Raw genomic sequence first — 72,089 nt, 5'->3', positions numbered from 1 at the left:
TAAGTACTCTACTACTACTATATTAGTTGGAGGCACATATTAACTTTTATATTTGTTTACGTGTATGCCCCGAGACCTTCCAACTAGACGTGTCTTTCTCTCCAGGTCGCACTTTGTATCGTTCATACCACTAAGTACTACTACGTGTGGTCTCCGACCCAGAAGTGGAAGAAGTGGAGACGCTCTACCACGCTGTTTTTTTACGCTGGGCTCTACCACGCTGTTCATGTCCCACTCCTTTCGCTGACGTGTGGGACATCCAGCACGTGCCGTGTTTGGCACCCTTCGTCGTAAGAGTTGAAACGCTAGCATTCATCAGAAATAAAAAATAATTATAAATCGGCAGTGATACTATTTTTTTGCGAACCAATCAGCAGTGATACTATACCACGCGGTTTCCTTGCTCCTCGATATCGGAAAGAATACTTCCGTTCGCCAACATGTGGGACGTCGACCATCCTGGTCCACTTGCCATGCACGCAGAACTCCAAGGGAGAGTCACCCAGGTCGTCGCGCCGCAGTAACAATGACTAATGAGCCGTCAAATCACAGGCCCACTTCCCACTTTGAAGTTGCTCGGACGAAGGAACCATCATGACTTCGTTGAATTCCGCTTCTTGAAGAAAACTACTGTACCAGCAGTACTGCTAGCTACAGTAGTTACTCCAACAGAGGCCTCCTTTCGTTCATAGGATAGGAATATGAAAATCATAGGAAGTGAGATGACATGCATCTCAATTCCTATAGAGAAAGAGATGCCATTTGATGCTTAGGATAGGAATTTTTCCATTTAGTCTAGGCTAATGTACTGGTAATTTGCTCTAAAAACTACAGTAGTAACTAGTAGTATTGGTACATGCTCGTACTCAGACACAGACACACACACTAACTACTAGTACTACTACTTCTCACATGCTGGCCAGACGCCGTCGTTCTCCTTCCCGGCTTTGTCGGCGACACCCCACCGTGCTTGGATCTCCGCCGACCTCTCCGCAGCAGCGCGTGCGTCCTTTTCTTTCTTGCGGCGGCGGGCCTCTCTTTTCTTGAGTGCTTTCTGACTTTTCCGCTCCCTCTGTGCGGCTTTGGCCGCCTCTTGCTCTACCGCCCATTCGGCCTTGGCATCTTCAAATTCCTCCCACATAGTTGTGAGGTCGCGAGCGGCGATGAACTCGGCACGGCGGGATGCCATCGCTTCCCTACCATTTTGTGTGCGGTCGTGGGCGGCGAGGAACTCGGCGCGGCGGGATGCCATCGCTGCCTTACCGGTTAGTGTGCGGCGCGGTGGCATGAACGACGCTTGGTGAGAGCTCTGGGGTGGAGTGGCCGGACAACCGTATAGTGCATTGGTTTGTCAAGAGCTCAAGGACAGAAGACGAAGCAAATTTGGATTCCCCTTCAATCCTGGTCATTTATTACCGAGTAAAATGCATTGGCGGTCATCGAACTTGTCTTGATAGCTCACTTTGATCATTGTATACGAGATATGGTGATTATACGGTCACTGGCTCAGCGTATAGCTCCGTATTTGTCTGGTTGACCAGTCAAACAGTCCGCATGCGCCTCATCAGCTCGTGTTCTTTATCTATCTACGCGGGCCTACCTGTCAATGGAGAAAGAAATACTGTAAAAACCAAAATTATGCGTATGTGGGGAATCAAACCACGGACTCGTCGCTGCAACGCACCCTCGTCAGCCAAATGAAAATGAAATACTTCGCGTCAGACACTCACGCTCACGCTGTCAAAGCATGCTAATGCATGCACGTCGCCCTCTAAATCAAAGTCCTGCTCATGGCGCAACGCAAACGGCGAGCCCATCACCTGCGCGCCCCGGCGGTGCCTGACATTACTGTTTAGACGTTTGATGGAGGCCTACGCGAACGCCGAGCATGTATTCACCTGGCTCAACACCAACGGTCATACTCGGACCGCCTTGCTCATGTATATCGTCCATCACAACGACAATCTATAAAACAGCCTAAGCTAGAGAGGGTACTATGGTAGTATGGTACGGAGTATGTACTATCGTGAGCGACCGATCTTAGTGCCACTGCACACCGAAACCCCTTCCATCGCTAGCGCGCGCTTCCCGCCTGAAACGGTCACCGTCTCTCCAGAATGTCAATGCCGCATTCACCGGACTTAACTGCAGGTGCAATTGGTGTGTCACTGACATGCGGGCCAGATGCCCGTTGGGCCCACATGTCAGTAACCCAAACGCATCTGCAGTTAAGTCACTGAAGCAGCGTCCGCATTCACGCCCGACGAACCTACTCCGGCGCCAGTTGTCCATCCGTCTGCCGCGGCTCATTGCCATTCGCCCGCTATATTAACTTGAGCCCCAGCTCCCAGCCATAGCCAAAGACCCACACTTATTCTCCTCCGGTCCCTTCCTTCTGTCGGCACCACTTCAACCATGGCCTCCTGGCGCTCCGAAGCTCTCTTGGACGTACTGTCGCAGGAGCAGACGAGGGACATCGGCGGCTCCGCTCCGGGCGCGCTCCAAAGCTCTCTTCGACGTACTGTCGCAGGAGCAAACGAAGGAGATCGCCGGCACCCCCCGGCCGCCCTCCGCCGCCACGACCACGAAGCCGGCGCGCGTGCGCGGGCGCAGCCGGCAGCGAGGAAGAGTAGTACACGGTAGGTCGCCGCCGCTCTGGAGGAGGAGGTTATCGAGGCGGATGAGGAGGAGGCAAAGGCAATGGCCGGCTTTCTCGGGTTCATGGCCGGACATGGTGGTCGGGCGCCGGCGATCGTTTAGATTAGGTTTACAGTAGGTTTTAGTACGGTTTGTGCGAAATATGTAATGAATTTCGTCCAGTTTGTAGGAAAAGTTTTCGAAATGTAATGAATTTCATCCGGTTAATTTGAAATTTGCTTTGTTTGCACGAATTTCGTCCGGTTAGTTCATATAGTTGTCGAAAGGTATGCGGGCAGCATCGGATGGCATCCATCAGTGTCCTCGGACAGATGCCGGTGTAAATTTGTGGGCCAGCGCTGGAGATGCCCTAACTATCATGCTATAATCGCTAACAATCCTCCATTATTTGGCAGGGAACAGTTATCCCTCGATCAAAATCAGATCCGCGGTGTTTCGCACTCCTCCCGCGTAAGAGTGTAAACTCTTGCTTACATAAAAATGGAGCAAGTGGACGGCACTGTAGCACGTCATATCACTCGAACTAGCCCGCCTAACGAGCGGGAAAGCACCGCCCTCGTCATTTTGTTCTGGATTTCTATCGATCGATCGCGCGAAAATGTTACGCTTCGCAAGTTCTAAAGGAAAAGGCGGCACACTTACGACTCGTACGCGTCGCAACCCCGACAGTCCGGCTCGCACGCCGCTCACCAGAGGGGACACGCGTTGTCTTGCAATTTCACTGACATGTGGGACCGTAATTGAATAAACCGTCGATAGCCGAAATCTAATCGCTCGGCGGGCGTCGGCTGAGAAGAGAGAAACGGGGGAGGGAGAAGAGATCGCCCGCCCGCCGCGCACGGACTCCAAGAAATATATGGTGATAATGTGAGGTGGGCCATGCTGGAGTCCGGACCGCTTCCGGAGCCCGCTCTCACCGCCCTGGCCCCTCAAGACGCCAGCTGCCCGCCGCATGCATGCATAGCAAGTAGTACTCCTTATGTGGAGGAGAGAGAGGCATTGACAAAGTCAAGGAGTGGGCTCTGCAAGAGCCCGTCTCTACACGTGCTCCTAGGTATAAAAAATAATTCTAAAAAAGGCATAAAAACAATTGTGTCTTAAAAAAGAAAGGTAAAAAACATTTGAGAGGAAATAGATAGAGAGAAAGTGAGAAAAAGCTGTAACCTGGGCATTACATGAGGAAGGAGGGAGTGGTGCACATGCCAAGTTCACTGGGCTGCCGTGTTTCACACTCCTCCGTCGTAACAGTGGAGACAATAGCTTTCATCAAAAATAAACAATGAATACTCGTTGCTCGTCCTCTATATCGGAAAGAATACTTTCATTCGCCGACATGTGGGACGTCGACCATCCTGGTCCACCTGCCATGCACAAAATTATCCTGGTCTACCCCGGTCGTATCGCAGGCCCAACCTTTCCCACTGTAAGTTGTTCGGACGAAGGAACCATCATGACTTCGTTGAATTCCGCTTCTTCAAGAAAACTTACTGTACCCGCAATACTGCTACCACACGCGAAGACTGGACGGCACTGTACCACGTCATATCACTGAAACCCACTAGGCCAAACTAGCCCGCCTAGGTCATCTATTTTGGAACGGAGGGAGTACGTCTCTGCACTGCTATGATTTTGTGTTGCACGTTCTCTGTACTTTTGCTACGATTTTCCTACCCTATGAACCAAATGAGGCCTGAATGTATGTCGACTATTGTCTGATCGATCGCTAAGCCTACAATTTTAGGAGCTAGGGCTATTGGTCGATCGACGAGGGATAAGTATAAGCGTACCACGAGCTCATCAGCCCCAACGTTTCTCTTCGGTGAGTGTTTTGCAAGTACTATAGCTCGCACAGTAGCTAGCCTACTAACACCAAGAATCATCAAACAAGCCCTGCTGATATGATAAACAGTTCAAACTTACATCTAAGCATGCCATATATTACATCAAAAGCTGGTGAGGATACATCTGTTTCCATAACTCGGAGAGGGTTCGCATGATTCATCGCATGATTCACTATCAAACAAAAGTAGCAAGATCCGCCCACACAAGACAGTGCACTAGCCCTAAGATGGTTTGATAACACGCATCGTTCTGGTAATTAAACACAGGGCAATGCAAACTACCCTGAAGGATTAGCGCGACCAACTATTTCTTGTCATCGATCTCTCGGGCAATGACCACAGCACGGACAGCGGCATGGGAATCGATTTCTGGGGCGATGTCCACAGGACTGACCGCGACATCGGAATCGATCTCTGGGGCGATGTCCACAGGATGGACAGCGGCATCGGAATCGATCTCCGGGGCGATGCCAACAGGACGGGCCACGACATCGGAATCATCAAGGACGTCCACCGGCACCTGCACAACCCTAACATATTAGCAAGCACATTGCAAATAATCAAAAACCACAACTATGGTAATAAGCCATTATTTTTTACCTTGTGCAGCTCACCGGGGGATCTCATCCCTCCGGGGGCCATCTCCTCGTCCTCGATGGGGGCCATCACCTTGCCAGGGGAATACTGCTTCTCAACGGCGACTATCTCCTCAAACTCGGTCTTGAGCCTCACATAGGTGGCAATCAGAGTTCCTGGGGTAGGCACGGTGGGGCCCTTGCTGTTCTTCCAACTTTCTTTGAGGAGTTCGTCCGCCAACGTCCTCAACTCTTTGGCCAGTGCTTGTTTCTTGGAGTTCTTCGTCTCCATGGGTTGGCCCGCCAACATGGTCAACTCGTTGGTCGGTGCTCGCTTCCTGGAGATCGCTGTCTCCAGTGGGTTGTCCGCCGGCAACTCTTTGCCTAGTGCTCCAGGATCCATCAATGAACTGACAAACAAAAAGCAATCGAAAGGAAACCACAATCGCAATGAAAACGGGAAAAGAATAGGATGTGAGAATCGGTCGGTGCTTCGCAAAAAGAAGATTCTTGGAATGAAAATATAGCAGCATAACTGATTCGCCCACCTTTCCTTCGTCGGTACAGAAGAAAAATGGCAGAAGTGAGTAGCCTGGAGTGAGGTTTTCTTCAAGAAAGGGAAGAAAGGGCTTGAACGAGCGTTCCAGTGAAATGATGGTTGCTTCGTCCAGTCCAACTTGGAGGCCACCTTACCACTGCTGGTAAAGGTGTGGGTTTTGTGATATGACGGGTCATGACGGCCACACCGGGGTGACAGGTGAGTCTCGACTGTAGCACCTCGCTGTGATTTGGTGGATGGCACGCGGGCCCGGATGCTTTGAAATGTCCCGCATGTAGATAGAGCGGCTAGTCATATAGGAGTGCTCAATATTGTGCACCGCGACCAAGGCGGAGAGGAAAACGAGAGAACTACGTAATTAATGCATGAGTTTAATTAGGGTAGTTTTGTAAAGTACGAGATACATTCCTCCAATCGCAAAATGCCTTGGTTCATGAGATTTGAGATTTGAGCCCTATAAACCGGAAGGGAGGGAGTACTGCACACGGTGTAGTCTAGTCACTTGTTGAAATCTCTAGAAAGGCAAATACTCCTTTCCGGTTTACAGGGCTATACTACTCCCTCCGTCTAGGTGTGTAAGTCATCTTACGAAAACCAAATAGTCCCAAAACACTTAGGCGCGGTGCATTAACTTCTACCTTGTTTCTTGTTTCTTGACATATCAACCAATAAGAGATGAGAGGTGTGCATGCTTTTAATGACTTGCAATGGCTAGTTCATTGCATGCAATGCTATTAATTAGCAAATAAACATTGGTGACCCCAGGAGGAAACGGTGCTAAGCGCGTGGACCTATGCAGAATGAGTATCAACCAATGGATAATGGAGTTTAATTGTTAAACAATAGCAATTTTGTCTCATGCAAGAGCCTGGCTAGTACTCCAAGGAACCGCACCACGCGAGCGTTCGCAACTGCCACGTTCGGGTTGCGCTTGGCTCTTCGCCTCTTCGAGAAGACGAACAATGATGTTACTCCTACTTCTACAGTATCGAATCCACTGCTGCATGTCCGTCCACCTCGTGCGGGAGGGATAGCGTGTAGCGAAAGCTTCTACTTACTGCTCCTGCCTTTGCGTCTATGACAGGTGGGCCCAACAGGTGGTTGGCCCTCCTGTCATGCAGCCAAAGGCAGGTGCAGTTAAGGCACCGGAGCTCAGTCCGCGAGGGAGAGGGCGTTGTAGTAATCAAATTTCTCGGTCTTGTACGAGTTGACGCGACACATCAAAGCACTGCACTCGATATAAGTCTTTTTACACATTTCAAATGGGCTACTTCGTATGTAGGAGTAGACATATTCTGCTTCGTATGTAGTCACTTGTTGCAATCTCTAAAAAGACTTATATTTGGAAACGGAGGGAGTACAACGCATGCATGCATGCCGTGACTTTCCTTTTGATACTTGCATGTGTTGATTTGATGCACCTTGCCAAATTTTGACTATAAATTTAACTAACCAAATTTTCATGCATGTCACAAAAAATTACGGGGCTGTTTGGATTGTGACTATGTTTGTCTTATGTTGCCACATTATTTTTCCCACACTTGCCACACTTGCCTAACCTGAGTTGCTCAAATTGTTAGACACACTTTGGCTTGCCTAAGGGAATCTTGCCACAATTTTTGTGTCTATGACATGTGGGGTTCACTGCTAATAAAAAATTCTTGTCTTAGGTGTGGCTAATAAAAAAGACTTATATTTAGGAACGGAGGGAGTAGAAAATATAAATAATAATGCATGTTGGGGCAACCCACGTTTCCGCTAATTTTAGCCGTGGGCTTGTTCACAATTTTTACGAGGGGGTGGTTGTTCATTTAATGGAGGGACTTGTAGTACCAGACTTGAACGATACAAAGTGCGACCTGGCACACCGTAACACCACTTGGAACAAGCGGGTAGCTATCTCAAAAAACAATCAACAACTAAAAAAACCCGCGACCTGGCATGTAGTAGTACACAATTTTAAACGATTGTTTTGATGGAGTGAAAAAGGAAAACTACCCCACTACGTATATATAGGCCGGAGCCTCCGCGCTTGCTTGCTAGGGTTGCTCTATTCACACACTCTCATCCTCTCCAGATCTAAACAAGATAGGGGTAGTAACACTGTCTTTCTCCCTTCAAAAAACACTGGCTTTCTATCCTCACCGCTGGTTACAGATCCGGACGTATCCCCCTCCGCCGGTGAAGGGGAGGAGGGGCAGCGTTTAGGCCGTCGTCGACAGCGAGGGAGGAGACCCACTGCCGGCCGCACCGTTATCTCTGGCCGAGCGCCGGCGTGGGAGGTCCTCCGATCCCTTCGTCGTTGCCTGTGGGCGGATCCGGCCTCCCGCCGCCCACCTATCCACATCCCGACGACCTTCAGGTATATCTTCGTTCGAAACCGCCTTAGCTCTACTTCCCCAGCTCGCTACATCGCTGCATGTGCATCATTTTCTACCTCTCAGCCCCTCTCGATCGGATGGTCCAACGTCACATTTTTTCTTCTATTGTTAGAGGTAAAGCTACTTCATGGAGTCGAATCTTGTACTCCCTCCGTCCGAAAATACTTGTCATTGAAATGGATGTATCTAGATGTATTTTAGTTCTAGACACATCCATTTTGATGACAAGTAATTCCGGACGGAGGGAGTACTTGGTTCAAACAAGAAATAAAGTGGGGGTGGGGGAATTTAGTATGTACATCGGACTTGGTACAAACAGGAAGGAAAGGGGGTGAAAGTAGTACAGACTGGTCATCCAACCGGTCTCTTGGTCGAAAAGGGAAATATAGGGGTAACGCTGTACACAGTGGTATGACCAGGACTAGATTTGCTATCCACACATAGGAGTAGGTGGCTAGAGTGAACAAAAATGGGACCAACCCAGATATGTTTCTTGGATGTTTGTTTCTCGGGGCAACAAACTATGAATCACCACTTTATGCCCCTGTTTACGTACATGGTGCTGGACTGCTGGTGCACCCACTGTCCCATGCCCTTATACCAAATATTTAGGCTCCGTTCGGAATAAAGGGGCAGAAAACATAGGTCTTGATGAAAATAGAGGAATAGGAAAGGAATGTAGGTATAAAACTATGGAACAGCGAACCGGAGGAAACTCTCAAGAGAATGTGTTCGGATGGACTACGAAATGTACAGATTTGTTTTTTTAGAGTAGCATGCTTGGCAGTATGAGATGCTATTTGTTTATTCAGCTGCACAGTGACTACTCTTGTCCTCACCTCACGTACCACACATAGGTTGATTTTTTATTCCGGCAACACAGCACAGCAACCTGTCTAACGCATGGCAGCGAGCGCCTGCCTCGGGCTTCCGCCCAAAAAATGAGCAGCGCGTGGATGTTTCTAATCCTATGGAATCAGTACTACCAGACCAGCTTTCCTATGAAACACTATTCACCTTTCCCGTGTTCCGAACGGTTGGAAGGGAAAGAATACCGTAGGAATTGTGTTCCTACGAAAATCCTGCACCAAACCTGTGAACCGAACGCAGCCTTAGCTGTTCTTAATCTAATGTCCCTGGTAAAAATGAAGCCATGCCACTGTTATAAGCCATGACAAGTTTAGCCAAATGTTTTTGCCTGTAATTGTTTGAGACTCTGACTGTTTCCTCTGTGCCTTTTTGTGCAAACAGGGATATCCAATTCACCTGGTTGCTGTTGTGACCTTTTGGTGCACTGCACAAAACTCTTCTTAAAAGAAGTGACTTTTGTGCTGTTTAACTGGAATGTCAGAATGGAACAGTTGGTTCATTTTGGTGGAACTGCACAAAGGGAGATCTGTGTTCCAATCCTCATCATCCATATTGGCGCCATAACCTTCCTTTAGGTAAGAATGATATTTAATGCATGTGTTCATCTCTATTTTCCGACTGCCATGAGAAAATAATGTTGTTTTTTACTAGTACACTTGTACTCCCTCACTGACAAAACCAATTCTGAATTAGAAGGCCAATCATGTACTTGGTTTCACCAACTGGTGAGGAGAAAGAGAAACAGAGCATGAAGAGGAAGAAGAAGAAGAATAAACAGTGCCAAGGCGATCTTGCTGAAGCCAGAGGCCTCAGTCGAGGCCATTCAAGGGCTCCGGCAACGACTACCTTACATGTGAGACGATCCTCCAGGGAGCCCTTCCACTTCTGCTGTCTCACTTAATTAATTAGGAGTACTTAAGTACCACTAATTTATTACTGCCTAATTTTCCTGTTGGAGTTAAACAAATCTTTAGTAGGACCCTATGCTGAATCATGTACGTGTGTATGTTTGTCTATGGAGGTGAATCATGTGGTGGAGCAGGGAGGGAATATTATTAGTGTCATGACATAATAGTGCTATTGTTTTGCATGTCAATTTATTGCCATTGGTTCAATGAGGCAATGTTTTGCGTATTGTCCATCATGAATTTGATGCTACTGTTTGAGTAATATGCTAATGTCTTCCTATCCTTTCTCACTAAGCTAATGAAGGTTTCACCTTGTTCCTACTTGTGCAAACAGGGATCATGTTGTGCCAATCATACATTTTAGTGGAACTACACAAGACAATACAATGAACTGTATCCCAGCCAGTGCTTTAACTCTGCTGGAAGTTCTTGATAATCTTTCGATATAATCTCAGCACTGGTAAACAAGAGTGATTTCAACCATACATTTGAAGTGCACAAAAATATATACTATTGTGTGATTCCAGTGAGTGCTTTATCATCTCTTATGGGACTACATGAATAAGCTTTTTTTCTCAGGTTGGTACGGGCCTAAGGCCTTCATCCATATTAGTTTGTTGTCATCTCTATTTGTATCGTGCTACTGTCATGAGAAACTCCTTTATCTTTGCACGTTAAAGTTTTGCAACCTATGATAAATGGCAATGCTTTGAGTGTTGAGTTGAGCTAATTGGCACTGATTAAATAAACTAATACCTCTCTTTAAGCAAGACTACTATGTTGCTAACTTTACCCATTAAGATAATGAGGGTGCTTCTATTTGTTAGTGTATGTTTCATCAACTAGTCCCACTATTACAGTAATCTCACTCTCTCAATATATGTGCCAACAGGGATGCTCGATTTTGGTGGAACTGCACAAAAACTTTGGGTGCTTCATTGCCTCGACAGCTTCCGTCCTTTCCTGTCAGTCGCTAATCTCCGCTTGCTTTCTTCCTTTGCTGTCAGTCGCTTGGCTTATCTCGGCTTCCAGTCAAAGGAAATAGTAATTGATATGCTACCTCACACAGGTTGGTACTGGTCTTTATCCTGATTATTGTGCCTGTCATATGTATTGGTAATTTGGTATTGTGCTACTGTTTGCCGATTTCATAAAGGAGTAATTTGGAGCCTGAACTCGCAGGCAAATCATTACATCGGGTGATTTCAGTAGAACTGCACAAAATGATCAGATGGACAGGTACTTATGCTGCTGCTATGTACTCCAAAGTTCACTCAAACAAGCATCGATGTTGACAAGAAGTGCCTATATTCATTCGAGTATCAACCGGCGTCAACCAATTGTCAAACTCCAAGTATTAGGAGAGTGAACGCCAAAAATATTGCTTGGTGCATAGCCCAGAAAAATGCAGTCCAGTCTTTGGTCCCAACTTGTGCCTTTTGGTTATCGGCACATATGGTAGCGAACTATATGGCATGGAGTCTAAGGATTCCAGACAAGTTGGTTGACGCGTATATTCACCTGGCACTTAATCAGTCTGCACGCCAAGGGTGCTCCATTTCAGTTGAACTGCACAAAAAATTTGGGTGGTTCATTTTCTCAACCGCCTCCTTTCTCGTCTGCAATGTAGAATACATACGGCCAGGGCTCGTGTACATGGCTGGGTCGGAACGGAGAAACAGCGTCGTCGTCGTGTTCATGGGGAGCCAACCGGCTGGGTCGGAACGGAATGCGTCGTCGTGTTCATCGAGACGGCTTGGACGGAACAGCCGATGGAAACGACGCCTGGCGTACCGCAGAACGGAGGAAACGGCCTTGTGTTCGACCGGCCATGTTTGAAACGGGATCCTGTTCATCGGGGGGGTCTGGTGTACCGCAAAACGGAGGAAACGGACCTCCTACGGTCGAAACGGGGGTCCTGTTGATCGGGAGGGGTGTGGCGTACCGCAAAACGGAGGAAACGGACTTGTGTTGGAGCGCTATGGTCGAAACAGGGGTCCTGTTCATCGGGAGGGGTGTGGCGTACCGCAAAACGGGACTCCATGGGATACTGTTCATCTCCACCGTCGACCCCCTCCAGCCTCCACGGGCTACTGTTCATCCACCGTCGACCTCCTCCAGCCTCCACCTACGACTGTTCATCCACGGGCTCCTGTTCATCAAGCCTCCACCACGCGCTACTCCACCGGCTACTGTTCAACCAGCCCTCTCCACGGGCTCCTGTTCAACCACCCCTCCACGGGCTACTGTTCATCCAGCCCTCCACCGTCTACTGTTCATTCTGCCCTCCACGGGGTGATCCTGTTCATCCTGCCCTCCACGGGGTCCTGTTCATCCAGCCCCAACCGGCTCGATCGATCAGGGTCCTGTTCATCCAGAGGCAACACCACGGGGTCCTGTTCATCCACCCCCACCGTGAACTGTTCATCCAACCCCCCCCAGCAACGCTCACTGTTCATCCAGAGGCAGCATCGATCGGCTTCAGTTAGCAGCAGTAGCAAAGGAATCGCTCGATCGGGTTCAGTTAACAGCCATCGATCGATCGCTCGGGTTCAGTAACGCGTAGCCTGCAGTGCAATCACTCGGGTTCAGTTAGAGCCCAATGCCTCGCTCGGGTTCAGTTAGAACCCAACGCCTCGCACCCACGCGCGTGCATGTACGAGAGAAACGCGCATCGCTCGGCCCCAACCACCCACCGTAACCGGGAACACCCCGATATTTTCCTCGCCCTCGCTTCTACCACGGTTTTTTCCGTCATGGATGGCCGAAAGAATGTCATGCAGCTGCGTCTCCGGCCCGCCCAGGACGAAAAGCCCATTTTCTGTCATGATTTTTTGTCATAGAAGTAGGACCCCACCACATCGATGATGATACCGGGTTTTGTCACAATTATCGTCATAGAAGTGTCATAAGTATGACAGAAAAAAAATTCATTCGGCCCAAAATGTCACGGATGTGTCTTATTTTTGTAGTGGTAGCTGGTGGCTGGGGGAGCTCCTCCCGAGGCGGCGCCGGTCTCGAAAGCGGAGGTGCTGCCGACGGCTTGAAGAGCCGCTCCTCGAAGATGCCAGGTCCTTGGGGTAGTCGCTTGGATGCCCTTTTGGCGATGTCATCAGCCTCCTTGTTGGTGCCACGGGGCACGTGCTGCAATTCTAGACCCAGGAAATGCTTTTCCATTTTGCGTACCTCCGCGAGGTATGCCTCCATGTGCTCGTCCCTTGGCTCGTATACCTTGTTGGAGAAGTTGACGAGGAGCTGCGAGTCGCCCCTGATGGTAAGGCGCTTCACCCCCAGGGCTACCGCAACCTTAAGGCCAGCAATGAGGCCTTTGTACTCTGCGATGTTGTTGGAGACCTTCTCGCCATACTGGAAGCAGAGCTGCATGGCGTAGCAGAGCTTGTCTTGAGTAGGCGAGATGAGCACTGCTCCAGCTCCCGCGCCCTGGCGTGCGAACGCGCCATCGATATACATGACCCAGCCATCTGGTGCTTCACTTCCTGGCGAGAGGGATCGATCCTCGCCTGCTTGAAACCCCGGAGCGTCGGTCCATTCTACCCCAAAGTCGGTGAGCGCGGCTCCCTTGATGACCCTGGTTGTGCTGAACTCCAACTGGAATGCTTGCAGCTCGATGTTCCACTCGGCGACTCTTCCAGCTGCATTGGGGCTCCTGAGTACCCTCTCCAGTGGGTAAGCCGAGACGACCTTGATTGGGTGACCTTGAAAGTAGTGTTGTAGCTTACGCGAGGCTACCAAGAGCGCGAGCAAGAGCTTCTGAGGCATAGGGTGCTGTGCCCTTGCGCGTCGACGGGGCCTACATCCATCGAAGGTTGAGGCGCCCCCTTAGGTGATGGAACCCCCGAAGCCTGGTCGCTCATTGGGGCCTCTGCAGGCCCGAGGGCGCCGTCTTGCGGAACTTGGTTGTCCGTTGGCGTCGCCGCAGCCCTTGCGGTGCCCTCCGGGTCTTGTATCACCCCAGCTGGGGGCGCGGCTCGGCATGACGCATCCTTGACCTGGCACTCTTCCCAGACCGCCACCAGAGCTGCGCTGGCAGAGTAAGGAGTGGCGCCGAGGTAGAGCACCAGGGGCTCAAGAGGGCGGGGTGGCACCATCACCGGGGGGCTAGTCAGGTATCTCTTGAGGTCTTAAAATGCTTGGTCAGCCTCCGGGGTCCACTCAAATGGGCCCTTCTTCTTCATCAGCTTGAAGAATGGTAGGGTGCGCTCTCCCAGCTTAGAGATGAAGCGCCCTAGTGAGGTCACGCAGCTGGCAAGCTTCTGCATTTCCTTGAGGGTTTGCGGTGGGCTCATGTCGTCGATCGCCTTGACCTTCTCCGGGTTGGCCTCGATCCCCCTGTGGGACACGAGGAAGCCCAACAGCTTGCTGGAGGGGACGCCAAACACGCACTTCTCCGGGTTGAGCCGCAAGTCCACCTGGCGCAGGCTCGCGAAGGTCTCCTCCAAGTCCTGAATCAGAGTCCTTGCCTCCCAAGATTTTACCACAATGTTGTCGACGTAGGCTTCAGCGTTCCTCTCGAGCTGCTGACCCAGGGCGATGTGCATCAGCCGTTGGAAGGTCGCGCCCGCGTTACGCATCCTGAATGGCATGTAGGTGTAGCAGTACACCCCGCACGGGGTCAGGAAGGCCATCATCTCTACATCCTCTACCGCCATCTTGATCTGGTGATAGCCTGAGAACGCATCCAGGAAGCATAGCAAGTCGCACTCGGCGGTGGAGTCAACGATCTGGTCGATGCGCGGAAGCAGGAACGGATCTTGGGGACAGGCCTTGTTGAGGTTGGTGAAGTCGACACACATGCGCTCCTTCTTGCCTTTCTTCGGCACAACGACAGGGTTTGCCAACCACTCAAGGTACCGAACCTCGCGAATGACACCTGCTGCCTCCAGCTTGCGGGTTTCTTGGATGATGAAGGACTGCTTCTCCGTGGACTGTCGCCGCGCCTTTTGCTTCACAGGACGCACATTGGGGCACACCCTCAGGTGATGCTCGATCACCCCTCTCGGGACCCCTACCAGCTACTTAGGTTCCCAGGCGAATACCTCCTTGTTGGCGTGCAAGAACTTCACCAATGCCTCCTCTTGATCTGGGTTGAGGTTGGCACCTATGGTGAAGGTAGCTCTGGAGGTCCCATCTTCCTCGACCGGCACCTGCTTGGTCTCTGCCCGATCTTGAGTGAACAACTACTTCCTTAACTCCGGCGGCGACCTCGGCGGTGACCTCGCCGGCCGGCGGCGCCGCCGCGCCAGTCATGAGGGCAAGCTTGAGCGCTACCAGAGCTTCGTTGGTATCTCCAACTATGGTGAGGACGCCCTTGCTCTCGGGCATCTTCATGAGGTTGTAGGCCGGATGGGTTGCCGCCATAAACTGAGCCAAAGCCAGGTACCCGAGGATGGCGTTGTACGGGAGGCCAATACGGGCGATGTCAAATTCGATTAGCTTAGTGCGATAGTTCTCGCGGGTGCCGAAGGTCACGGGAAGACGGATCTGCCCCAGGGGGCTGGAGGAGCCACCGCCGACCCCGGAGAAGGGCTTGCTGGGGCGGAGCTGCTCGAGCGGTACGTGAAGGAGGCTAAAAGCCTCCACAAAGAGCACGTTGAGGCCGGCGCCGCCGTTGATGAGGGTCTTGGTGACGGCTACGCTGCAGATGGTGGGCGTGCAAAGCATCGGGAGCACGCCCGAGACGACGGTGGTGATAGGGTGATCCCCCGAGTCGAAGTTCAGGTCGGCCTTGGGCGCCGCCCAACTCGGGGGAGCCCCCTGCCGCGCGGAGGTGGCGCCGATCTGGCGAAAGAACGGCTTGGTGTGACGGCCCGAGGGCGGCGCTAGCGAGCCGCCGAGGAGGGCCGCAACGGCGGGGAGCGCCGGTGCCGCGAAGCATGCAACGAAGAGTCTGCGCAGCTCCTCCCAAGATGTCACCGTGGATCCTGGGAGGTTGAGCAGCCAGGCGCGCGGTGCACCAGCGAGGGCCACGGGAAGCCAGTTGGCCATGACCTTGTCGTCGCCCCCGGCCTTCAGGGCGGCCTCTTCATACGCCAGTAGGAAGGCCGACTGGTCCGCCGCGCCGTCGTAACGCGGCGGCATCTCTGGCTTGAACTTGGGTGGCCACTGCACCCGCGGCAAGGCGGGGGCTAAGGCTCTGAGCCCCTGTCCCCGCCATGGGCATCCGCATCACAGCTGGAAGGCAACGTCGGCCATGGGGGCAAGGTGCTGCGGTGAAGGAGCGTGGATTGACGGAAGGAAAGCTTTGGCGCACCCCTACCTGGCGCGCCAAATGTTGGATTTCGGCTTCCGGCAAAACCCTTGAGGTTCGAAGACTGGGGTGCGCACGAAGATCTCTCCTCCCCTTAGCTCACGCCCTCACCGCGATCTCAAAGCTCGACGCGTCGAACTCACAGAACAAGAGACACAAGGTTTATACTGGTTCGGGCCACCGATGTGGTGTAATACCCTACTCCAGTGTGGTGTGGTGGATTGCCTCTTGGGCTGAGGACGAACAGTTACAAGGGGAGAACAGCATCCCGAGGAGAGGTGTTCTTGTGCTTGGTAAGCTTGTGAGGTGGCTGGTGGTCTGAATGATCCGTCCTCTGCTAAGGTGGTGGCTAGTCCTATTTATAGAGGCCCTGGTCCTCTTCCCAAATATTGCGCGGGAAGGGATGCCACAATGGCCAAATTTGAAGGGAGACAGCCAGTACAAGTTATCCTGACTAAAGGTGGTCTTCGCCTGCCAAAGGCTCTGTTGGTGACGCCGTCTTGGGCTCCACGGTGACCCCCATCCTGTCGTCCTGCTGGTCTTGGTCTCGTTGCACCGATATGGAAACCTTTGCCTAATGCCTCGGGACTCCTCGCCTGCGCTTGCCTCTTTAGCACCAAACAGGAAACGAGGACACTGCGCGCGCTGGCGCCCGCCTGGTGCCCACCTGGCACCGGTCGTCATGGCTTACATCATAGGAACCTCGCGAGGTGCCCCTTGCCTTGATCTCTCCGCCCCTCGCGAGCCAGCCTGGTGAGGCTGCCCCCGAGGAGGTCTTGCATTGTCCGCCTCGCAAGGGTCTTAAGTGTTTGCTGGTGAAAATGGGTCGTACAGGGCCGCTGGTGGAGCCACGTCGTGGGTCGCAGGCAGGCAAGTCTGGGGACCCCCGTTCCCAGGACGCCGACAGTTTTCCCTTGAAGAGGAAAGGGTGGTGCAGCAAAGTGGCGTAAGTATTTCCCTCAGTTTTGAGAACCAAGGTATCAATCCAGTAGGAGACTATACGCAAGTCCCTAGTACCTGCACAAACAATCAAGAAGCTTGCAACCAACGCGATAAAGGGGTTGTCAATCCCTTCACGGCCACTTGCAAAAGTGAGATCTGATAAAGATAATAAGATAAATATTTTTGGTATTTTTGTTGTATAGATTGGAAAGTAAAGATTGCAAAATAAATAGTAAACTAGGATTATAGATTGGAAACTTATATGATGTAAAGTAGACCCGGGGGCCATAGGTTTCACTAGTGGCTTCTCTCAAGATAGCATATATTATAGTGGGTGAACAAATTACTGCCGAGCAATTGATAGAAAAGTGCATAGTTATGAGAATATCTAGGCATGATCATGAACATAGGCATCACGTCCGTGACAAGTAGACCGAAACGATTTTGCATCTACTACTATTACTCCACACATCGACCGCTATCGAGCATGCATCTAGAGTATTAAGTTCATAAGAACAGAGTAATGCATTAGGCAAGATGACATGATGTAGAGGGATAAACTCAAGCAATATGATATAAACCCCATCTTTTTATCCTCGATGGCAACAATACAATACGTGTCATTTCCCTTTCAGTCACTGGGATCGAGCACCGCAAGATTGAACCCAAAGCTAAGCACTTCTCCCATTGCAAGAAAGATCAATCGAGTAGGCCAAACCAAACTGATAATTCGAAGAGACTTGCAAAGATATTAAATCATGCATATAAGAATTCAGAGAAGAATCAAATATTGTTCATAGATAATCTTGATCATAAACCCACAATTCATCGGTTCTCGACAAACACACCGCAAAAAGAATTACATCGAATAGATCTCCAAGAAGATCGAGGAGAACTTTGTATTGAGATCCAAAGAGAGAGAAGAAGCCATCTAGCTAATAACTATGGACCCGAAGGTCTGTGGTAAACTACTCACACATCGTTGGAGAGGCTATGGTGTTGATGTAGAAGCCCTCCGTGATCGAATCCCCCTCCGGCGGAGCGCCGGAAAAGGCCCCAAAATGGGATCTCATGGGTACAGAAGGTTGCGGCGGTGGAAAAGGTGTTTCGTGGCTCTCCCCGATGGTTTCATGGTATAAGAGTATATATAGGCGAAAGAAGTAGGTCGGTGGAGCTGCAAGGGGCCCACGAGGTTGGGGGGCGTGCCTACCCCCTGGGCGTGCCTCCCTGCCTCGTGGCTGCCTCGTTGCTTCCTTGACGTCCACTCCAAGTCTCCTGGATTGCGTTTGTTCCAAAAACGATCCTCGCGAAGGTTTCATTCCGTTTGGATTCAGTTTGATATTCCTTTTCTGTGAAACACTGAAATAGGCAAAAAAACAGCAATTTGCACTAGGCCTTCGGTTAATAGGTTAGTCCCAAAAATAATATAAAAAGTTATATTAAAGCCCATTAAACATCCAAAACAGATAATATAATAGCATGGAACAATCAAAAATTATAGATACGTTGGAGACGTACCAATAACCACACTTGAGCATAATTTTGTTTTTGTTCGACTTCTTTGTTCCACCCAATGACAGGTAGGCCCCACATGACAGAGAGAGAAAGTGATCTGGGGCGGTGCCAGGAGGATTCTTTGACTGGTCAAAATGGATGGATACGGAGCTATACGATCTCATAGTGACCGTATAATCACCTCATCACGTATACATTGCAGCCTCGACGCTTGTTTTCTAGGGTTTGCACTCTTCACACTCTCTCTCCACTATAATATACACGCTGGAGCCTCAGCACTTATAGTTGCTCTCTTCACACTCTCTCACCCTCTCCAGATCTAAACAAGACTTCGTTGGCCTCACTACTAGTCAAAGAGCCGGCAGGATCCATCCATCGGGAAGGGAAGGAGGCTTAACGTTGTCGCCGTCGGCGAGGGAGGGAATCTACTACCGGCGCAGTTGTTCTCTTTCACCCAGCGGTGGCGCGGGAGGGCCTCCGACCCCTTCTTCCTCGCCGCCATACATAGTGTGGGCAGAACGGCCTCCAGTCACCCATCGAACCACAGCCCAAGAACCTTAAGGTATAATTTACTTATTGCACATGCATTGCTCTAGCTGCATGTGGGCTTTTTCCGCTTCTGCACTCGAATCTAGGTGTTGGATCAAACAAGAAAGTAGTGGGGAAAGTTGTATAGCATGAATCTAGGACATGGTTCAAAGAGGAAAGGAATGGGGGAAAGTTGTGGGGAAAGTTGTATAGCATGAATCTAGGACATGGTTCAAAAAGGAAAGGAAGGGGGGAAATAGTGGGTAAAGTTGTATAGAATGAATCTAGGACGTGGTTCAAAGAGGAAAGGAATATGGGAAAGTAGTGGGGAAAGTTGTATAGCATGAATGTAGGACGTGGTTCAAAGAGGAAAGGAAGGGGGAAAGTACTAGTACAGACTGGTTATCCAGCACCTATGTTGGTCGAAAAGGGAAAACAATGACAAATGCAGTACGCACATCTGTAACGAACTTATCTTTTTGTTTTGGGGGACAAGGCTGTAGAGTTTGAGCAGGACTAGATTTGCTGCGCTCACATAGGAAAAGGTGTCTAAAGATAACAAAACTGGGACCAACACAAATATGCTCCTTGGTTGTTTGTTCTTTGTTGCAACAGACTGTGCATCACCCCTTCATACATCGGTAGATGCACATGGTGCTGGTGCGTCCACTGTCATGTGCAAATGTTTAGCTATTGTTAATGTAAGGCCCTGTTTGGTTAAAAAGTCCTAGGACTTTTTTTAGTCCCAACTAAAAAGTCCCTAGACCCTACCTGCTTGGGTCCAGGGACTAAACATGGACTATAGGTTATTAAATGACATGCTAAAAGACCATGTTACCCCTAGTAATGAACTAATAGAGATAAGGTGCGGTGCAGGGCAGGGGCAACTGTTGGAAAAAGTCCCAAAAAGACTCTCCCTCAGGGTCTTCTTTCTTTAGTCCCAAATGCCCACTTTTAGTCCCTAAAAGACCCTCCTGTTTGGTTTAGATGGGACTGAAGGGACTTTTTTCAGTCCATACACCAAAAAGTCCCTGTAAACAAACACCCTCTAATAATGCCGCTGGAAAACTGATGCAATGCCACAGTTAAAAGCAAATTACATGTTTAACGAATTTTATTGTTAATATAATCTCTCTGTTAATATGAATCAATGCCACCAGTTTGAGAAATGCTACTGTCTTGCTTTCTTTCCCATTTAGATAAGTTAGATGCTTCTTTTTGTTGGCTTCTGTGTCATCCGCCGTTATTGACCACTAGTTGTTTCCTTTGCACCTCTGTGTAAACAGGGTTATCTACTTCACCTTGTTGCTATTGTGACCTTTTGTTGCACTGCACAAAACACTTTTGTTTTAAGAGTGTTTTGTGCAGTTTAACCAAAATGTCACACCGACAATGTTGCTTGATTCCTCGATCTTAGTGGAACTGCACAAGAGGAGATCTTACTTCCTATCCGTGTTGGCAAATTTGGTTCAGATCTTCTTCTTGTGAGTTGTTTGAATTCCGCATCATGAGAGGTCAGTACTAGCCTTCTTTCACATGATTGTGCAGTGTGCTTTCATATGTTGTGCTACTTGTACGGTAATGTTGCTTGAATTTAGTGAACTGCACAAATGGAGACCAGACTTCCAATCTGTATGTGCACCATAATATCCCATTGAGGTAAGATAAGGATATTTCACAACTGTTGGCCTGTATTTTGCCACTTTCATCAGAAAATTAATGTCATTGTTTAGTGTTATACTTGTGCTCCCTAATTGACATGCCAAATCTTACATTGAAGGCGAAGCTTGTCTGTTATTGAACCAAGTGATGAAGGGGAAGAACAAGCAGAAGAAAAACAAAAATCAACTCCCGGTGCTGTAATGAACTACTGGAACTGTGATGACACAAGTAATGATATAGTTTTGCATCTTAATTTATTGCTATGGCTGGAACGAGCAATTGTTTTGCCACTGATTTGATGCCACTCTTAATGTAATATGTAATTATCTCTACTTGTGCAAACAGGGATCTTCTTTGAAGATACCGTATATTCTAGTTGAACTGCACAAGAAGATGTTGGAAACATTAAACTAATCGAGGAGTATATAGTAAGCATGGCAACCACATTAGATAACAACAGATGATTCCGGAGAAGTGCTTGATCTGTATGCTCTACACAATAAGCCTCCTGACAAAGGTTGGTACTCGCCCACGGATTTCATCCATATGATTTAGCTTTGTCATCTCTATTGGTGTTGTGCTACTGTTTAGATACTGTCATGAGAAAGTGATATTGTCCTTTAGAAGTGCTTCATCTGTGCTGTTTTAAATATTTCCTTTCCTTTTTTCGAGCAAACAGGAGGAGCAGTTGTTCTAGGAATGACAGATCTCCATTTGGTTCTTTTCCTGTCTATCTTCTCATCAGAAGGAGCAGTTGAAGGATGGTTACATTACTCCCAAACTAATTTCAGCTCAGAAGGTGTGACAGATCTCCATCTTTTTTGCTGTGATGCGCAAGTACAATGTTGTTCTAGTATTCTTTCTGGTGAGTTCCATTTTTTTAAAAGTGTGCTCTACATGGACCATGTAGGTGCCTGTTTAAACTGTCAATTCATAGTACAGTTTGCTTTATACTAATCACTTTTTTGTATTTGTGCAAACAGGGGTGCTCAGCTTGATTTTAATGGGAACTATAGAAAATGTTCATGAATACATCGAATCATTCATTTCCACCACAAGAAAGGAGGTGCCGATATGTTCAAGGCATTGCAACATATAAAGGCGAAATCATACAAGCTACGTGCGAATTTGGTTGATTTTGGTGGAACTGCACAAAAAGAACAGCTGGTTTATTTAGCACGAGGTGCCATGTCAATGTCCGAACTGATGGCAAACCCTGCCCATTCCACAATCGTAGGATTTGGTATTTTGGAATGGGAAAACCTTGTCAAAGTTTGCTCATTAATGTACGCAAAACAACACGCATTTGACATTTTGGAATGGGACAACCTTGTCAAATTTTTCTCATTGATGTTAGCAAGAAGACATGCGTTTGATATTTTCGAATGGGACGCCCTTTGCTGTCAGCAGCATCGATCGATTTTTCCTTATTCTTTAGTTGTGAAGTCAATATTGGCTCTGACATGTGAATTGCTGAGATGCATAATCATCGATTATTTTGAATGTTCTCTATGGATTGCCAGGCCTGTGTGTTTCATTGCAATGTACAGGAACGCTAAAAAGCTGCTCAAACTCTTTGTACTCCCTCTGTTCCTTTTTACTTCGCATATTAGATTTCTTTCAAGTCAGTTGATTTTACATTGTGAATGTTCATACTTTTTTCTATTGGTCAAAGTAGAGATACTTTGACTGCAGACAAAACTTGTATTGAGACTAAAAAGGACCGGAGGGAGTACATGTGAAACTGCTGCAAACGAGGTGATCACCCTGGGAATAATGCTAGTACGTATTGTTTTGCATGTTCATCCAATGCCAGTGATACAAGAATTCGAACTAATCGAACTAAATTCATTCATACACGGTCGGATTTCATATAAACATGCCGGATTTCATTACATTTCCTACATTCTTCAATTAAAAAGGGGTGCGCTGGAGGTATAATTAATTAACCGAAGCTACCCACCTGTGTCCGGCTGAGCCGAACATAAGCTTCTTCTCCAGCGGACTGAGCTTCAGTGACTTAACTGCAGGTGTCGGTGTCAAAACCGGTGGATCTTGGGTAGGGGGTCCTGAACTGTGCGTCTTAGGTCGATGGTAACAGGAGACAGGGGACACGATGTTTACCCAGGTTCGGGCCCTCTTGATGGAGGTAATACCCTACTTCTTGCTTGATTGATCTTGATGAATATGAGGATTACAAGAGTTGATCTACCACGAGATCGTAATGGCTAAACCCTAGATGTCTAGCCTGTATGATTATGATTGCCTCTAGGGACTAAACCCTCCGGTTTATATAGACACCGGAGGGGACTAGGGTTGTACAAAGTCGGTTACAGAGAAAGGAATCTTCATATCCGAACGCCAAGCTTCCCATCCACGCAAAGGAGAGTCCTATCTGGACACGGGAGAGAGTCTTCTGTCTTGTATCTTCACGGCCCATCAGTCTGGCCCACGTCACATAGGCCGGACGCCCGGGGACCCCTTAATCCAGGATTCCCTCAGTAGCCCCTGAACCAGGCTTCAATGACGAGGTGTCCGGCGCGCAGATTGTCTTCCGCATTGCAAGGCGGGTTCCTCCTCCGAATACTCCAAAGCGGCCTTCGAACACAGAAAACGTGTCCGGCTCTGCAAAACAAGTATCACACACGACCGCAGAGAGTATAATATTTCACGAGTCCAATCTACTGACTTTGTAGCGTGACATCACATCCCTGCCCGGTCATTATTTTGAACCATTTTTTAGCCTCCCGCTCCATATTTCGAGATGCGGTTTTATTGGCACGTCTTGTCAAAGCAGAGATCGTGTCCCCTTATTACGGGATTTTCATCAATACGGGCGTGGGTAATCCAACCGCTCCGTTGGCACGATTCCTTGGGAATAGGCAAGTTTCAAGGCTTATGAGGAGGCGTTCGATATTCATTGCCTTTATAAAGGGGCACAGACTTGTCTTTTTCTTCCTCAACCTTTCCAACCTCGAGCTCCAGCACCCAGGTTTCAACTCAATCGATTCAAGCCTCCCAGTCATGTCCGGATCCAGCCTCCAAGGCCGGTGGGTGGCCTCCTCTATCACTGAGGAGGATATCGCGAAGCTCCGGGCGGCAAGGTACCTGACCGCGGAAATCCTCCACAGGCTTCCTGCTAAGGGGCAGGTTATTCCTACCCCTAGATCCGGCGAGAGGGTCGTATTTATCTCCCACTTCCTTCGGGGGCTAGGGTTCGCTCTCCACCCCTTCGTTCTTGGCCTCATGTTTTATTATGGGCTAGATTTTCACGATCTAGCTCCGGACTCCTTTCTTCACATCTCGGTGTTCATCGTCATGTGCCAGGCCTTTCTCCGCATTCCCCCACACTTCGGCTTATGGCTCAAGACCTTTAATGTGAAACCAAAGGTAGTCAATAGGGAGCAAGCAGAATGTGGCGGTGCTATGGTGAGCAAGCTCGCCAACACTCCTTGGCCAAAGGCTTCCTTCACAGAAACTTCCAACCTATGGCAGCGGGAGTGGTTTTACATCACTGAACCCCACGGTACCAAGTGGGCAGCTACACCTACGTTCCGATCTGGCCCTTCATTATGACTCGCATCATGGATTAACAAGGGGCTGGACTGGGGACCAATTGATGAAGTGCAGACGCTACAAAGCCGTATCCGGAGTCTCCTTGAAAAGGACACCGGCTTCATCAACGTGATCCAGGTAATGCTAGTCCGTCGGGTCCTACCGTGCCAGCGACGGCCTCTCCGCCTGTGGGAGTTCAATCCAGAAGGACCACGGACCCTTCAACACTTCTTCAGCACAACACACAGAGGGATGTGGAAGTTATTCTTCGGGACCCGAAAACAGTGCCCGGATACAACCGAGGACATCGGCCTCGACTGCAACCATCCGGATACCTCGGTAAGCACTCGACTCCTGAACACAGCTTAGTTAATTATCCCGTAACAATATACTAAGAAACCTGTCTCCGATCAGGGCTGGATAAAGAAGGCGGAACGAATTAGGTGTTCGGCTCCACTCCCCGAAGACTCAGCTGATCCTGTGTTGACAAGGATGTTGGCCCTGGCACCGTATCAAGTGCCGGTGAAGGAGGCCCAGGAGGAGAGCAGAAAGGCCAAAGGTGGCCTCCACTCGAAAGGTACACCGGACGCTATGTCCGGGGAGACTGGAACTCCCTCTGAAGAAGACGAAGGGGAAGAAGAAACTGATATCACTTCTCCCCATGGGAAGAAAAGGACTGCCTCTGAAGATTTGGAGGTGGAGGATCCCAAGAGAGGGAAGGTGTCCCTGTTAGCCGGTTCGGAAGATGATGCTGCACAGTTCTTCCGTAAGGACAAGCCCTTAGCCGAATCATAAGTGAACAAGGGTGTTTTAGACATATCCCATTCTTTTTAGGTCACAAGGGTAACATCTTAAATATATGTTTGCAGTCCGGCCCGTAGTCTTCCTCAACAGTCCTCCTCCTCGGGTGACCTGCTTCCGGAGATGATGGAAAGCGAGACGCCTCCACATGCTTCCTCGCCCCTTAGGGCGGACGACTTCGAGGTGTCATCCCGGAGGGTCTCCCCCCGATCACGAAGTGGCGCGGGGGGCAATAAAGGCAGCGCCCGAAGGTGAGACTTCGGTCGTCAAGGGTCCGGGGTGTGCAGCCCCTACGGGGAACGACAATAAAGGCCCCAGACTATCTGATTTACAACCAAAAGTGACTCTAGGGTCGAATAAACATATCCCTTTGAAGGGAGTTAGTATTCCTACAGACGCTTCCACGAGTCCAGAGGCGCCGGATACATTAATGAGCATCTTGCATAATGCGTCCATCTCAGAGGAACATCATACCTTAATGGGTATGGTAGTTGAGAGGATTCTGTCCACAAGAAGCGGACTGAATGAAGCCTTCACGGGCCTACTAAGAGGCTGTGAGGTATGCAATGTAATATCTTGACTGCTCTTTACATGCAAAATGTGCCAGTGTATAGATAGTAGCCCCTGAGACTCTGTCGGCTTCCACAGGGAGGCGATCAGAGGATCCAAAGATATGCTCAGGAAATAACATGAATAATTTAAAAAAACAGGTTGTTACGTCAATGACGACTGCCCCCGCTGCGGAAGTTGCAGATTTAAAGCAAAAACTTGAGTCAGCGGATGAGGACATTACTCTTATTAACAGGCGGCTCGACGAGGCACAAGGTATGTTTTGGGGCAGTCAGCTTATGCATGTATAATAATATAAGCACGAAGCTGAGAATTTTTAACTGGGACATGCATAATTGTAGATGGTGCTGCTGCGGTTGAGACCCTTCGGGCTGAACTTGCCCGGGCCAAGGAGCAAGCCAGAGTGAGCAATGCGGCTGTCAAAAAGGCAGCTGCTGATTTAAAGGCCGAACAGGCCACTCGGCGCCAGTGCGAGGAGAGAATATCTACCATGGCGCGAGAGCTAAAGGATGCCACTGCCCAATGCAAATCACTCGAAAAGGATAACAAAGCCAAGACAGCCGATCTCGACAAGGCCTTACAGGAGCCGTGGGAGGCACGATCTGAGTCAAGAGCGGCTCGAGAAGAGATTCGGCAAGCTGGGGAGATAGCAGCTGGTAAGCCCTTTCTTTTACAGACTAAATTCGGCGATCCGAAGTATGCCCCGCTTAACCAAATGTGGAGTTCTCCAGACTCGTTCTTGGACCTGCCGAAGAGTGTCACCGATGCGGCGCAGTTTCACCAAGCGCAAGACGGACGTGCAGTGGAGAAGCTTTTCTGGGCACAGTTCGACGGGCCAAAGCGTTCGCCGTTGCTGAACGAACAAATGGCCCAGTGGGCTGAGCTCCATAAGGTGTCTGGAGCTGCCATGGAGGAAGTCGTGGTCCGGCTGTGGCCAACTGAGCCAATTCCGAACAGTTATTTCGGTTTGGTGCAGCGGCTTGTTGATACAGTGCCGCGTATCGACGCTGTTAAGCGGTCGGCGTGCATTGAAGGTGCACGGATGGCCTTTGCCCGTGTTAAGACGTACTGGGCAAAAATGAAGGCCACCGATATTGCAGCAAACAGTCCACCCGAGGGCAAGGACCATCGTGCACCGGAGCAATATTTTGAGGATGTCCTGGAGGGCGCCCGCTTGATAGAGGGTCAATGCTCGAAAGATATTATGTTCGAGTAAATGTATCAGAAGTGTGATAACAATATTATGATATATTAAGGTTGTGTTATATTTATTCATGTTGCCTGAAAGGCATTTCCTCCTGTGCGGCCGTTTTTTTATAATCTGAAAGTTTGCCAGTCGTCGGCTTCAGCCCCCTCGCATATAATGCGGGGGTGTTCGGAATAGCAACTGACCACGCTTAACCCAACATCTTGGTCCATTAAGGAGGTGTCAATGCGGCGAATGAAGCAATCAGACTATAGGGCTTTAACACCTTCACTTAGCCATAGGATTTTGACGGTGGGTCTACGATATAGCCCCTTGTATGTACGCGGTTATCCGAATACGGTTGCGCTACATAGGTGACCGGAAGAACGGTCCTTCGTGTAATACGGAAGAAATCGCAAAAGATTTTGATAAGTCAACAAGTGGTTGACCAGCTCTCACCGCATCATGGCAGTCAGTTTTCGGCTTTCTCTATTGAGGTGCTTGACCAGGTGAACCGAAAACACAATCGCAGTAGTTCTCCCTTTACTACCCTAGCCGATAGGACGGAACGTAAGGTAGTAAGGACAGGAGCCGGGCAACCCAACTATTGACCAAAGACATGATTTGGAGCTGATGCATATAAGGCCAAACTCGTGACGCTGAATTATGCTATAAAGCTGTTCGGACTTTTCGGCAACACATATGTTGCCGTATCGAGCCCCTGGCGATTTGAGCCGAGGTGCACGTGTGAAACAACCAGAGAAGCAAAATTCAGTTCTGGAAAAGGCAAATACTGAATACGTATTTATGTTCACTGGAATCTGATTTATACGTCAAACGCAATTATAAGATTACACCACCCCTACCCAGGCTATTTGACATGCCAGGGGTCAAAGGCTAGGGGAAAAGGCACTTTACAGGTTTGAAATAAAGTGTGCAGTCTACAAAAAATTATTTGGACCTCCTGTCGCACGTCTGCGCTGCCTTTGCCTCAGCTAAAAGCTTCCTTGACAGGAATAGCCGTTGGTTATTTATACGAAGCCGAACTCAAAAAGACTCCTTGTAAGTCCGTAGGATGAACATGTTTTGATTCACCTGTAGTAAAAGATAAAAAATAGTTAGAAAAAAAGGAAGAAGGCTAGAGGAATGCGAACCGTACTGTAAGCCTGTCCGTATTGTGCCTCCGCCGATGACCAAGTTATTTTAAGTGCATAATGATGTATGCACGATACAAACTTCGCGAGTATATGAGGCGAACGACGGAGGCCGAACTGCTAATATAGCTCTGAAATTGACCGGTCCTGTGTAGTAGAGGCCGGCGGCTTAATGGACGATGAGATACGCGACTTAATGGGGCTGCTTTGTACTTCGGCTGCAATAGCCGCAGTATGCTCCTCTGTACGGAGGGATCGTTCCGTATTTCTGTCTATCGTGATGACGCCTCGTGGACCGGGCATCTTAAGCTTTAGATAGGCATAGTGTGGGACCGCATTAAAACGAGCAAAACTGGTCCGTCCGAGTAGTGCATGATAGCCACTGCGGAATGGGACAATATCGAAGATCAAGTCTTCGCTTCGAAAGTTGTTCGGCGAGCCGTAATTGAGCCTGTGCAGTGGGCCTCTACGCCAGGTATTACTCCCTTGAAGTGTGACACCCAAAAATTTTAATTGGATTTTTTCAAAACTTTTATTTTTATTTGAGGAGGGAATTTAAATTTTCTTCTAAAGAACCCACCCTCTCAAAAACTTTCTTTTATGGCAAGTGTTTTTATTTGGATTCACCCAAGACTTGATTTTGGTCTTGGAGGTTTTCCCTTTTATTTGGGCTCAAAACCAAATGCTTTTCACTTGGGAAGATTCCTTTTGAAAAATCTTTTAAATAGCCCTATGGCATTTTGAAGTGATCTTCTCCCCTTTTCAAAAATTCCTCTTGTCATGACCCAAGTGAAAATCCACTCCCATAAGCCTTTCCTCATCTTTGGATCATGTTAGGTTTCAAATCCAGCAAGTTGAACCTCTCCATATATCTATTTATATTTATTTCCCATCATATATAATTTCTGCCTTCTACTTTGATCCTTGGAGGTTTTCAAAGGAACTACCAATTCTACTTTGAGTTGTGCCTCCAAACCAATTTCCCCAGCTAGTCCTTTGAGCCCTCAACCAACAACCATGGAGATCCACTAGTCTCCAGTTCAAATTTTTCAAACTATTCTTACTGCAAGTTTGGACCTCTTTTGCCAAATTTGATGAAATTCATTTAAATTCTTCTCCTAAAAATCTGAGAAAATTCAGGCAGCCTCTGGGTGCATTGAGAGGTCACCTCACCAAGTCCCAGCTCCAGAAAAAGTTCTCTCCTTGCCAAATCATTCTGTCGAACACCTGCAGGGCATTGTCAATGTCAAGTTCAGTAAATTCAGAGTTGCAGTTCAGAAGCTGCTGTCGTTTTCTTCAGAACATCTCCTCGATCTCACTAGTAACCGCGTTGGCGCCTTGCTCCCCGTCCCCTCCCCCTTGTCCCTGCGCCGCACGAACACCTGGAAGGTTGCGGGCGTCGGCGACGAGCAGGAGGAGGTGCGCCGCCCCGTGAGCGATGGCAGCGGCGGCTTTGCGGCCGCCAGAGAGAGGCGCAGCACAGACGCCGCCGTCCAGCGCCGCCCAAGCCACCGGAGGCCGCCGCGTGGCCATCCACTCCCCCGTGCACGCTGCCACCCTCGTCGTGAACCGCTAGGCGCGGAGCGCGCTCTCTGCCGCCTCCGTGCCCATACGGCCGCTCCGTCGAGGACCGGCGCCATTACGCCATGCCCGACCAAGGTTAGCAGTGGAACGGCACCAGTAACTCTCACTGATGCTGCCTGGCCACTTAAGCCCCCTGCTCAACCTCTGCCTCGCCGTAATCGCTCGCCGGAGATTTCCCGTTCACGGCCACCCCCTCGAATCGCCTATAAATAGAGGCCCCGAGCTCGAACTCGAACCCACACCATCTCTGCACTCCACCTAGACCACGCCAAGCCACTGGAAGAGCCCCGGGGGAGCCTTCTTCCCCAGCTCCGGCCGCCGCGACCCGCCACGGGATCCAGCTCGATTCGCTCCCGTGCGTGCACCTCTACCCCTCATCTCTTGCCAATAGCTTCCTTATGCATCCACTCTCCTGACCCGCGCTTCAATTCGGAGTTTGCAGCACCCACCGGAGTTCTCCACCATCGCCCGAGCCGCCGTCCGCCGGAGAAAGTGTCGCCGTCGACGTGGTGCTCTCCGTCGGTCAAGACCACCACCCACCGATGCGGAAGGACGCACTGAACCTCTTGGTACACTCCGATCTCCCTGCCTCGCCGTGGTTCGACGCCGGCGACCACCGCAGTCTTCGGGCGCCGGCGAACTTTTTAAACCTGACATGTGGGACCCCCCCCGGTCAGCCTCTCTTCTGTTTCACTCGCGAAACATTTTATGTTGGCGCCTTCGGGAAAATATGTTTCCTCTGTGGGCTGGCGCTTTTTCCCCCGAACCGTTTTCTGCTTTCTCAGTTAAGTCCCTGGATCTTTTCTGTTTCATCACAGATTAGTCCCTGGACTAAAACCCTTATAACTTTTTAATAAAAGATGATTTTTGAATGATTCTTTTTCTGTCAGTCTTGTATTTTTGTCTAGTTTTTTATAGTATTTATTTGGAAAAAATTTGGGACAATTTTTATGCACGCGTTGGTTTTCACGTTAGTACCCGTTTTTGCTATGCCGTAGGTTCCGGAAGAGGTGACGGAGCCGCGAACTTCGCCGAGCTAGACTCCGACTCCTTCGAACCAGGCAAGCATGTTTGAACCTTTGATATGATAGGTGTTTTGCATGTTTGCTTGAATGGTTCGTGCATGGCATATGAGCATCGGTAAGTTTGACGTTGCATGCAAGGCAACTGACCGTGTGTTTCGAAGTTATCGAGATCTCTGATGAGAGATGACCTGTTCATGTGGTGACATGAAAGGTAGTAAGATGGTATTGTTGTAGCATGCCAGTCTTACGTCATCTGTTAAACTCCGACGTTAACGTGGACTGAGCCACGTTACCGTCCTTTCCCTTTCGTGCTGCCACATGTTTTCTGCAAAGAGTACGATTTAGTAAGTTGATAACCTCTTTCCGTGTACACACCAAATAGAGGGGCCGGGATGAGGGTTCCATGGCCCTGGATTAAAGCCAGTCATCCGGTCAGGGGGCATGGGTGTTTCCGGTTGGGACCGAGAGGGGGGCACCCCTTAGAGCGCGCGTATATAAATTTGATCCCATGCTACGCGAGGTTGTAGCCTCCCCGTCTCAAGGTTTTTTCTTGAACGTTGGCCGAGGGTGATTCCTGGCATCGGAATGTTAAATGGGTGTGTACTGGTTAGATGTGTTTCTCCTAAAACACCATAAATGGAACTAGTCCTTGTGACTACTGAAATCCGTTGGTTGTGGTTAAAGTACAAACTCTGCAGAGTCAAATCCTTCCGAGTCTTCGTGTCCATGATCAAGGACCATGGCCAGTATATCTATATCTATCCTCGTGGTAAATCCCCGGTGAACAAGCTTAAGTGGTAAACCCGGTCGCATTGTTACTCCTGTGGATGGACTAACCTTTATTTTATCTCGCTTTTGATTATCCCCGTGGAATGAATTAAATTCATGAGCTACTAGTTGTGTAATCTAAGCCCTTTATGAGATGTCGCTCAGACGTCCGACTGTGGCATTCTTGTTATTTACTTTTAATGATAAGCCCTTTATGAGATGTCGCTCAGACGTCCGACTGTGGCATGTCCGTTATTTACTTTCAATATAAGCCCTTTATGTGATGTCGCTTCAGACGTCCGACTATGGCACGCACTGTCATTTATTTTTCCACTATAAGCCCTTTATGTGGTGTCGCCTTGACGCCCGACTGCGGTATTGTTATTTCATTTGTTACCTTTCGAGGAGTCATTCAGACACTCGTCTGGCCCTCAGTACTACTTTGGGATTTCGGGAGGACTACCGCCCGACTTCCTTTTATTTTTTTCCATGCATTATTATCCCGTTGTTTGAGTGCGCTCTATTAAACTGTTCTTATGCATCATGTTTACATCTGTTATATCTTATGTCCGAACTGTCTTGCGAGTACTTTCATAGTACTCACCTGGCTTGTTGATTTGGCCAGATGTTGACGAAGGCGATCTCATGGATGAAGAGTTTGATAGCGAGTCCGACGCCTAGAGGAGTCCCAGTCAGTCCCGTGCGATCCTGGATATTGGTCACTTGTATTATATACGCTTCCGCCACCCGCAATAAGTATCCTCGAGCCTCACTCCGACGCTCGAAGAGCTGTTAGTTTCAGGAGTCACGTCACCCGCTTCGCTGTGATATATCCATCACCGCTTTTATCGTGAGTTAGTAGTTATGCCACCCTATCCGCCTTTATGTTTTATTGGCGTGCTTGTAATAAATTGTTGAGCAGTCTCCACTCAACCTGGTATTATATTTAGTACTCCTGGCATTTTCTTCTGTGATCAAGATATTGTCTACCAGTGAGAAGGAATTCTTCTTACTGGTCCGTAAAAGGGATCGGTGTCTCAATAAATATTTTTATTGGAAAACCGGTCGTGACATGAAGGTAGTTGTGGTGGGCTTGATTCGCGAAGGATCAATGCCCATCTTGTGGACAGTGTCTTGGTAGAGTAGATTAAGGCTACTGCCACCGTCCAGGAGGACTCTCGTAAGATGGAACCCGTCGATAATTGGGTCGAGGGCCAAAGCTGCCGAACCTCCATGACTGATACTGGTTGGGTGGTCCCTGTGATCAAAAGTGATCGGGTAGGCCGCCCATGGGTTAAATTTTGGGGTGACCGGCTCTATGGCATAGACGTCCCGCAGTGCGCACTTGCGCTCCCTTTTAGGAATGTGTGTCACATATATCATGTTTACTGTTTTTACTTCGGGAGGAAATTGCTTCTGTCCCCCGGTGTTCGGTTGGCGAGTCTCCTCGTCGTCGCTGTCACTGGGCGGCCCCCTCCCCTTGTGTTCGGCGTTGAGCTTGCCGGCCTGTTTAAAGACCCAACAGCTTCTGTTGGTATGATTGGCTGGTTTGTCAGGGGTGCCATGGATCTGGCAGGGCCGGTCCAGTATTTTGTCTAGACTGGATGGTTCGTCTCTGTTTGCCTTGAATGGCTTCTTCCGTTGACCGGATTTGGAGCCGCTGAATCCGGCGTTGACCACCGTGTCTTGCGTTCCTTCATTATTGTTTCGACGCTTGTGTTTATTGCGTCGTGGCTTGCCGTTGCCATCTCGGGCTTCGGAAGTGCCCGGATTGCTGGTGCTGTTGATTCGACGAGCCAGCCAGCTATCTTCTCCCGCACAAAAGCGGGTCATTAGCGCGTTGAGGGCTGCCATGGATTTTCGTTTTTCCTGGCCAAGGTGGCGGGCGAGCCACTCATCTCGGATGCTATGCTTAAAGGCCGCCAGGGCTTCGGCATCCGGACAATCAACAATTTGGTTCTTTTTAATTAAGAACCTAGTCTAGAGCTTCCTGGCTGACTCTCCGGGCTGTTGAACTATGTGACTTAAGTCGTCAGCATCCGGAGGTCGGACATATGTACCTTGGAAGTTATCGCGGAAGGCGTCTTCCAAGTTCTCCCTGCTACCAATGGAGTTTTCGGGCAGACTGTTCAACCAGTGCCGAGCTGGTCCCTTGAGTTTTAGCGGGAGGTATTTGATGGCATGAAGATCGTCACCGCGGGCCATATGAATATGGAGAAGAAAATCTTCAATCCATACCGCGGGGTCTGTTGTCCCATCACATGATTCGATGTTCACGGGTTTAAACCCTTCTGGGAATTCGTGCTCCATTACTTCATCAGTGAAGCAAAGGGGGTGTGCGGCGCCTCTATATCGGGCCAAGTCGCGACGTAGCTCGGATGGAGTCCGTCTGCGGTTTTCGGCCCGGGCGTGATTATGTTTGTCACATCCGGCTAGATAGCCGTCGTCGCGCGTCGGGGTATGCCCCCGCGATCCGTAGATTGATCTGGTCTGTCCTGCTCTATTTTCCAGGTCCTGCCGCGGGTCATATGTATATCTCCGAGCTGTTGTATCTCTGCCCTTACGGCGAAGTAGTATGGGCTGGTGTTCGGCTTGAGTTGCCATTTTGTCCCAGCCACGAGGTGGTCGGTTAGCCGCATTACATGCTGATGGTACGGGCTCAAGTGCCTCGTCATCGAATTGAGGTAGCAATTTCTGCTTTGGGTAACTTTTAGTTGGGCGCCCGAGGCCGTATTCCTCGGCTGCCAGGACATTAGTCCATCTATCGTTGAGCAGATCTTGATCAGCCTGAAGTTGCTGCTGCTTCTTTTTCAGGCTCGTTGCAGTGGCAATTAGCCGGCGCTTGAAGCGCTCCTGCTCGAGAGGTTCCTCAGGCATGATAAAGTCTTCGTCGCCGAGGCTCACCTCTTCCTCGGAGAGCGGAAGATAATTACTGTCCTCCAAGTCTTCGTTTATGCCCTGTTCATCAGGGCTAGCACGCCCATCTTCCCGGTCGTCCTGCTCGGAGGTTGGCTCAATGGGGTCGGCATTGTCTTGGCATCATCTAGAGTATTGTTTTCTCCCATGCCGATATTGCTGTCTTTTCCATGGCGTGACTTAGCGCGGCGCCGCTATCGTCAGCGCTTTGGCTGTATCTCAGGAGGTTTATCCTCGACTGGGTTTTCATTTCCATCGCCGTTATTCTCTTTGGGTGTGTCCACCATGTACACGTCATACGAGGATGTGGCCGTCCAGCGTCCGGTAAACAGCGGGTTTTGGACCTGCTCTTCTCCGGCATCGTCGTCCATACCGTCGATGTCTTCAAAGCCGTAATCGAGCATGTCAGTTAAGTCCTCGACAGTGACTATGAAGTGGGTGGTGGGTGGGACGTAAAATTCCCTGCTCTTAGCCCCTAGTCCGGGCTGGGCGTGGTTCGGACGTTGCTCCTCTGTAATGACGAGGGATCGCATCAAGTGCAGAGCCTCACTTAAAGGCGAGGTTTGACCAGGGAGAAGAAGATCCGTGGAGTACGGCAGGAAGGAAACTCCTTGGCCGAACTCACACGATGCTATCTCCGAAGGGTCGGGGCAGCATTCGGAAAAGAGTCCGGCTTCCTGACGGTTGCCAGCGATACTGCTTCCTCCGGCTCTCCCGTACTGGGTTTAGTGGCCGCAGATAGTCCCGCGGGATCAGAAATCCCGTCTTCGGACAGGGTGACGCGCTCCGGATCTAGAGCCAGAGCGGAGGTTGGAGTCGTGAACCCTTGGAAGATCAAGTCTCCTCGGATATCAGCGACATAGTCCAGGTTTCCAAAACTAATCTGGTGACCTGGGGCGTAGCTGTCGATCTGCTCTAGATGGCCAAGCGAGTTGGCCCGCAGTGCGAAGCCGCCGAACACAAAGATCTGGCCAGGGAGAAAAGCTTCCCCTAGGGCAGCATTGTTGTAGATGATTGATGGAGCCATCGAACCTCTTGGCGATGACGCAGCGGAACTCTCAATGAAAGCACCAATATCGGTGTCAAAACCGGCGGATCTCGGGTAGGGGGTCCCCAACTGTGTGTCTAAGGTCGATGGTAACAGGAGACAGGGGACATGATGTTTACCCAGGTTCAGGCCCTCTTGATGGAGGTAATACCCTACTTCCTGCTTGATTGATCTTGATGAATATGAGGATTACAAGAGTTGATCTACCACGAGATCGTAATGGCTAAACCCTAGATGTCTAGCTTGTATGATTATGATTGCCTCTACGGACTAAACCCTCCGGTTTATATAGACACCGGAGGGAACTACGGTTGTACAAAGTTGGTTACAGAGAAAGGAATCTTCATATCCGAACGCCAAGCTTGCCATCCACGCAAAGGAGAGTCCTATCCGGACACGGGAGAGAGTCTTCTGTCTTGTATCTTCACGGCCCATCAGTCCGGCCCACGTCACATAGGCCGGACGCCCGGGGACCCCTTAATCCAGGACTCCCTCAGCAGGTGCAGTTGCATAACTGACATGTGCCCAGATGCCTGTTGGGCGCACGTGTCAGTGACCCAACTCCACCAGCAGTTAAGTAACTGAAGTAGCGTCCTTCTCCAACATAGCTCTCCGACTCCACGTTGCCGCCAAGAAGCTAATCGGCCGTCAATGGTCAACCCGCCTAGCTTGGCTTCAACCGGAGGGTAGCAGCGGTGGCCTTACTTGGACCCGAGCGGCAGCGACCTACCGTGTTCTACTCTTCCTCGTTTTCTGTGTGGCGCGGCCTCATTGGCAGCGGGGCGGGGCCTTGACGGAGCCGGTGATGTCCTATGTCTCATTGCCGGCGGGGCAGCGCCGCGGCGGAGCGGGGGAAGTCACCCCCCTTGTTGCCGGCTGGGTGGGGCCTCGGCTGAGCCAACGATGTCCTCTACCTTGTTGTCGGCGAGGCGAGGCCTCGGCGGAATAGGGCCTCGCCGAAGCCGGCGAGGTCCTCCACCTCGGTGCCGGCGGGGTGGGGCCTTGGCGGAGCCGGCGATGTCCCCTGCCTCGTTGTTGGCGCGGCGGGTCCTTGGCGGAGAAGGGCCTCGCCGAAGCCAGCGAAATCCTTCGCCTCGGTACTGGCGGGGCGGGGCATTGGCGGAGCCGGCGGTGTCCTCTACCTCGTTGTTGGCGCTGCGGGGCCTCGGCGGAGCAGGGCCTCGTCGACGCCAGCAGAGTGGGGACTCGTCGGAGCCGGCATTTTCCTCTGCCTCGTCCTCGGTCTCGCCAAACAGTGCCTCGCGTGCTTCATCGCCCTCTTTGTAGGCAGCCGCAGCCTCCGCCACCCACATGCGGTGCGGCCAGCGCTCGAGGCGGCCCTCGCGGGCAGAGCAGTACAAGTCGAGCAGCGCCTCCTGCTCCGCCCGCTCTGCGGTGATCTGCTCCGCCTGGAGGTGCTCCTGGAGGAGATGGTGGTTGTAGGCGCCGTCGGCCTGCGCCTCCCGGAACTGCTCCTGACACTTCTACCTCACCGTGTCCATGTATTGGGCACAGGCCTCGCCGATGGTCATGGTGCAATGCACCGGCGAGGATGGCGCGGAGGAGGAGGTTGGCGCCGGATCGTCGACTACCATGTTCTCCATTGGGACGTTGTCGTCCTCCGGCTGCCTGCCGGCCAGCCAGTCGGCAGCAATGGCTGCCATCTCCTTGTGGTCTGTCGTCCGCCCATTGAGGGAGTCCTGGACTAAGGGGTCCTCGGGAGTCCGGCCCGTGTGTTGTGAGCCAGACTAATGGGTCGTGAAGATACAAGACAGAAGGCCTTCCCCCGTGTCCGGATGGGACTCTCCTTTGCGTGGATGGCAAGCCTGGCGTCCAGATGTGTAGATTCCTTCTTCTGTAAACCAACTCTGTACAACCCTAGCCCCTCTGGTGTCTATATAAACCGGAGAGTTTAGTCTGTAGAGATCATCACAAATCATATAGGGTAGACATCTAGGGTTTAGCCATTATGATCTCGAGGTAGATCGACTCTTGTAACCCCTATACTCATCAAAGTCAATCAAGCAGGAAGTAGGATATTACCTCCATAGAGAGGGCCCAAACCTGGGTAAACATCGTGTCCCCCGTCTCCTGTTACCTTCGATCCTTAGACGCACAGTTCGGGACCCCCTACCCGAGATCGGTCGGTTTTGACCTGACCTTGGTGCTTTCATTGAGAGTTTCTTTGTGTCGTCGATGGAAGGATCGATGGCTCGCCTTGTCATCAATGAAAACATCACCTCTGGAGGAGCCCTGGCTCCGGGATAGACCCTCCAACTCAGAGGTTTTACCATGGGTGCCTGGTCGGCCTTTAAGCCAGAGGCGGCCCCTCTGATCGCCAGACATCATCTCCACATTGGCCTCAAACACTCCTAAAAGATGGATCCGGCAGATGTTTCTTCCTTGAACGAACTGCTAGATCGCATCACCGCCCTGGGAGTCGCCACAGACTATGATCGGATTGGGCTTAAACCCGATCAGAGGGAAATCAAGTCCCTGCCGATCACCCATCTGGTAGCGGTCATGGAGGAACAAGCCGAGACTACTTCTCCCCCTAAGTTGACAACAAAATACGTTCGGATTTCCGAGCCCTACGAGCCGGATACCCATCTTCAGGAAGAGACCACAAGTCCTCCGAACACAGAATTAGGAGTTAAGCCCAAAAGTCACTAGGACTCTCCTGGTCCTGGCCTAGTGACCTCGGAGATTCTTCAAACTCCGGATCGAATAGGGGGGCGGGGTTCGGATTTTATGCCACCCACCCACCACAAACAATATTCCCCAAGCAATTCAGGTCCTCCAGACGTATGTGACCTAATGTATGTACGACAGCAACCTTGGGAAATGGTCCATCACTTCTGGGCCAGATTCCTCCTTGTTAAAAGCAAGATTAAAGATTGCTGCGATGAGGACGCGCTTTCAGTTTTTTGCCGCAACTGTATGGACGAGGGAATCCTCAATGCCCTCAACCGTCGCCGCATACTGCACTTTGCAGACTTGGCACATATAGTACAGAAGTACTGCGCAATGGAAAGCGCCTGGAAAGCCTAGACAGCCCAGTGGGAACCTCCTGCCCTTAAGCAGCCCACCAGACGGGCAAAAAGGATGCACCCTTACAGGGCATCTGATCATCATCTCATTGACAAGAAAATCAAACCCTTCACGGGACATAGGACTGTCCTTGACGAACTTCTTGACAAGCCCAGTCAGATACACACGACGCCGAATACCGAACCAACACACAGCCTTCAGGCATGTTGGGTACTCCGGCAGGTGGCTAAGAGCGGCGAGGCCATCCTCACCAGCACTGCCCCGGAGAAACACTCTTCGGAGGATAACGACCTCAGTGTCTTTACGGTCTTCGAGACCTTTTCTTCAAATAATCGGTGCAAAAGGGCATTACGCGACCTTGCCGAAGTCAACCAGGTAGCCGCAATAAATCCTTGGAACGACATGGCGATAACTTTCACTGCCGATGACGAGCCAAAGGCCAAATCAGTCAGAGCACCAGCCGCCTTGGTCCTAAACCCAATAGTAGATGGCTTTCGGCTCACCAAAGTGCTCATGGACGGCAGTTGCGGGCTGAACCTCATCTATGAAGATACTCTCCATACAATGCAGATGGACAAAAGCCGCATTGAACAAGGCAGCACCACTTTCTGAGGCATCATCCCCAGTTGAGAAGCACAAAGCACGGGGAAGATCAAATTCGACGTCGTATTCGGCACGCCGTAGAACTACAGGTCCGAAGAGTTGCTCTTCCACGTGGGACCTTTTAAGAGCGGATACCACGCTCTGTTAGGGCGAGATGAATTCACATGCTTTTAAGCCCTTCCCCATTATAGGTACATGAAGCTCAAAATGCCAAGGCCCAACGGAGTTATCACTCTCACTAGTGATACGGATACAGCACTCCATGCCAAAAACAAAACTGCATCATTGGCCCTCGAGGCGCTATCCGAGGCCCTTGCGGCCGAGGAACTAACCAATCTGTGTTCTACAGTGGACAAGGATGACGTAATCCTCGATAAGAGGCCTAAATCCACTTCCTTAAAGCCAGCAGACAAAATAGTCAAATTTCAAGTACACTCGACGGATCCCAACAAGACAGCCTCCATTGGAGCACAACTAGATCCAACGATCGATGCCACACTAAGAGCTTTCCTGCGTGAAAATTGGGATATCTTCGCCTGGCACCCTTCGGACATGCCCGGGATCCCACGCAGACTGGCCGAACACAGCATCAATATCATAAAGGGGTTCAAACCAGTCAAGCAAATGCTGCGGCGATTTTCCGAACCCAAACGACAAGCCATGGGGGAGGAGCTAGCTAAACTTCTTGAAGCAGGGTTCATCAGGGAAATCAAACACCCGGACTGGCTAGCAAACCTGGTCATGGTACCAAAGAAGGATAAATCCTGGCGCCTTTGTGTCGATTTCAAAGACCTCAATAAAGCCTGCCCTAAGGACCCCTTCCCGCTGCCCCGCACTGACCAAATCATTGACGCGACTGCAGGACATGATTCACTGTGTTTCCTCGATGCATACTTCGGATACCATCAAATTAAGATGAAGGAGTCCGACCAGCCCGCAACGGCATTCATTACCCCGTATGGGCCTTTCTGCTTCAACACCATGCCGTTTGGACTCAAAAATGCTGGCGCCACTTACCAACGCATGATTCAAACATGTCTGAAAAAACAAATTGGCAAGACAGTGGAGGCATACGTAGATGATGTAGTCATCAAGACTAAACATGTCGAATCATTGGTGGACGATCTATGCCTCACATTCAACAACCTTCGAACATACGACATACGGCTCAATCCGGAAAAATGTGTCTTCGGTGTTCCAGCCGGGAAACTGCTCGGTTTCATTGTTTCCAATAGAGGAATCGAAGCAAACCCAGCCAAAATTCGAGACCTATCACAATTGGTAACTCCAACAGACCTAAAGCAAGTCCAAAAACTAGCTGGGTGCATGGCAGCTTTGAGCCGCTTTATCTCCAGATTTGGGAGAAAAGGCATTGCCACTTTATCGCCTATTCCGATGAACTGACCACTTCGAGTGGACGGATGCGGCAACAGTCGGATTGGAGGAAATAAAAACATTGTTAGCAAGCAGCCCAATCCTTGCCGCACTAAACGTCGGCGAACCTATGTTGCTCTACATATCTGCAACTCGCCAGGTGGTGAGCGCGGTGCTCGTCGTCGAACGAGAAGAAGAAGGACATAAATTCCCACTCCAAAAACCAGTATACTATGTATCGGTGGTCCTTACACCATGCGAATCCCGATACCCGCACTATCAAAAGGTAGCGTATGCGGTGTTCATGGCATCTCGGAAGCTGCGGCACTACTTTCAAGAGTGCTCGATCATGGTGGCCTCTGAAGTACCACTCAATGACATCATAAACAATCGAGACGCCACCGGACGCATTGCCAAATGGGCTATCGAGCTCTTGTCATTTGAAATAACATATAAGCCACACCGAGCTATTAAATCTTAGGTGTTGGCCGACTTCGTCGCCGAATGGACAGAAGCCGAACTCCCTAAAGAGTATAGCACATACTCCAACTGGGTAATGTACTTCGACGGCTCCAAAATGTTAGTCGGATTGGGGGCTGGTGTCATCCTAATATCCCCTACAGGGGACACAGTCCGGTACGTATTACAAATAATGTATGCGGACTCCAACAACGCAGCCGAATACGAGGGACTACTACAAGGTCTCCGGCTAGCCGTTTCTATGGGCATTCAACGCCTAGAGGTGCGTGGGGATTTGAACCTTGCAATATCCCAAATAAATGGAGATTTTGATGCAAAGATCCAAAGATGACGGCATACCGCGACGCCGTACTCAAAATATCACGTCGGTTTGAGGGGCTCGAGTTTCATCACGTCGCTCGAGAAAGTAATCAGGCAGCAGACATCCTTGCTCGCATGGGCGCTAAACGTGACCCCGTCCCACCTAACACCTTTGTGGAAAGGCTCTTCAAGCCATCCGTGGTATGGCAGGACGAGAGCGGCAATGCTAGTCCGGAGCCGATCATACCTCCACATGCCGAACACAATTCCGATACCATCGGAGGCTCGAGCACCGAAATGATGCCTTCCGCCCATGTAATCATGGCTATCATTGCTCCATGGACCGAACCCTTCCTGGCCTACCTTAATAGGTGGGAGCTCCCTGATGACCAGAATGAGGCCCATCGCATAGTTCGACGCTCGAAATCTTACAAGGTTCATGAAGGAGAACTCTACAAGAAAAGTACTATGGGAGTTCTTCAAAGATGTATATCCGAAGAGGAGGGGCGGCAGCTCTTGGCCGAAATACATGATGGTCTCGGTGGCCATCACGTCGCAGTTCGGGCCCTCATAAGTAAGGCCTTCCGTATAGGTTTCTTTTGGCCTACGGCTCGAGCAGACGCACATGCTCTTGTATAGCGCTGCGTCAAATGCCAGCTTTTCGCCAATCAAAGTCACATGCCGCCCACCGCCTTAAAAACAATCCCCATTACTTGGACTTTTGCGGTCTAGGGGCTAGACATGGTCGGACCCCTTAAAGGGGGAAGCCACAAGAAGAAATATTTGCGGGTTATGGTGGACAAATTCACTTAGTGGATAGAGGCCAAACCAGTAAAAACAGCTAAGGCCAGACCGATGATTGACTTTATATCTGGTGTTGTACACCATTATGGTGTCCCTCACAGTATCATTACTGACAATGGCTCTAACTTCACAGTCGATGAGGTGAAAACTTGGTGTGCTAACTTGGGCATTAAGCTCGACTATGCCTCCGTATATCACCCTCAAACAAACGGTCAGGTCCGACGGGCTAATGGTCTGATAATGAGCGGCATCAAACCCAGACTAGTGCGCTCCCTAAAGGATTCAGATAAACACTGTGTCGAGGAACTCAGTTCCATACTCTGGGGGGCTGCAAACCACGCCCAACCGCACGAATGGATACACACCATTCTTACGGCGTAGAGGCTGTCTTGCCCTGCGACATTATTCATGACTCACCTCGAGTGCGCATGTATGAAGAGAGAGAAGCCGAGCTTGATCGGAGGAGGAGCGCGATCTCGCAAAAGCCCGTTGCGCATTCTATCAACAGCAAGCTCGAAGATACCAAAGCAGAGAAGTGCGGGCAAAGACTTATAATGTCGGTGAGCTCGTCTTACGCCTCCCAGAGAAGAAAAAGGACAAACTCAAACCAAAATGGGAGGGTCCCTTCATTATCGATGAAGTTCTCACTGCAGGAGCCTACCGCCTTCGCAATGCCTCAGACAATCGCCTAGAGCCGAACCCTTGGAACGCGGCCCAGCTCCGAAGATTCTACGCATAAATCCGGTCATGCTTATTATTCATTCTATTTTTCTCCTTTTCACTTTTTTCCTTCTTTTTTATATACGTTTCCCATGGTGTGTTCGGTTCAGCCGAACACCTGAGGGGTGCACATCCTTAAATGTACACACCCCACCATGACTGCGGGCTTTTGTAAAGCTTATTATTATACCAAGCCTAGAGCTCACAGTATATGTGTCGTTTGCAGATATACATCCTTTTTGCCATTATATGCACCTCTATGACTTAATTTTTTGCCAAGCTGGGTTGCCTTGTTCCTGTGCTTATGCCCTACGTTCCCGATTGTATGGCTAGGGCATAAAGGGAGCACCTCTGCGATTGTTACAACCAGGTTATCCGGACATGGGCCTCGGACAGGTGAAGCCGAAAGCTAGCATTCTTAAGGGAATAATTGGTCGGCACTAAAATGACAGATTGTTACCGTATTGCAACCATTTTAATCACTGCGAGACAATTCTTCTGTATTGCGGACCACACGCCCAGGCACGTGTAAACATAATAATGCCGACCCAAGGAAAGGAACCCTTAACGGAACACCATGCTAACATATCATCCAAACTTGAATTTTTTGTCTGTTCGAGCACAATGACTGGGTTGCCTGGTTTCCGGATAGATACCTCCTTTCATCTTAAGTATCCGGAAACACTCCACCATTTTGGTTCGGGGGTTAAAGCCGAAGGCCTACGATGACAAATTCATTTCCATGTTTGGATCTAATTAAAGGTTGACCATACATAAACATTGATACATTGAGTCAAAAGCCTATTCTCCCTCTATTCCGTCTATAAGGCTGTCTAATTTACAGTCTTCCTGTGAATTTTGGGCTACTGAGGGAGTCCTGGACTAAGGGGTCCTCAGGGGTCCGGCCCGTGTGTTGTGAGCCGGACTGATGGGCCGTGAAGATACAAGATAGAAGGCCTTCCCCCGTGTCTGGATGGGACTCTCCATTGCGTGGATGGCAAGCCTGGCATCCAGATGCGTAGATTCCTTCTTCTGTAAACTGACTCTGTACAACTGTCGGTGTCAAAACCGGCGGATCTCGGGTAGGGGGTCCCGAACTGTGCGTCTAGAATCGATGGTAACAGGAGACGGGGGACACGATGTTTACCCAGGTTCGGGCCCTCTCTAAGGAGGTAATACCCTACTTCCTGCTTGATTGATCTTGATGAATATGAGTGTTACAAGAGTTGATCTACCACGAGATCGTAATGGCTAAACCCTAGAAGTCTAGCCTATGATATGGTAATGAATCTGTCCTATCCGGACTATGCTCTCCGGTTTATATAGACACCGGAGAGATCTAGGGTTACATGAGGTCGGTTACATAAGAGGGAATCTTCATAATCAATCGCCTAGCTTGCCTTCCACGCCAAGTAGAGTCCAATCCGGACACGGGTATAGTCTTCGGCTTCGTGTCTTCACAGCCCATCAGTCCGGCCCATGGATAACAGGCCGGACGCCCGAGGACCCCTTAGTCCAGGACTACCTTAGTAGCCCCTGAACCTTGCTTCAATGACGAGGAGTCCGGCGCGCAGATTTTCTTCGGCATTGCAAGGCGGGTTCCCCTTCTTCCGAATTCCAATATAGTCTTCGGATGTGATGATTGTATCCGGACATGTGTACATAATTGCAGAAAATACAATACTCCACGAGTCCAATCGGTCGACAACTGTTACGACATTGCATCACGCCCGCCCGGTTATTATTTCCAACCGTTGGCTATCCTATCGCCCCACGTCTCGGGAAGCGGTTTTATTGGCACGTCTTGTCAAAGCAGAGATCGTGTCCCCTTATTCACGGGGTTTTCAATAATGTTGGTATGGGTAACCCAACCGTCCCCTGGGTACAACTCTTTGAGGATAGGTAAGTTTCGAGACCCGGGAGGGGACGCTCGATATTCTGGGCCTTTATATAGGGACCCGGACTTGTCTTTCTCTTCTAGCCCTCGAGTTCCAATCACCAGCTGCCCCAATCATGTCCGGGTCCAGCCGTTCAGGCCGGTGGGTGGCCTCTTCCGTCACGGAGGAGGACATTGCGAAGCTCCGCGTAGCGAGGTACCTGACCCCAGAAATCCTTCATCGGCTTCCTACCGAGGGGCAGATTATTCCCACCCCCAAATCTGGCGAGTGGGTGGTACTGTGTCCCACTTCCTTCATGAGCTAGGGTTCGCACTTAGCCCCTTTGTCCGGGGGCTCATGTTCTACTATGGGCTAGACTTTCATGATCTGGCCCCGGACGCCATTCTTCTCATCTCGACATTCATCATCACGTGTGAGGCCTTTCTCTGGACTCCTCCGCACTTTGGTTTGTGGCTCAAGACTTTTCATGTGAGACCGCAGGTGACAGAGGAGGAGCAGGCAGAGTGCGGCAGCGTTGCTAAAAGCAAGCTTGCCAGCGCGGTTTGGTTTGAAGGATCTTTCGCCGAGTCTTCCGAACTATGGCAGCAGGGATGGTTTTATGTCAACGAGCCGCGGGGCTCCAAGTGGATGGCTACTCCTGCTTTCCAACCCGGCCCTCCAATTCAACTCGCTTCATGGATCAACAAGGGATTGAACTGGGGATCCGTTAATGAGGTGCAGGCTCTGCAAAGTCGCATCCGAAGCCTTACCGAGAGAGGCATCAAGATTGTGAACATTGTTCAAGTAATGCTAGTCCGCCGGATCCTGCCATGTCAGCGGCGGCCTATCCGTATGTGGGAGTTCAATCCAGAAGGGCGGCGGACTCTTCAGCACTTCTTCGGCACGACGCACGAAGGAATGTGGAAATTATATTTCGGGGAGCGAGAGCAATGGCCGGACACCACCGAAGATGTTGGTTTCGACTGCAATCATCCGGACACTTGGTAAGTATTCAACACCTTTTATTCCAACATCTTTTGACAAGATACTGAGCACTCCGCCCCTACGCAGGACTGGATAAAGAAAGCGGTATTAATCTGGAGTCCGGCGCCCCTTCCCGAAGATCCCGCGTCCACCCTGCTGACGCGGATGTTAATTTTGACACCGTACCGGGTGTCTGCAGAGGGGGGTGAGAGCGTGGAGCCCAAAGGAGATGCCTGCCACGGCAGGAAGCGGGCTGCCTTTGGAGGCCAGGAGGGGAAACTTTCCAAGAAAGGAAAAATGCCATCATCGGTCGGCTTGAGCCAGGCAAGCGATGTCAATGTGGAGCCTAATGATGAGGACGAACCTCCGGCCAGATCGTAAGTGAAGCGAGGTACTTTAACCATACCTCATTCTTTTCTTATTACTGAAGTACTTCTCCGACATGTGCACGTCCTCGCAGGTTAACGCCTGGTGTTTCTCAATCGTCCTCCTCCTCGGGGGACCTTCTTCCAGAGATGATGGAGAGTGACACTCCTTCTCCGGCCTCCTCGCCCAACAGGGCGGATAATCTTGAGGTGTCGTCCCGGAGGGCCCCTCCCGACCGGCAAGTAGCATAGGAAACGAGGAAGGAGTTACCCGAATGTGGTGCCTCTGTCATTCTGGGTTTGGGAGTCAAGAATGGCGGCCCCGAACTGTTCGGCTCACAACCGGAGATGATTCTGGAGGCAGTTAGGCGGATTCCTTTAAAGGAATGTCATGCTCCGGCAACGGTGTCCGAAGACCCAGGAGTGCCGAAGACGCTGACGGACATGCTACGACAGGCGTCCATTTTAGAGGAGCGCCACGCCTTAATGGTTACGGTGGTCGAAAAGGTTCTCTCCGTGAAGAGCGGGTTGAATGAGGCCTTCATGAGCCTTCTAAGGGGTTTCGAGGTTTGTGATGTAATTTTGTCAATGGAATATTATTGACCGAATGCACCTGTTGTATATGCAGTAGCCCCTGAGACTCGGATTGCCTTCCAAAAGAAGCGATCGGAGGATCGAAAAGACACGCTCAGGTACTAACCTTGTTTTAACTTGGAATGCAGCTGTCTCGCTTCCCGCGGCTACCCGTGGTACGGAAGTGGCCGAACTGCAGCGAAAGCTGGATACTGCGGAGGATGACATTGCATTGATCAACAGGCGTCTTGACGACTCGCAAGGTATGTTTTGTGGGCATTCCTTACACCAGTGCGCTTTGTAATTTAAGCCTGACTCTGAAAAGAGTTTTATATGGAATATGCATGAATGCAGATGGTGCTGCCGCCGTGGAAGCCCTTCGGGCGGAGCTAGCCCGGGCCAAGGAACAGGCCCGGTTTAGTAATGTGGCCGCCGAAAAGGCATCGGCCGAGTTGAGGGCCGAACAAGCAGCGCGGCGCTAGGACAAGGAGGCCATGTCCACCATGGCGCGCGAGTTAGAAAATGCAGCTGGCCGCTGTAAACTTCTTGAGAAGGAAAATAAAGCCAAAATGGCTGAACTTGACAAGGCCTTACGAGAGGCGAGAGAGGCGCGGTCTGAATCCAGAGCAGCCCGTGAGGAAATCCGGCAAGCTAGGGATATTGTGGCTGGCAAGCCCTTTTTGCTACAGGCTAAGTTCAGCGATCCGAACTATGCTCAGCTTAACCAAGTATGGAGTTCTCCAGACAATTTTTTAGACTTGCCAAAGAGTTGTTCCGATGCGGCGCAGTTTTACCAGGCGCAAGAGAGGTGTGCAACGGAGAAGCTTTTCTAGTCGCAATTCGGCGCGTCGAAGCGCCCTCTGTTGCTGAATAAACAGATGTCCCAGTGGGCCGAGGTGCATAGGATATCCGGCGCTGCCATGAAGAACGTCGTAGTCCATTTGTGGCCGACTGAACCTGTTCCGAGTAGTTACTTCGGCCTGGTGCAGCGGCTTGCTGACGCGGTGCTGCGTATCGACGCTATGAAGCGGTCGGCGTGCATTGAAGGTGCACGGATGGCCTTCGCCCGAGTCAAGACGTTCTGGGGGAAGATGAAGGCCATCAATATTGCGACGAAGAGTCCACCCAAAGGCAAGGACCATCCGGAACTGGAGCATTATTTTGGAGAAGTCCTAGAGGCCGCCCGCTTGATAGAGGGTCAGTGCTCAAAAGACATAATATTTGAGTGATGTGTACAAGGGTTGTAATAGACAACTTTATAGTTAATCTATTTTTTTGCTTGAAAGCTTGTATTCCTCCTGTGCGGCCGTTTTTAATGTAATTTGAAAGTTTTCCAGTCGTCGGCTTCAGCCCCCTCGTAGGAAATACGGGGGTGTTCGGAAAAGCATTGAATCACTCTTTATCCAATGTCTTGGTCCATAAAGGAGGTGATAATGCGGCGAACCAGGCAATTGGACTATAGGGCATTAACACTTTCACTTAGCCATAGGAGTTTTATGGTGGGGCTATGACATAGCCCCTAGTATGTATGCGGCGTATCGCAATATTGTGCCTTACATGTTTTGATCTGAAAAAGACCCTTCGTGTGACACGGGGAATCGCTAAAGATTCGAATAAGTCGTCAAGTGGTTGACCAGCTCTCGCCGCATCATGACAGTCAGTTTTCGGCTTTCTCTACTGAGGTGCTCATCCGGTCAAAGCCAGGGCACAATCGCAGTAGTTCTCCCTTTACTACCCTAGCCGATAGAGCGGAACGTAGGGTAGCAAACACAGGAGCCGGGCAACCCAACTATTGACCAAAGACAATGATTCGGAGCTGATGCATATAAGGCCAAACTTGCGACGCCGAAGTATGCTATAGAGTTGTTCGGGCTTTTATTGGCGACTCATTTGTTCCCAAACCGAGCCCCTGGCCGGTTGTGCAGAGGTGCATCTTGTAACACCGCCGTTGCGGCCGTACTCATTGTAAAAAGAGTATAGAAGATTAGTTCAGATGAAGTTTACTTGGGAGTGGAGCAATAAGCCAATGATAAATTCATATATAGAAAAAAGGAAAAATCCACAACCCCGCCATTTGACATGCTCAGGGTCAGGAACGGAGGAAAAAAGGCATAGTACAGGCTCGAAATAAAGAGAGCGGTCTACAAAAACTATTTTCGACCTCCTGTCGCACGTCTGCGCCGCCCGTCCTCTGGGAGGGGAGTCCTTATCTGAAGTAACCCCTTAGCTGAGTGTGCGGATCCGAACTCCGACAGAGTCCGTTGTATATGCAGTCCTGTCGGTCACCTGTTTATAATAAAGAAAAGTAAAGAAGAATGGATAACAAAAGTTACGGGAATGCTTGCAGGGTTGTCCGTATTGTGCTTCCACCGATGCCCATGGTATCTTGAGCACGTAGTGATGTACGCGTGTTGTAAATCCTGCCATCATAGTGGGTGGGTGGCGGAAGCCGAACTGCTATTTCCGCTTCGGTAGTGGTCGAACGTCGGAGGGAAACTGCTTCTGGCTCCCGGTGTTCGGCTGGCGAGCCTTGCCGTCGTCTTCATCGCTTGGTGGCCTGCTCCCCTTGTATTCGGCATTAAGCTTGCCTGCCTGCTTGAAGACCCAACAGTTTCTGTTGGTGTGATTAGCTGGCTTATCAGGGTGGCCGTGAATCTGACAAGGTCGGTCCAATATCCTGTCAAGGGCGGATGGTCCGTCCTGTTTGGCCTTAAATGGCTTCTTCCGTTGACTGGGTTTCGGATTGTGAAATCCGGTGTTGACCGCTATGTTACGCAATCTTTCGTTATTGCTGCGACTGTTATGCTCGTTTAGTCGTGGCTTGTCGTTGCCGTCTCGGATTTCGGAAGTGCCCGGGTCGCTGGCGTTGTTGCTTTTGCGAGCAAGCCAGTTGTCTTCTCCCGCACAAAAGCGAGTCATTAGAGCGGTAAGGGCTGTCATGGATTTAGGTCCTTCCTGGCCGAGGTGACGTGCTAGCCATTCATCCCGGACGCTATGTTTGAAGGCCGCTAGGGCTTCCGCGTCCGGACAGTTGACAATTTGGTTCTTTTTGACTAAGAACCTAGTCCAGAGTTCCCTGGCTGACTCGCTGGGCTGTTGGACCATATGACTTAAGTCATCGGCCTCTGGTGGTCGGACATATGTTTCTTGGAAGTAGTCGCGAAAGGCGTCTTCCAGATCTTCCCAGCTGCCAATAGAATTTTCTGGCAAACTGTTTAGCCAGTACCGTGCTGGCCCCTTAAGCTTGAGAGGCAGGTATTTAATGGCATGAAGGTCGTCTCCGCGAGCCAAGTGGATATGGAGGAGGAAGTCCTCTATCCATACTGCGGGATCTGTTGTTCCGTCGTATGATTCGATGTTGATGGGTTTAAACCCGTCTGGGAATTCATGCTCCCTTACCTCGATGGTGAAGCAAAGAGGGTGTGCGGCTCCTCTATGTTGGGCCACACTGTGAATCACATCCGGAGGGCTCCGCTTACGGTTTTCGGACCGAGCGTGCTTGGGTCTGTTGTGTCCGAATAGATAACCGTTATTGCTGGCCGGGGCATGTCTCCGCGATCTATGTGTCGATTTTGTGTGTCCGGTTCTACCCTCCGGTTTTGTTGGATGTCGCGGGTGTCCCCCCGAGCCTCTTTATTCTTGCTTGGACGGCCGGATGGGTTTGTATGGTGCTCTGCTGGGGCTGCTGCCTTGCCCGGACCGAACTGTGGTCGGCCTACCGGCTTATTCGATGGTGGTGTGGGCTCCAAAGCCTTGCCATCGTATTGAGGGAGCCACCTACTGTTGTGGTGGATTTTGTCTGGGACGCTAAGGCCGTATTCTTCGGCGGCCAGGACCTCGGTCCATCTATCATTGAGCAAATCTTGGCTCACTTGAAGCTGCAGCTGCTTCCTCCTTAGGCTCCTTGCAGTGGCTATGAGCCGACGTTTAAAGCGCTCCTATTCTAGAGGTTCCTCGGGCACGATGAATTCCTCGTTGCCGAGGCTCTCTTCTTCCTCGGAGAGTGGAAGATAATTACTATCCTCCGAGTCTCCGTATGTGGCCTGTTCATCAGGGCTATCCTGCCCGCTTTCCTGGTCCTTCTGTTCGGATCCTGTCTGAACAGGGTCTTCGTTGTCCGGAGTACTATCACCTCCGATGCTAATATTGTTTTCCCTTGAGTGACGTGACTGAGAGTGGCGCCGGGGGCGCCGGTGTTCGGACTGTGTACGAGGAGGCTTATCCTCGACTGGATCCTCTTTATCATCGTTGAGATCGTCGTTGGGTGTGTCCACCATACATACGTCATACCAGGAAGTGGTCGCCCCATGTGTAGCGGATAGTAAGCTCTAGTTTTGCCCCTCATCATCATCCAAACCACCGATGTCTTCGGAGCGGGGGTCAGGCGTATTGGTTGGTTCGTCGACGGTGGCTATGGAGTGGGTGGCGGGTGGGAAGCAAAATTCTCCATCATCCGCCGTAAGGCCGAACCGAACATAGTTCGGTGACGAGCCGTCTGCCAGGGATAGGTTTTTTAGTGAATTTAGTAGGTCGCCCATGGGCGAGTGTTGGAAGATATCCGTGGCGCTGAACTTGAAGATCGATAGCCGATCGAGTTCGGTATCCGCGGGCTCGCTGGGTTCGGAACTCGATATCGGAGATAAGTCCGGGGTTCCGTTGACGCAAGTATTGTACGAAGTGGAATCTGCATGCGGCTCCACCACCGCCGAGTTAGTAGCCCCCATGATGGGGTTGAGTTTCCCATCTTCGAACAACTTGATCTGCTCCGGCTCTAAGGCCAGAGTTGTTACAGGAGCTATCTCCTGGATGCGGCCCGATGACAGGTTTAAGCCATGTTTATCGGGGCGAAGGGGAGCGGTCGCCGCTGTCTCCAATCCGTCGAAGATCAAGTCTCCACGGATGTCCGCGGTGTAGTTTAGGCTTCCGAATCTGACCTGATGGCCAGGGGCGTAGCTATCGATCTGCTCCAGATGGCCTAGCGAGTTGGCCCGCAGTACAAAGCCGCCGAATACAAAGATTTGTCCGGGGAGGAAGGTTTCTCCCTGGATCAAGTCATTACTGACGATCGAAGGGGCCATCGAATCCTTTCGTCGATGGCACAGCGGAACTCTCAATGAAAGCAGCAATGTCGGTGTCAAAACCGGCGGATCTCGGGTAGGGGGTCCCGAACTGTGCGTCCAGAATCGATGGTAACAGGAGACGGGGGACACGATGTTTACCCAGGTTCGGGCCCTCTCTATGGAGGTAATACCCTACTTCCTACTTGATTGATCTTGATGAATATGAGTGTTACAAGAGTTGATCTACCACGAGATCGTAATGGCTAAACCCTAGAAGTCTAGCCTATGAGTATATGGTAATGAATCTGTCCTATCCGGACTATGCTCTCCGGTTTATATAGACACCGGAGAGATCTAGGGTTACATGAGGTCGGTTACATAAGAGGGAATCTTCATAATCAATCTCCTAGCTTGCCTTCCACGCCAAGTAGAGTCCAATCCGGACACGGGTATAGTCTTCGGTCTTCGTGTCTTCACAGTCCATCAGGCCGGCCCATGGATAACAGGTCGGACGCCCGAGGACCCCTTAGTCCAGGACTCCCTCAACAACCCTAGCCCCTCCGGTGCTTATATAAACCGGAGGGTTTAGTCCGTAGAGATCATCACAAATCATATAGGCTAGGCATCTAGAGTTTAGCATTACGATCTCGAGGTAGATCGACTCTTGTAACCCCTATACTCATCAAAGTCAATCAAGTAGGAAGTAGGGTATTACCTCCATTAAGAGGGCCCAAACCTGGGTAAACATCGTGTCCCCCGTCTCCTGTTACCTTTGATCCTTAGACGCACAGTTCGGGACCCCCTACCCGAGATCGGCCGGTTTTGACACCGACACCCGTCCCGAAGAGCGCAGGAGCGCAGGGAAGCCATGGTGGGCAGTAGTGGTGTCGACGGGAGAAAGGGAATGGAGGCGGATGACTGCGGCTATGGCCGGTGCAGTAGTTTATATAGCAATGGTGGGCGGCGGAGGGACGGACGTGTGGCGCCGGAGTAGCCGCCTCGGCAACCGCGTATCATTAATGTGGCCGGCAGACGGACGGACGTCACTTGTGTCGTTTGAAGGCGGAGCAATCGCCTGCACCGGGAAGCGGGGCGGGCGGCGCTGACCGTTTCGGGCGGAAAGCGCGCGCGGGCGAGGGAGGCGGTCTGGGTGGGCCAGGGCAGTCAGACTCGTGCTTGGTGGCGGGTTGGTCCAGCTGCTGGACATGCTGGCTCACCAGCGAGCTCGCTGAGCTGAGCGACGACAATCAGACAATGAACGTAGCTTCCGACCAGGAGCCGGCGCCACTATCGAAGCCGGTTCATGCCGTGTTCACCATAGAGCATGTGCGGCCGCACTTCGACGCCCTAATGGCAGAAGAGCTACCAGCACAGGAGGACCTGTGCTGCAAACTCCGTCTCCTCAATGAGCACCGGTGAACAAGCGAACGACAATGCCGTCGCGGACATGTGGCCCTATGATCCTAGCTTCTCGAATGAGCTGTGGGCGCTGTATCAGACCATCCGTAGGGTCCGCGAGGCCCTCTCCGTCGTCCTTCGAGTTGTTGCGCTCGCCGTGGCGCCACCGTCTCGCGTTGTCAACATGGTCAACGGACATGACGAATGAGGAGATGACTTTACTTGGAGAGGATGACAGTGGGGACCCACCAGGGCCATAGCCGCACGTACGCAAGTGCCTCCTTATTATATACAACTATATTTTTTTGCTTCCTCCTGGTTTCCTAACATCACGGTCCCACAACATTGTCAACCTATGTAGTCAATAAACGAGAGAATTGCACAAGGAGCGGCCGACAGCTGGGACCAAGCAGCTCGAGCAGTATTTGTGTTTTTGAGGTGTGAGCATTGCAGAGTTTTTCGTGAGCGATGTTTTCCTTGTTGTCCAGAGGAGAGCAGGGTATTAACTGGGTGGGCTGTGGCCCGTCTAGCCCAGGCCAGATATCTAGCCCAGATATTAATTTTTTTCAAGCTGAAAATGGCTAGCCCAGCTATATGTTTTTTTTAGGAATACCCAGGCAAGGTCAACTTATTATTTTCCGCCCCGCTGGGCTACAAATCTTTCCTAGGAGGGATGCATTAGGCTTAACAAGAAAATGGGCTTTAAGAAATAATAAATGGGATGTAATTATAAAAACTGGGCAGTAACTATAAAAATGCACCAAACACGTAATTAGTTTATAAAATATTGTTTTTGGATTTTGAAAATTTTAATTTCATTAATTGTTGTGCGCACAATATTTTGTTGGATTTTTACGTAATACAAATTTATATTGAAATTGTATTTAATCTGACTAGAAATTTCGGGATAAAAATATTTCGGATCTCATCAAAATGTGGGAAATTTTATTGAATTCTGTTTTGAACGGTTGGTTGAAATTATTAATCGTTGTCCTAGCTAGAAAATGGGTTGTACTTTTAACAAACTGTAAATGGGCTATAGTAAATTCCATTAGAATTCAAAAATGGGTTGTACATTCTTACAAATCACAAATGGGCTATAACTTATCTGCCACACACTTGTGGGCCTACTAAGTTGACGCGTCCCCTCAAAAAAGGTAAGTTGACGCGTATGCAAGGCTTTGTCAACTTATAGTCAACACACGGTTCTAGCAGCAGTGGCCGTTGGATGTCCATCCAACAGATGTGGTGCTTCTTCTTCAATCTCGGATATTCTAGCTTCAGCCGCCCAAAAATGATTCCTCCCCATGACATCTGGGGTGCACCGTTTCGGAGGCTGACCTGTGGGCCTACTAAGTTGACGCGTACCAAGGGCTTTGTCAACTTAGTCAATATAAACGATTCTGGCTGCAGTGACCGTACGATGTCCATCCAACAGCCGTCGTGCTTCTTCAACCTCTGGTCTTCTTGCTCCAGCCGCCCAAAGCAGCGCCGGTCGTGCCGCCTGCTCCTGCCTCCCGTGGCCGGCTGTGCTGCCATGGAGGCCTCACCGCCCCCTACTACTCCCACCGTTGGCCAGGCCATCCCTCTACTCACCCACACACCCTGTTATTTTGCGATGACGCCAGCCTCACACCGCAGTCGAACCAGTGAACCCTCGTACTCCTCTCTGCGTGGGCCTCCACTACCGTGTCTTCCCCGGCTCCGCGTCGTCCCCTTTCTAGGCCTCGCCGTCGTCCACCGCCTTGGTGCTCTCAGCGCGGCGTGGTCAATGTGGTCAAGGAACGACTTTCATGGGAAGAGTACTGTACGTGGAGAGGCTGACAGCTGGGTCCACGGCCGCAGCAAGGAAGTGCCTCCTTATTACGCGCAAAATAATGATTCCTCCACCTAACAGCAGGGACCCACCCGACGGGCCACCGTTTGCAAAAAAAATGTTTCCCCCTGACTGCTGGGACCCACCAGCTACATCTACGCATGCAAGAAAGTGCGTCCATATTACGGGCAAAAAAATGATTCGCCCCCTGACTACTGGGACCCACCAGCTACATCTTCGCATGCAAGGAAGTGTCGACAGTCAGGACCCACCTGGTCGAAGCGTACGTAGCGTTGTCATTCTGGTCGCGAACGTGTACGTACATACTGGTCGATCGGTCTGTCTGCAGGCTGTAGCGATGAACCGTGGCCGTGTAAGGAAGGGCATGTGTCGTAGTAGAGGCACACACGTGTTGTAGTAGAGGCACGCACGTAGCATGTCACGCAGTCCCATTAATATCGTGTACACGTACGTACAACGGCAGGGTGCAAGAAAGTAAATACGGCCACGTACGTACATACGGGCGGGATCTCGAACGCCTACTCGCGCATACGTACGGCCAGGGCTAGTGTACATGGCTGGGTCGAAACAGAGAAACTGCGTCATCGTCGTGTTCATCGGGGGGCAACGGAATGCGTCGTGTGTTGGGTTCTATGGTAGGGTGCATCGACTACAAATTAAATTTTTCCTACACGCGGAACAACCAGGAACATGCTACGGGAGATGGATCATAGTTCGTTACCACTAGACGCGTTGTGTCGTGCAATGGAAGAAGAGTTGGGGTAGCGCGTCAGTGTGGATCGTCTCCTCCTCGTCCGATCTCCCTCGAACAGCCAGTCGTCGGTTCCCACGTACAGGTTCGCCAGAGCGGCGTAGGTGCACCGCCTCTAACGGTATCCACGCATGCAGGAGGAACGTCGTGCGGCGGACTGCTAGGTCTGATCACACAACCAGGGCGAGTGGAGGTGGCTAGTTGCAACGCATGCAAAGCCCTAACGACGGCGCCGAAGCGATCAATCGAATAAGTATGCCGCACCTCCACTATATATAGGCATCTGTCGCAGGCACAACTCTTGGGCCTCGCACAGATCCTAAAGCCCACATGTCTACTCGGCCACAATCCGAATACAGCTCAGATCACATCCGACCAGTGTCCTCGGATCAGACCTCATAGGTCCTTCCCTTAAACGCGCGACCCCTTAGGTTCAAGCCAGCTTGGTCGCAGTTCGGATCACCTCCGAACTGCACGGTTGGTAGCAGCCTCTAGCAAGGCATGCCGAACACCAAGCAGACTATGGAGCTGGTTAGGCGAACCTGTACAACATGTCACACTTCTGTTCCCTTTGCCACACGATATATGTTGTCGGGCTCAAGGCGAGATTGCCATCCTTGTGCTAGCCCGACCTCTTTCTCGTTCCAGTGATGCCGACCACTATCCGGATTATCTCATAATCCTTGTCGCATGGCCATGCCTCTCCTGGTCGGATCACACGAGGGGCCCAGAGTATATCTCTCCTGATCGGAGGGGCAAACCCCATCTTGCTCGACCATGTCTCGCAGCATGGGTCTGGACAAGCCTGAAACCTACCTTTGTAACTACCCAGTCACGGAGTAGCGTTTGGTCGGCCCAAAGCAGGTCTGTCACCATCCCGAGTACATGCTCCAGCTCAGGTCTTAGGACATAGAACGTATGTTGCACTAGAGACTCACAGATGACATATCGCTACGTCTCATAGTTGGGAATGTCCGACTCAGACCTTATCTCGACTCAAATCCGACTATGTCGAATCCGACCAGATCCTTCCGAGTCCATATTATCCGGTTAGCATCCAATGCTCCATGGCTAGTGAGACCAAGCCATCGACCGTGTCATATGCTAGTCTAATCGGCTGCGCGTCCACACAGCCCTTTCGACTAGGGACCTTTTAGGACAGTCATCATACAATGCATAGTCCCACAAACAAGTCACGTACTTGCTGATACACATCATTGATAATGTCCAAGGACTATCTTTATTCATAAACACATAGGAAATATCATCGTATATGATTGCCTCTAGGGCATATCTCCAACATCGTGTTCATCGGGAGGCAACAGAATACGTCGTGTTCATCGGGAGCCAACCGGCTTGGATGGAATAGCCGATCGAAACGAGGCCTGGCGTACCGCAAAACGGAGGAAACGGCCTTGTGTTCGACCGGCCACGGTCGAAATGGGATCCTGTTCATCGGGAGGGGTCTGGTGTACCGCAAAACGGAGGAAACGGACTTCTCTTGGACCTCCTACAGTCGAAACGGGGTCCTGTTGATCGGGAGGGGTGTGGCGTACCACAAAACGGAGGATCAGACTTGTGTTGGAGCACTACGGTCGAAACGGGGGTCCTATTCATCGGGAGGGGTGTGGCGTACCGCAAAACGGGACTCCACGGGATACTGTTCATCTCCACCGTCGACCTCCTCCACGGGCTGTTGTTCATCCATCGTCGACCTCCTCCAGCCTCCACCTGCTCGTGTTCATCCATGGGCTCCTGTTCATCCAGCCTCCACCGCTCCTCCACCGGCTACTGTTCAACCAGCCCTCTCCACGGGGTCCTGTTCAACCACCCCTCCACGGGCTACTATTCATCCAGCCCTCCACCGGCTACTGTTCAACCAGCCCTCCACGGGGTCCTGTTCATCCAGCCCTCCACGGGGTCCTGTTCATCCACCCCCAACCGGCTCGGTCGATCGGGGTCCTGTTCATCCAGAGGCAACACCACGGGGTCCTGTTCATCCGACCCCCACCGGGAACTATTCATCCAACCCCTCCCCCAACAACAATGCTCACCGTTCATCCAGAGGCAGCATCGATCTGCTCCAGTTAGCAGCAGTAGCGAAGGAATCACTCGGGTTTAGTTAACAACAAGAGATTGATCGCTCGGGTTCAGTAACGTAGCTAGTGCAATCGCTCGAGTTCAGTTAGAGCCCAACGCCTCGCTCGGGTTCATTTAGAGCGCAATGCCTCGCACACACGCGCGTACGTGTACGAGAGAAACGCGCAAACCTTCGTGCATCGCTCGGCCCCGACCACCCACCGTAACCGGGAACTCCCCAATATTTTCCTCGCCCTCGCTTCTACCACGGTTTTTTCTGTCATGATTTTTTGTCATAAAAGTAGGAGCCCACCACATCTACGATGATATCGGGTTTTGTCACAATTATCGTCATGGAAGTGTCATAAGCATGACAGAAAAAATTTCGTTCGGCCCAAAATGTCACGGATTTGTCTTTTTTTGTAGTGTAACTTTATTCAACACATTCACCACTGGTGCATTTACTTCTGAAGAAAAAATATGTTGAAAATATTCGCTAACCAAGCTACGCATCGCTTCATTATCCTCCCTCCATACACCTCAATCATCAAGCAAATGCTTTATATAGTTCCTCTTCTTCCTAGCCATCGTGAAGTTATGAAAAAAGTTTGTATTGCATTCAATTCCTTGTAGTCAGTACACAGTCTCCAGGTATTGTCCCTTTTTCTGACCAAGATTGCAGGAGCAGAAAGTGGATTGCTGCTATGTTGTATTTCTTTATTTCTGAGCATTCTCAAGATGATCTCTTCCACTTTGTTATTCAGCTTATGAGGCATTCTATAGGTCTGATGTTTGCGGTAGTGGAACCTGGCTTGAGGGGTATTTTGTGGTCACAAGTTCTGCTTGGAGGTAGTCCAGTGGGTGTCTCAAACACATCTCTGTATTCTTCTACTAAGTGCTTTAGCAGTGTTGGAATGAAAGGGTTCTCTTTTGTTAACTGTTCCTTTTCTGAAATTAGGTGCACTTGTAAGACATATCCTTTTCCTCCTTTATTCAGTAAAGCAGCACACTGCTCTGCACTAATATGGTAGTTGGCAGGGATTTTTTTGATGTGTAGTAAATATTTGCTGCTTGTCATTCATGGTGAATGTGAGTTGTCTGGAAACCCAATCAAAGTTTGTTGGATTATGCTATTTAAGCCAAGGTACTCCCAGAACTATGTCATAACCCTTGAGATCTAAGATTTTGAAATCGGTACTGAAGGTTGTGTTTCGAATATCATACTCGCAGTTCGGTAGGATAGTAGTAGATACTAATTAACCACCTCCTGCTACTTGCCTAGTTTTGGCAGGTACTTTCTCGGTAGGTAGGTGGTGCCTTAGTGCAAATTGTCTGTCCATGAAGGAGTTTGTCCTGCCAGAATCAATTAAAGGAATGGCTTCTTGTCCACCCAAATTTACTGATTGGGCTATTGTTTCCTCCTTGGGAATTCTACGTAAGGCTTTCGCAGATATGATCATCATTTGCTCATGTCTGTGTTGTTGGCATGCACAATAGCAGGCTGTTGGATTTGTTGCAAACCCAGTCGTTCAGGTATAGGTTGTTTCTCTTGCTCTTCGTCTGAATCAGAATCTTCTTCAGAATGGCCCTGCATTTCAATAGCATTTAATAAAATTTTCACACCATAACACTTGTGGCCATAAGTCCATTGCTCAGGGCAATACCAACATTTTCCCGTTTCCCTAGGTTTCTCATAATCATTTCTAGGTCTGAAATCTCTGCTATTGTCTCCTCTGTTTTAATTTCCTTGGCAATTATTTCTTGGTAAAGGAGTAGTATTGACTTTTCTGTTGTGCCAAATAAGACATTTCCTCCTATCTTGTAAACCAGTTAGTAGCTCTGACAGTGGCAGGTTTGTGGCACTTAGTGTCATATTTAATATTGTCCTTTAAGCCACTGAGAAACCTGAGTAGGAATTTTTTTCAGGTAAGTACGGGTGATCTCTCTTCATAATAGTCATCCATTCTTCAAACAAATCAACATAGGAGTTGAGTATTGTTTGTTGTTTTAGATAGATACATTGCTCCATAGATTCATCAACTCCAGGGCTTGGAAATCTTTCACACAACAAACTACAGAATTGTTGCAAGTTCATGAGGTACAGTTGAAGATCTAAGCTATTCAACCAAGTTTTTGCTCTGCCTCTGATATGGGCATTTTCCCACTTCACTTTCTGTTCATTGGGAATTCCTGCTAGCTCAAACATACTTTCACAATCTTGAATCTAGGCCATAAATTGTTCTCCATTAAAGATGGGCAAGTCCACATAAGGTGCTCTAATATGAGGTTCATTAAATTGTGGATTTTGTTGGGTTCTAGGTTTAGGCTAGTGGAGAGGAGAAGGTGGAGGGAATGGTATGTTTTGAGGAACAAGAGGTGGGTAGGTTTGATAAATGGGTGGCTGAGCTGGTGGTTAATGGTGGGTTTGAGGTGTAGGATTATATTGCTACCAATAAGGGTGTATGGTGGGTTGGGTTTGGGTATAAGTGTATTGTGGATTTTGTCCCTGGGTATTATGATATCCCAACCGTGCTTGTTGTATTTGTGGGATAGCTGTGTTGAAAGTAGGGGGTGTTGGAGGATTGTGAAAATAGGTGGATGTGTTGATTAGTTGTTGTTGGTAAACGTGTGGCTTAGTCTGGGAGAAGTATGTTGTTTGTATTGAGTTTGTTGGCTGGAAGTAGGTTGAAACTGTGTCATGGGCATTGCATGGGGTGGGTTGGACATAGGAAATGGGCAACTTTGTTGCGTGTTTTTTGTCAAAGGAGCATGAATATACTGAAAGGGATTTTGGGTGTCCCTTGACTCACCGGCATTTCCTCTCTCTGATTTACAGGAAAAGCCATGGACTTTGGCAGTGAATTTGCCGATGGAACTGAGAGGGTGTGGCGATCTCCATAATAGGGCTCAATGGCACATGGTTATGTGCAGGAGTGCTGGAACTGAGACCAAACTGATTAAATCATGATGGATCTGTTGCTCCCGATGCTGATCTGTTCAGAGTCAACCCAATCTGAACAACCATGGTTGTGAGTTTAGAAATATCACCTTGCAAACTCTCCACTGACTGTTGTTATTGATCGAGGTGTTCGTTGAGATTAAGAACCTCCCTTGGCAAACCATCTTGGATGGCATCCTCTTCCGGAGCTTGCATCTGAGCTGCTTCTAACATCGCCGCCTCTTCGGCTGCTTGAGCTATGGCTTCTTGCGAGCGCGTCCGAATGGGTGCCATGGCCACAAACTGGAGAGGAACTCAAGCGGTGCCAATTTCCTCACCGCAGGGGTTTTACAACTGATCATGAAGATCAGAAACCGTCAGGGGATTTTTTTTTGGCCTACCAAATTGATGGCTCTGGTACCAGTTGTCAGGATCCCGGAAGAATTCCAGTGATCACCGAGCCAGGGGGTGTGGTAGTTTCAGCAAAACAGGGGATAATTTGATAACAGATAACTAACTCGGAGGAGGAAAACGAGCTAAAGAGGAAAGCAAAACTGTCGGCGCAAGAAGGGAAAGAAAGAGCTAGGGTTGTTCATATGTCGTGCCACCCATCCACCCACTCTCCAGCTTATATACCAAGATAGTAGCCACGGCAAAGTAAACTTTATTACATAAAGCAGTTTGTGACTATTTAAGAACTGAATTAAGAACTAGAGCTACAATAGCCGTCGGATTCTCTTGATGCGGTATCTTGCCCTCTGCACCGTTGCTTAATTGAAGGAGTTGCAGTAGCTAACTCAAGGAGTGCACAGTTCTAGGCACCTTCCTAATCCAAACATTTTTCAAATTCGTGATTATGGGCCAGCGAGGGACATGTATTTATATTAAATGGACCAGCCCATCATCACATAGGCACACGTACAATTTTTTGTTCACTTTGACGTTTGTGTAATTCACAAAAAAGTTCAAAGAAAATGTACTTGAAATTTTTGAAAAAGATTATACAATTTAGAAAATATTTGTGTAATTCACAAAAAAGTTTCGTACCATTCAAAAAATGTATGTTACATTGAAAAAAATGTTCGTGCATTCCAAAAATATGTTTGTGACATTTTAAAAACACATTTGTGCAATGTTTAAAAATGTTCGCATAGTTTAGAAAATGTTTTGTAAAATTTTAAAAACATTTTAAAGATGTATTAAAAAAATGTTTAATATGTATTATAAAAATGTTCAAAATATGCATTAAAAATGTTAAGCATGTATTTGAATTTTCTAATCATGTGTTTGAAAGATATTAAGCATGTATAAAAATGTGTATATGTATATAAAAAATATACAATGTGTATGAAATAAAAATAGACATCAAAACATGTATTTGAAAAGATGTTAATTGTGTATTTTTAAAAATGTTAAATGTGTATAAAAATGTTCCTGGTGTATACAAAAAATTTAATGTATATGAAAAATATAGATATTTGTTGGAGAAAAAAGTTAAAGGAAAATCCAAAGAAATCCAAAGAAAAATGAAAAGGAAAAGAAAATCGAAAGGAATAAGTGAAAAGCCGAAGTAAACCACCGCAAACTATAAAAACCCGATAAAAAACACAAATGGAAAAAAAAAACCGCGCTACTGCTACAATCATGGTTTGGCCCAGTTGCACACTCTTGAGAGGCGAGACGGAGCTCCATATTGCAAGTTGCGAGAAATAATTCCCGCGTCTATCGGACCCTATTCGGGCTTGTAGGCCACAAGGGGAGTTTCTTGATCCGACCTGATCGAGTCTTGGCTTGGCCACCTTTTGAGTGTTCACGTCGCCGTTGATTCTAGCGCATGGGTATGTCGACGAGGATGCGCAACTCCTAACCACCCCTCGGAATTGGCTTGCCCCAAAGGCGGAGCAAGGGGAAAATGCTACGGAAGTGAATCCTCCTCCTCCCACACAATCGCGACATAGACTGTTGGGGAATGTATTGCAAAATAAACTGTTTACCGTATGTATGAACACACCTAGGAACACTATGAAGGTGCATGGATAGATAATCTAGCCAACACAACGGAACGAAGGTGAAGTACAAAGTTGATAAAGGTTTGCAGCCTCCCGCAGCTAGGCATCACCTCCCAATTGCGGGAATTTCCCTGTTTAAGAGTTGAATGTATGACCCCTCGGTGGTATCCATGCGTACTGTATCATCAACTCAGCAAAACTTCGCCATCCAGGACAGAAGGGATATGGGAGAACTAGACGTGGGGCAAGAGAGAGATGGCACAAAGGGGAGCGAGTGCATCCCTGGACTTTGTGACTTTTGGGGATGCCCCTCCCCTCTATTTATAGATGGCAGATGGGGTGCGGCTTGGAGGAAGGGAAACCCCTAGGGATGGCACACAAAAGGGAGGGGGTCCTCCCAAGATCCCCTCCCCCTCCCCATGCACCTTCCTGGCTTGCCCCCCTCCCCCCAAAAAAATCATGCGGGTGCACCACATCTTGGGGCCCATGTGGCTGCTACCCCTTGGACCAGCCAAGGGGCAAACCACTAGGACATCCTAGAACCCTCCAAAAGGTTCTACACCCTTACACAATCTTCCTGGGCCTTCCAGGGCCTTTTGGGACCTTACCGAGCACCTTTGTGACACTCCTGACATCATTGGGACACTCCCGGAACCTCTCAGAACATTTTTGGAAACATCCAGAACACTTTTAGTACCTTTCTCTCATTCTCCTATGATCTACCAGTACTCTATCCAACCACTAAGCATTAGACGTCTGGCCCTTTAGGTTCAGCAATATGTGGACATGACCTAAACACCTTCCAGTCAATAATTAATAGCAGGATCTGGACACTCATATTAATTCCCACATATGAACAAAGATCTTTATTGAACAAACTTTTTTCCATACACAATTCACTTTGCTTCACGCTAATCTACAATAACCGAGGTGAGACTTCTACGGACATCCTTGCCAAGCAACTTCTTAATCATAATTGTTGGAAATACGCCCTAGAGGTAATAATATTTGTATTATAATATTTCCATATTCATAGTTAAGAGTTTATATTCTATACTATAACTGCCATGATCCTGGAACATGTGATTCAGTGAAAAACTCATATGCACGTGTGGAATGATAAATTATAAATAAAAGGTTCCTAGTCTTGCCTCTAGTACTAGCTCGAGTGTTGTTGGTGATCACATTTTCTGGATCTTAGGATATCATTAAGTGTAAAGATGATCCTAAAACAACTTTGAGATTATGACATTAGAAGAATGGTCATATTGAATTTACCCAATCTTGTTTGTTATGAATTGAGTTAATATCGTCTGCATTCAATTGTAATAACATGGAGTGTTAACGCATGATATTTCTCCTTAGACCGTGAGAGTATCGTGGTCACTTCTTACCGTACAATGGGCTTTGGGGTTGCTCAAACGTCAACCGTAACACGGTGATCATAACTAAACTTACAGGTTCATCGGAAAGCTTGACAAGTGATCAGATAAATCAAGAGTGGGATTTTCTCCTACGGTGATGGAGAGATATTCTTAGGGTCCTCTCGGTGTGATGGCATCAATCATCGTCTGGCCAGGCACATGTGACTTCATCACGGGGATGCCGAAACACAATAACGAGAAAGAAGAACAAAACCGATAACGAGGATTTTGGTATAGTGAGCATGGTGATGACTCAGGAGGATAACGATGCATTCGGGGTTTTGTGAAGTATCACGAAGAAAAGGGAACATCACATGATAACCAAAGGTTCACTCGAATATCATTCGTGTACTCTCAGGGACCAACATATGGACATCCACGGTCCCGCTGTCGGTCATTGAACGAACAGTTTCGTCCATGTCTGTGAGTTACTGAACCTTCGGGGTCACAAGTTAAGGCAATCACGATTTGCTGAGTGTTAGTAGGATGAGTCATGAGAATATATTTGTGGAATTATTTCATGAATATTCGGAATAGTTCCGAGAGGATCTAGAAGCGTTTCGGGGTCACCGGAAGGGTTTCAGTGAGTATCAGGTAATACCGATATTACCGATAAATTATATATAGGTGAATAAAGTTTCTGGAGATGTTAATATATATATAAGTATTTAGAATATTTTATATTTAATTTAAATATCAACGGGCCTAAAAGGCCAAGAGGTGGAAGGTAATTTGGGCCAAAAAGGCCCAAGTGGGAAAGTGCCTCCTTCCCTCCTAGGCAAGGAAGGAGGCCAAATTGGACAAGGGGGAGGAATCCTCCTCCCCTCCTAGGCCGGCGCACCAAGGGGGGGAACTTTTCCCACTTGGTGGTTGCCCTCTCCTTCCCCTCCAACCTATATATACATGAGGATTTTGCTCTTTTGGACATACAAGTTTTGGAGCCTCCTCTAGTTCTTTTAGTTCTTGTTCTAGTTGATCCTACTTGACTAATTAGAGCTTGGCTAATCCTCTTGTCCTCATAATTAGAAGTCTTGTGTGGTTCTAATCTCCTTCCTCTAATTCTCCGGCGACGATTAGCTCTGGACGGCGAAGCGCTGCCGGATCATGAAGGTTGCACGCTTGCAACCAAGTAGAGAGGTCGTGCTTTCGGTCTTCAGTTCGAGGGACTGTTAGTGGGCGGTATGAGGGATCATTGATCGATGGTTTGAGGGACTCCAAGTATGATCTACACCGACACGTTCTTCTTCCGCTGCAACTCAGTGATGGTAACAATCGTGATCCCAACCTATGATGCATCTTCATATTGATCTTGGGTGATCGTAGGTGCGAACTTTTTTGTTTTTTACTACGTTTCCCAACAGTGGCATTAAGAGCATTTTTATGAGTAGATGCAGGTTGCAATCTAGATCACATGTGATTGTGAGGGTTTATGTTCTTGCTATGCTTCCCTCGAGTGTTGCTTCGTTTCAATTCATCGACGGCACAGTGTTGCTTCTTACAAGGTTCTGACAATCGATCGGCTCTGGTTGTCGGCGATCTGCTAACAGTTCCTTGGGCTTCACCATAGTTCAGAATACTGAACCATCGGATACACAAGAGGGTGCCGAAGATGGATGATCTTCTAGGGGGTCACACGTATTTGACGGAGTTTAAAGTGGGGCTAGAAATTTTTAATTAAGTCTCTTGTTTCACACACCCCGAAACTTAATCTAGCATCAAGAATCATCGCCTAATTTGTGGACGTAGATAGCTAGTATTACTTGTTAAAACTAGTTAACCACATAACTAAAATTTTGCTAAAATCGATTAGAGGACGTCTACTTGGTTTTGCATGGTATGCATATGATGTGGTATAGCCTTCGTCATGACAATGAGTTTATGTATGAGATGGTTATATGTTGTGATGTTAAGTGGCCTGCGCGTCACGGCATGATGGCTGGAGCCACAAGATTGCCACGTTAATGTACATATTGTAGAGATAGCCTACAGGTTACAGGTGACGATTGCAACCGTACACTAAGGACCCCGACATGGAGAAGGTGTACTTGGCACGGGACGAGGAGCTATAATTTCGTGCCACAACATAATTTTAGAATTTGGTGCCACGACAATGTTTTCTGAAATGATCGCCATGGCAACATTTTCTGAAATTGTCGCCATGGCAATGTTTTTGAAACGGTTGCCACGACAACGAAATATTGGCCATCACGATGCTTCAACTAGAGATTAAAGATGATCATGGATTCCTGGCGCCTAGGGCTATACCATATCATGCTTTTATGAACTGCCTGAGATGTTTATCACTTTGTTGTTTGCAACCTTTGATTGTGCAGTAGTCAATTATTAGGGCGATCTCTCACAGTAAATATGAATTAAAAGGTGCTCTTCCCAGTGATGCAACCGTCTACGACATTCTAGCATCTTGAAGTACGTCATGTCCACATGAGTTCAAACGAGATGAGAAATGTAAGACGGAGATGGTAATACCATATGTGCAGATGGCACTCGGTTACCTTAAAGTTCTAACAGAAACGTTCTAAGCTCGGAGCACAAAGCATCGAAGATGAACAAGAGTCATATGGTGATATGATCGGCAATAGTTTGCCTACCGGTCCAAATTCTCGTCATCAGTGGCGTCCACATAAATGACTGAGAACTAGATTTGGATCTTGAATCACTCACTATTAATTATGAGAGATATTAATTTGAGTGGGAGTGCACTTATATTGTTAATTAAACAACTAAGTGCAAATTTTAATTATGATAATGTATAAATTGAATCTTGTGTTTATTGTTGTAGATCAATGGCTTGTAATAGTTTAAATTTAGCACCTCTATTGGAGAAAGAAAAGCTGACTGCAAATGGTGGAAACTATGAGGATTGGATCCACACTTTGAGATATGTTCTCAGGAGTACTAAGAAAAAATATGTCCTGAATCAACCACTTGGTGACTACCCGGGGCTTGGAGCATCTCAAGATGTCATCAATGTGTTTTTATCTCGCAAGAACGATTTCAGTGTTGTCCAAAGTATTATGCTATCATGCATGGATCAAGTGTTACAAAAACATTATTAACAATTCCGTGCTATCGAAACTGTCGAGGCACTTGAAGTTATGTACCACAAAGATCTAGCTAAAGTTCACGAGATGATTGAAGCATTGGAAGAGTGCAAGATAGCTGAAATTGGTGAGCAAGGTCTCAAGCTTGTGGACTATTATGATAGTCTTAATGCAATGGAAATAGATTTTTCAAAGACTCCAGAAAATGATTTGATCCTTATCTTGCTTTATGAAGTGATGCTCAAGACCAAAGAAATAGGGTTACAGAACCAACAAAAGTTGATGGTGAACAAAATAGATAGTTTCAAAAGAAAATGCAACACCAAAAGGAACAAGGGTGGAACTTCTTGCGAGACTATATGTTTCTACTGCAAAGAGAAAGGACACTGGAAAAGAAATTGCTTGAAATATCTGGCGAATAAGAAGAACACATCTTCTGGTAAAGGTATAAAAGTTATACAAGTTAATGTTATTGATATTATACCGACCAAAAATTCCAAGTATGGGTATTTGATACCGGATCTGTTGCTAACATTTGCAATACGATGCATGGACTATGGAATGTTTGAAAGCTGAGAAGAAATGAAGTTGTGATGCGTGCTTGGAATGGTGATGGGATCGCTGCTCAAGCCGTCGGTGTCATGTCTTTGAAATTACCTTTATGAATGATTTTAGAACTAAGTAATTGTTATTTTGTTCCAAATTTATGTAAGAACATTATCTCTGGATCATGTTTGATAAATGACAGTTATTCTTATAAGTTAGAGAACAATGGTTGTTCAATATATTATAAGGATATGTTTTATGGATTTGCACCCATGATTGGTGGATTATTCATATTAGATCTTGAACGTGAAAATGTTGTCTATAACATTAATGTTAAATGTCTTAAGAAGATTGATAATACCACATACATGTGGCACTGTCGTCCTGGTCATATTGGAAAGAAATGTATGCAAAAAGTTCATAAAGATGGAGTGTTAACATCATTTGATTTTGAATCATTTGAAACATGCGAAGCTTGTCTGATGGGAAAATGACTAAAATGCCATTTACTGGCCATCCAGAACGGGCGCTTGAATTATTGGATATAATACATAGTGATGTATGTGGTCCAATGAGTATACCAGCGCGCGGTGGATACTTATACTTCATTACCTTCACTGATGATTTAAGTAGATATGGATATATTTACTTGATGAAACATAAGCCTTAAACATTTGAAAAGTTTAAAGAATTTCATAACGAAGTTGAGAATCATCGTGGCAAGAAGATTAAATATCTATGATCTGATCATGGAGGAGAATATCTAAGTCACGAGTTTAGCAAACATCTAAGTGATTGTGGAATCGTCTCACAACTTACTTCGCCAGGAACTCCACAGAGAAACGGAGTATCTGAAAGGCATAACCGAACTTTATTGGACATGGTTAGGTCAATGATGTCATTTACCGATCCGTCTTTATCACTTTGGGGATATGCACTTGAAACAACAACATATACACTAAACAGAGCACTGTCTAAGTCTGTAGAGATGACACCATATGAGTTATGGAATGGGAAGAAACCCAATTTATCGCATCTCAAAATTTGGGGTTACGAGGTTTATGTAAAATGTTTGCAACCAAATAAGCTCGATCCCAAAGCAGACTTATGTTACTTTGTAGGTTATCCCAAAGAAACAATTAGGTATTACTTCTACCAAAAGTCCAAAGACAAAGTGTTTGTCACTAAAAATGGACACTTTCTCGAGAAGGAGTTTCTCATTAAAGAAGTAAGTGGGAGGACAATACAGCTCGATGAGATTATTGAATCTCCAGAAGTGAGGACTGACAAAACAGAATCTATTCCAAAGGTTGTCCACACTACTGAACCAGAAGTTACTACACCAGTTGTAGAAACTCTAGTTAAGACTGTAACTAAACCGCGTAGGGCAGGAAGAGTTATTGAACCTCTTGAGTGGTTTCACAATGAAATATTCATGTTAGAGGAAGATGAACCTGCGCGTTACAAGGAAGCGATGGCGGCACTCAGCTCAATAGAACGTCTCAAAGCCATGGAATCCGAAATGGAGTCCATGTACGAGAATCAAGTTTGGAACTTGGTTGATCCTCCAGAGGGTGTAAAACCCATACAATGTAATCTTCAAAAGAAAAACAGATGCGGATGGTAATCCAACCATCTACAAAGCAAGCCTAGTTGCAAAAGGATTTTCACAAGTCGAGGGAGTTGATTATGACGAAACTTTATCTCTAGTCGCAATGCTCAAGTCTGTGCGGATTATGATGGCTATGGCTGCATATTTTGAATACGAGATATGGAAGATGGATGTCAAAACTGCTTTCCTAAATGGAAATCTGAAAGAGACTGTATACATGACACAACCAGAAGGTTTTGTCAATCTAAAGGATGCCGGAAAGGTGTGCAAACTTCAAAGGTCAATCTATGGTTTGAAGCAAGCATCAAGGAGCTGGAATCAACGTTTCGATGAAATCGTAAAAGAGCTTGGTTTCACTAAAAATGATGAAGAAGCTTGTGTATACAAGAAGTTTACTGGGAGCTCTGTAACATTTCTAATATTATATGTAGATGACATTTGGTTGATTGGGAATGATACTAAGTATCTTGGCACAATAAAAGACTGTTTAAAGAGTGTGTTTTCAATGAAGAACTTAGGTGAAGCGGCATATATATTGGGCATAAAGATCTATAGAGATAGATCAAGACGTCTAATAGCACCAAGTCAGAGCTGAAGGAAATATGCCCTAGAGGCAATAATAAAGTATTATATATTTCCTTATATCATGATAAATGTTTATTATTCATGCTAGAATTGTATTAACCGGAAACATAATACATGTGTGAATACATAGACAAACAGAGTGTCACTAATATGCCTCTACTTGACTAGCTCGTTAATCAAAGATGGTTATGTTTCCTAGCCATAGACATGAGTTGTCATTTGATTAACGGGATCACCTCATTAGGAGAATGACGTGATTGACTTGACCCATTCCGTTAGCTTAGCACCCGATCGTTTAGTATGTTGCTATTGCTTTCTTCATGACTTATACATGTTCCTATGACTATGAGATTATGCAACTCCCGTTTACCGGAGGAACACTTTGTGTGCTACCAAACGTCACAACGTAAATGGGTGATTATAAAGGTGCTCTACAGGTGTCTCCAAAGGTACTTGTTGGGTTGGCGTATTTCGAGATTAGGATTTGTCACTCCGATTGTCGGAGAGGTATCTCTGGGCCCACTCGGTAATGCACATCACTATAAGCCTTGCAAGCATTGTGACTAATGAGTTAGTTGCGGGATGATGTATTACGGAACGAGTAAAGAGACTTGCCGGTAACGAGATTGAACTAGGTATCGAGATACCGACGATCGAATCTCGGGCAAGTAACATACCGATGACAAAGGGAACAACGTATGTTGTTATGCGGTCTGACCGATAAAGATCTTCGTAGAATATGTGGGAGCCAATATGGGCATCCAGGTCCCGCTATTGGTTATTGACCGGAGAGGTGTCTCGGTCATGTCTACATAGTTCTCGAACCCGAAGGGTCCGCACGCTTAACGTTACGATGACAGTTTTATTGAGTTTTGATGTACCGAAGGAGTTCGGAGTCCCGGATGAGATCGGGGACATGACGAGGAGTCTCGAAATGGTTGAGACGTAAAGATCGATATATTGGACGACTATATTCGGACTTCGGAAAGGTTCCGAGTGATTCGGGTATTTTTCGGAGTACCGGAGAGTTACGGGAATTCGTATTGGGCCTTAATGGGCCATACGGGAAAGGAGAGAAAGGTCTCTAAAGGTGGCCGCACCCCTCCCCATGATCTGGTCCAAATTGGACTAGGGAAAGGGGGCGCCCCCTTCCTTCTTTCTCCTTCCCCCTTCCCTTCTCCTACTCCCACAAGGAAAGGAGGAGTCCTACTCCCGGTGGGAGTAGGACTCCCCCCTTTGGCGCGCCTATACCCTTGGCCGGCTGCCTCCCCCTTGCTCCTTTATATACGGGGGCAGGGGGCACCCCAGAGACACAACAATTGATCCTTGAGATCTCTTAGCCGTGTGCGGTGCCCCCCTCCACCAAATTACACCTCAATAATACCGTTGCGGAGCTTAGGCGAAGCCCTGCGTCGGTGGAACATCATCATCGTCACCACGCCGTCGTGCTGATGAAACTCTCCCTCAACACTCGGCTGGATCGGAGTTCGAGGGACGTCATCGAGCTGAACGTGTGTAGAACTCGGAGGTGCCGTGCGTTCGGTACTTGATCGGTCGGATCGTGAAGACGTACGACTACATCAACCGCGTTGTGATAACGCTTCCGCTGTCGGTCTACGAGGGTACGTGGACAACACTCTCCCCTCTCGTTGCTATGCATCACCATGATCTTGCGTGTGCGTAGGAATTTTTTTGAAATTACTACGTTCCCCAACAGTGGCATCCGAGCCTGGTTTTATGCGTTGATGCTATGCACGAGTAGAACACAAGTGAGTTGTGGGCGATATAAGTCATACTGCTTACCAGCATGTCATACTTTGGTTCAGTGGTATTGTGAGATGAAGCGGCCCGGACCGACATTACGCGTACGCTTACGCGAGACTGGTTTCACCGTTCGGAGCACTCGTTGCTTAAAGGTGACTGGCGGGTGTCTGTCTCTCTCACTTTAGTTGAACCGAGTGTGGCTACGCCCGGTCCTTGCGAAGGTTAAAACAGCACCAACTTGACAAACTATCGTTCTGGTTTTGATGCGTAGGTAAGAACGGTTCTTGCTAAGCCCGTAGCAGCCACGTAAAACATGCAACAACAAAGTAGAGGATGTCTAACTTGTTTTTGCAGGGCATGTTGTGATGTGATATGGTCAAGACATGATGTGATATAATGTGTTGTATGAGATGATCATGTTTTGTAACCGAGTTATCGGCAACTGGCAGGAGCCATATGGTTGTCGCTTTATTGTATGAGATGCAATCGCCATGTAATAGTTTTACTTTATCACTAAGCGGTAGCGATAGTCGTAAAAGCAATAAGTTGGCGAGATGACAATGATACTACGATGGAGAT

This window comes from Triticum aestivum, chromosome 2D, assembly GCF_018294505.1.
Source record: "Triticum aestivum cultivar Chinese Spring chromosome 2D, IWGSC CS RefSeq v2.1, whole genome shotgun sequence".
Lineage (NCBI taxonomy): Eukaryota > Viridiplantae > Streptophyta > Magnoliopsida > Poales > Poaceae > Triticum > Triticum aestivum.
The sequence above is the reverse complement of the archived record's forward strand: the minus strand, read 5'-3'. Positions refer to the sequence as shown.